This window comes from Stomoxys calcitrans, chromosome 2, assembly GCF_963082655.1.
Source record: "Stomoxys calcitrans chromosome 2, idStoCalc2.1, whole genome shotgun sequence".
In the NCBI taxonomy this organism is placed as follows: domain Eukaryota; kingdom Metazoa; phylum Arthropoda; class Insecta; order Diptera; family Muscidae; genus Stomoxys; species Stomoxys calcitrans.
Window position 1 is genome coordinate 232502576 of NC_081553.1, and position 62267 is coordinate 232564842.

At 37.3% G+C, this 62267-nt stretch overlaps 3 protein-coding genes across 3 annotated transcripts in view; all 3 read right to left on the minus strand.

The window, feature by feature from the left end:
- Positions 1–14724, minus strand: part of LOC106093978 (esterase B1) — a 37377-nt gene extending 22653 nt beyond the window's left edge. The window contains exon 1 of the mRNA XM_013261184.2: positions 13800–14724. Coding sequence (XP_013116638.2) covers positions 13800–13846 — 47 coding nt within the window. The 5' untranslated portion in view covers positions 13847–14724. The remainder of the gene's footprint in view (positions 1–13799) is intronic.
- Positions 14725–29108: 14384 nt separating this feature from the next.
- On the minus strand, positions 29109–43107 carry LOC106093605 (esterase B1). The gene is made up of 6 exons (XM_013260736.2): positions 42908–43107; positions 35078–35390; positions 34856–35006; positions 30438–30998; positions 30209–30378; positions 29109–29695 (listed from the first exon to the last, which is right to left on the minus strand). The coding sequence occupies exons 1-6, from the start codon at positions 42952–42954 to the stop codon at positions 29225–29227; spliced, it is 1713 nt and encodes a 570-aa protein (XP_013116190.2). The 5' UTR covers positions 42955–43107; the 3' UTR covers positions 29109–29224.
- A 7618-nt stretch (positions 43108–50725) lies between these two features.
- LOC106093519 (esterase B1) lies at positions 50726–54064 on the minus strand. Its single transcript, XM_013260617.2, has 4 exons — positions 53881–54064; positions 53504–53804; positions 51245–52135; positions 50726–51189 (listed from the first exon to the last, which is right to left on the minus strand). Exons 1-4 carry the CDS (start codon positions 54039–54041, stop codon positions 50734–50736), a joined length of 1809 nt encoding a protein of 602 aa, XP_013116071.2. The 5' UTR covers positions 54042–54064; the 3' UTR covers positions 50726–50733.
- Positions 54065–62267: the final 8203 nt, after the last annotated feature.

Consider the following 62267-nt stretch of genomic DNA (forward strand, 5'->3'; position numbering starts at 1 on the left):
CTGGCAATATTTGTGAGGTTCTATGCCATGTAAAACTTCTCTCCAAAGAGGTGTCGCTCTACGGCACGCCGGTCGGACTCGGCTATAAAAAGGAGGCCCCTTATCATTAAGCTTAACTTGAATTGGACTGCACTCATTGATATGTGAGTAGTTTGCCCCTATTCCTGAGTGGAATGCTCATGGTCAAAATTTTCATTTGCATGTTTTGTTATGTCCTCCAACAAATATGCCAAGTGCGGTTCAAATCAGTCTATAACCTGATATAGCTCCCATATAAATCAATCTCCTGATTAGTTTTCTACGGCCCTCAGAAACTTCAATTTGTGCCTGATTTTCAGAAACTGGGTACGTAGAATACACATATTCCTGATTAATTTGTGGCGTTTTTACAGCATCCATGGGATTGGGTTTTCACGACCTTACTATTATCAAACTGATCGATAAAGCGATCCCAACGTTCCTACAGAAATACCGGTCTCCCGTGGAGCGATTTCTGCGAAAACCATATTGTCGGTCGCTGAAGATTATATTCCAAAAAACGAGTTGCAAGCTGCACGAATGTTATCTGTAGGTACTTTGGCCCATTCAGGTACAATAGCTCTCTTCAGTCCACCTGAGTGGTAGCTCGCAAATTGGACAGCTCTGTATTGACGAAATAAAGTGCGAAACATAATTATACTTGTTTTGATTCATATGGTAGATCTGCTATATAATAGACTGATTAAGACCATGGATAACAGAACACTGAATGAAAAAAGTTGGGAATAATCGTAACGTAATGTCAAGATTGCAAGATAAACGTTTGACAAGAGGGGAGAGAGTAGTGTTTCTAAGCTGCTAACAGAATAATTGTAACCCCGGAACAGGATTACTTGAAATAGTGTTTGGAGGATTACCAAAGATTAATTTTGGAGGATAACCAAAGATTAATATGATTGATTCAATTGTTGCAACAAAAATTGCCAAAATATTAAATTTAAGCAATTTGTGTTGCAACAATCGAATCAATCAAATAAATCTTTGGTAATCCTCCAAATACTATTTCAAGTAATCCTATACTGGGATGCTGTATACATTACAATTATTCTCAACACTGTTAGCAGCTTAGATACATTACCCTCTCTCCCCTCCTGTCAAACGTTTAACGTGCAATCTTGAGACTATAGTATCGCAACGCAAAGGCAATCAGTGAATTTAATTGCCAGTGTAGGATTACATTACACCTGCGTAGTTACACCCTCAACCAACACTCATTGATACCCCAAATTTAGAATGAAAATCAATTAATTGTCATTTGCATAAATGGGACTTTCACGCTCCATAGAATTTTCGTGCTTAATTTTCCTTCATGCGCTGATGGTTGAAACTTAAAACTTGGAAAATACCACCTCCAAGTGCTTGCGACACGCTAGGGTGCGTTTGTCTTAATTAGCTGATGTTGGGTCTGGCTGATCAGCTAATGGTATTGTATTTTTGGAGGAGGCGTACAACTAAAGGTGAGCATCCATCTAATTAAATATGTAACGTGCGATGAGTGCAAACAAAACAAAGTTTCCAATTTCAAGTTTTGCTGTCTACCTCAATCAGCTGAGGCGGAAAAACCCTTGTACAACCCTGTTTTTGCTTCACCTCAAGCCAAACTTCAGCATTGAAGTTTTGAGTGGGTCCATTTATAGCAACGCACATTGTCTTCGGTATGCAGCATAAATTGTTGGCATAACATCATAGTGTTGTGTTGGGGGGGAGGGGGTGAAGAAGAGGCATCGTTTGGCAAATTATTAAGGCTTCAAAAGTTTGTTTCTCTTCCCATTGATAAGGACCAATGGAACGCATTCAATTGGAAAAGTGGCAAATGTATTATCGCAATAATTTACCACAAAAAAGGTGAAGGGCAACAATTAGTTATTGAAATTAGCCGAGCAAGAAAAAGTTTTATTGTGAAAATTCCCAAGTGTTCATTAGGAAAATGGTGTGGCAAAATGTGATGGCTCCGCCATATTGAAAGATATAAAATAAAGTCTGCTATGCCAAGAGAAGGCAAAAACTATTTGAGGTATTATTCAAAATTTTTTTTAAATATGCCAAAACCTCTTAGGGACCAAAAAGATCGCATCAGTGCAGCGCTTTGCGTTTAAATTAATCAAAAAGGGTTAAATGCATATGGGCCACTCCATAAATAACCTATTGCGGATCCTTACTGAGGAAAGACGCAAAGTCGTCTGCTTCGCTTTAGGTCCCTTAAAAGGGTTAAATGCATATGGGCCACTCCATAAATAACATATTGCGGATCCTTACTGAAGAAAGACGCAAAGCCGTCTGCTTCGCTTTAGGTCCCTAGGCGATGTTATAGTATAAAAATATTTTCATGTAGGCATTTCCATGAATTTTTTGCCATTGTTTCTTGCACTGTATTCTGCGCTATTGCGCTATTTTTTAGCCGAGTCCGAACGGCATGCCACAGAGCGACACCTCTTTGGGGAGAAGTTTCTACATGGCAAAGTACCTCACAAATTAAAAAATTCCATATTAAAAAAAAAAAAATTATTGAAATTCTACGAAATTTGCAATTAATTTTTTAATTGATCCAATTAAAAAAATAATTGAAATTCTTCAAAATTTGCAATTAATTTTTTAATTGATCGAAATAAAAAAAATGTTGACATTTTTTGAATCTTTTTTGAAATCCGGTATATAGAACCGGTTGCCATGGGATTGCCATAGATTTGTCTAAATGTGGGACATATAGGTTTTTTAAATCTCCTCCCATTTATACTTTTATGCCGTCCAGCTACCACTTCAAATGTTGCCCAAATTGGTCTATAAGTAGACGTAGCACTTACATTCACCAGCCATCCGATTTGGTGCAAGAAGGTCCCAAGTCCATGGTGGTAACTCCCAATCTCCTAAGGTAGCATATTTTTACTTATTAGTGCTGAGGTATTGACTAATTATTCATGACTGACTGATTTCATCTACAAAATGATAACCCATCCTTCAATAAAGTTGTAAACATTTGCATTAAACACTTTACGGTAGATTATATGATGATTTTTCGGTAGATTATATGTCTAACAAAACAAATTGCCAATCAAAATAGCCAAGAGATAGATTAAAAACAATCTATTTCACATTCATGAGTACTTTATTTTGATAATGGCAAGCACAAATCACGAAACCGAAAAAAACAATAACCAAATTCACTTGAGTTTCTTTTGATGACTATGAACAGATAACCAGACAAGTAAAGAACAAATCAACCAAAAACAAAAAGTACGCCAAAACAATTCTTCAACTTTGCCACGCTTACTTGAACTCGGTGCACATGAAAACTTTTGTTAAACACAAAAGTCATAATGCCCCTCAAGCAGTTGAAAGTGTGAAAACGAAAAAAAAAAATCAAATACTTACGTATACTTACTTGCTGTATGCATAAATTATTAAATATGTTAATTGGCTCAAAAATGCTAAATTTTTGAGACTAAGCAAAAACAAACACAACAACAAAGAAAAAATCAAAATAAAATAAATAACCATTAATAATACTAACGAAATACTTGAAAAAAAATTTTTTTTTTGATAATGCCTTATCTTAAACTCAAAGAGCAACGAAACGTTTGTTCTTAACAAAATGTTGTGTTTTTAATTTAATCGTTATTGGAAAAAGAACGAAGAAATTTAACTATGCCGCCAATCATATATAACATTTTGTATCAGTACTAATTTTAGCCAAATGAGAAATGCAAGATACCAAGTTAAGGTTCTGGTAGGCTTTAACTTGGCAAAATCCACTTCGATCTTAGTCCCTACCACATCTTAACTCTGGACACTGGCCTCCCCGTGGTATTACATGCGTTAACTAACCCTAATAACATCCACTAAAGGTAGTGAGTTAATAGGGGCTGCGAGTTCCCCATAACGACTATTAAAGCGTCAGGTCTCTTTTTATCGTTCTGTGTACGTGACCAAGTACTTTGAAAATTAAAACAAGTAAGAGCCTGCTATGTTAGGCCGGGCCGAATCTTATATACCCTCCACCATGGATCGCATCTGTCGAGTTCTTTGCGCAGTATCTCTTTTAAGGCAAATGAAAAGGGACGGAGAAGAAGGAGGAGGAGCTATATCAAGTTATAGTCCGATTCGGGGCTGAAGAAGCAAAATCGGGAGATTGGTTTATATAGTAGCTGTACCAAAGTATAGATCGGTTCAGACCATATTGCATACAATATGTTAATGGCCATGGGAGAAGTCGTTGTACAAAATTTCTGCCAAATCGGATGAGAATTGCGCTCTCTAGAGCCTCAAGAAGTCAAGATCCCAGATCAGTTTATGTGACAGCTATATCAGGTTATATACCTATTTGCGTCATACTGATCACAGTTTTTGGAAGACATATCAAAACACCTCATGCAAAATTTTTGACAATTCGTATGTGAATTGCGCCTTCTAGCGGCTCAGTAAGTTGAGATTCAAGATCGGTTGATTTGGCACCTATACCAGGTTATACACCGATTTGGACCATACTCCGCACAAATGTTCGAAGTGACACCAAAACACCACGTGTAAAATTACAAACAAATCGGATAAGAACTCTAAAAGGTCAAGAAGTATAGACCCAATATCGGTTTATATGGCAGCTATATCAAAACATGGACCGATTTGACCCATTTACAATCCCAACCGACCTACACTAATAAGAAGTATTTGTGCAAAATTTAAAGCGTCTAGCTTTACTTCTTCAAAAGTTAGCGTGCTTTCCAAAGACAGACGGATGGACATGGCTAGTGCGATTTAAAATGTCACGACGATCAAGAATATATATACTTTATGAGGTCTTAGACGCATATCTCGAGGTGTTTCAAACAGAATGACGAAACTAGTATACCCCCATACTATGGTGGAGGGTATAATAAAAGAAAACCGGTCTAGTAAAGTTGGTGACCCTTATGGTCCTTTAACCACGGACCATGATATTTATACTAATCTAGTCATTCCGTTTGTAGCACCTCGAAATATTGATCTGGGCCCCCATAAAATATATATATTCTGGAACGTCTCGACATTCGATCTAGACATGTCAGTCCGTCTGTCGAAATCACGACAGCATTCGAATGCTTAAAGTTAGCCACATAAAATTTTGCGCAGATACTTAATATTGATGTAGGTCGTTGGGGATTGCGAATGGGCCATATCGGTTCAGATTTAGATATAGCTTCCATATAAACCGAAATCATGATTTGATTTCTTGAGCCTCTGGAAGCCTTAATTTTCATCCGATTTGGCTGAAATTTTGAACATAGTGATCCGTTATGACTTCAAACAACTGTGCCAAGTACCGTCCAAATCGGCCTGTAACCTGATATAGCTCCCATATAAACTAATCTCCCGATTTGACTTCTTGAGCCCCTGAAAGCCGCAATTTTTTCCCGATTTGGCTGAATTTTTGCATATAGTGTTCTGTTATGACTTTCAACAACTGTGCCAAGTACGGTCCAAATCGGTCTAAACCAGATATAGCTCCCATTTTTTAGCCGAATCCATGGTGGTGGGTTCCCAAGAATAGCTCCGGCTGAATTTAGTACGCTTTTACTTGTCAAATTTGTGGCTTGAATGTAGGTTCCCTTTTATTTTTCGGGATTGAAAAACCCTTGTGTCGCAATCTGCCAACTGGCTCTATCGTAAAGCTTGACATTTGTTGAGGTTCTAAATACTCAGAACATTTTGATATACGAGCACTATTTGTGTTGTTTACAGTAACTTAAAAGATTCATTTCGCCCAAAAAATGGAATTGAATCGTGAATATTCTCGTGCAATTATTACACCCACCACCGAAGGATGAAGGTATATTCATTTTGTCATTCCGTTTGCAACACATCGAGATATCCATTTCCGACCATTTTAAGTATATATATATATGATCAGCGTAACTATCTAAGACGATCTAGTCATGTCCGTCCGTCTGTCTGTTGAAATCACGCTACAGTCTTTAACAAGTAAAAGCGTGCTAAGTTCGGCCGGGCCGAATCTTATATACCCTCCACCATGGATCGCATTTGTCGAGTCCTTTTTCCGGCATCTCTTCTTAGGCAAAAAAGGATATAAGAAAAGAGTTGCTCTGCTATTAAAACGATATCAAGATATGGTCCGGTTCGGACCACAATTAAATTATATGTTGGAGACCTGTGTAAAATTTCAGCCAATTCGTATAAGAATTGCGCCCATTGGGGCTCACGAAGTAAAATAGAGAGAACGATTTATATGGGATCTATATCGGGCTATAGACCGATTCAGACCATAATAAACACGTTTGTTGATGGTCATGAGAGGATCCGTCGTACAAAATTTCAGGCATATCGGATAATAATTGCAACCTCTAGGGGTCAAGAAGTCAAGATCCCAGATCGGTTTATATGGCAGCTATATCAGGTCATGAACTGATTTCAACCATACTTGGCACAGTTGTTGGATATCATAACGAACTCCTTCGTGCAAAAGTTCATTCAAATCGGATAAGAATTGTGCCCTCTAGAGGCTCAAGAAGTCAAGACCCAAGATCGGTTTATATGGCAGCTATATCAGGTTATGGACCGATTTAAACCATACTTGGCACAGTTGTTGGGTATCATAACAAAACACGTCGTGCGAAATTCCATTCCTATCGGATAAGAATTGCGCCCTCTAGAGGCTCAAGAAGTCAAGACTCAAGATCGGTTTATATGGCAGCTATATCAAAACATGGACCGATATGGCCCATTTACAATACCAACCGACCTACACTAATAAGAAGTATTTGTGCAAAATTTCAAGCGGCTAGCTTAACTCCTTCGGAAGTTAGCGTGCTTTCGACAGACAGACGGACGGACGGACGGACAGACGGACGGACATGGCTAGATCGACATAAAATGTCGCGACGATCAAGAATATATATACTTTATGGGGTCTCAGACGAATATTTCGAGTAGTTACAAACAGAATGACGAAATTAGTATACCCCCCATCTTATGGTGGAGGGTATAAAAATTGAGAAACTTTGCACATATTCTTTTTTTTATCCAAAAGCTGGTTAAGTATCTTGATACAACTCCCGATCCGCCGATTTAGGTTTTTAGGCCCATTAAAGCCACATTTATTATCCAATTTGCTGAAATTTGGGACAGAGAGTTATATTAGGCCCTTTGACATCCTTCTTCAATTTGACCCAGATCGGTTCAGATTAGGATATAGCTGCCATACAGACCGATCTCTCGATTGAGGGTCGTAGGCCCATAAAAGTCACATTTATTATCCGATTTGGAAGAAATTTCGACATCTTCCTTCAATTTGGTCCAGATCGGTCCAGATTAGGATATAGCTGCCATATAGACCGATCTCTCGATTTAAGGCTTTAGGCGTATCAAAGGCGCATTTATTGTCCGATGTCGCCGAAATTTGAGACAGTGAGTTGTGTTAGGCCCTTAGACATCCTTCTTCAATTTGGCTCAGATCGGTCCAGATTTGGATATATCTCCTATATAGACCGATCTCTCGATTTATGGTTTTGGGGCCATAAAAGGCGCATTAATTGTCCGATTTCAACGAAATTTGGAACATTGAGTTGTGTTAGGCTCATCGACATTTTTTTTGCAACTTGGCTCAAATCGGTCAATATTTGGATATAGCTGTCATATAGTCCGATATCACGATTTAATGTTTTGGCCCATAAAAGGCGCATTTATAATACGATTTCACTGAAATTTGACACAGTGACTTATGTTAGGCTTTTGGACATCCGTGTGGTGTATGGTTCAGATATACTAAAAAAGACGAATATTTTGTTATACACAATTGAAGTATGACTTGTATTTATTAGTATTTGCTCCAAATCGCACCATATTTCGATATAGCTGCTATGGTTGACGAAAGGTGACTTATGTATATACCCGAGATGGTGCGTATCCAAAGTTCGGTCTGGCCGAACTTAACGCCTTTTTACTCGGATGGTATGGTGACTTCAACCGAGGCCGCAGTTCACTCCTAGACGAATTTCGTGAAGGTCGTTCAAAATCAGTTGTTGTTCCAAAAACCATTGATGGTGTGCGCCAACTGATATTGCAAGATCATCATGTGACCTATCATGAGATTGAGACAACCTCAGGCATTAGAGGAACCAGCATACATTCAATATTGCAAGAACATTTGACCGTCAAAAAAATTTATTCGCGTTGTATCCCACACAATTTGTCAATCGCTCTAAAGAATGGACTTACACCTAAGCCAGTAATCGGATTGTTGTGCGCTCTAAATACAAAAAAGGGAACTTTGAAAAAGAAAATCTAAATTAGAATTCCATGCTATTAACAAAATCCTTAATTGTTTTCCATGCCACTTCCCCGAAATTCTGAAATTTGGCACGGCTACGTCTCTTTGATGCACGCTGGTTAAGTTCTTGAAAGGGTCAAATCGGACCATATTTGGATATAGCTGCTATATAGACCAATTTTCCGATAAAGGGTATAAAGCCCATAAAAACTTACTTTTTATCCGATTTTATTGAAATTTGAAACAGTGAGTAGTTTAAGGCTTCCCGACAACTGACCCAAATATCGTTCAGATCGGATTATATTTAGATATAGCTGCCATATAGACTGATCTCCCGGTAACGGGTATGAAGGTCATAAAAGCATTATTTTTTATCAAATTTCACTGAAATTTGAAACAGTGAGTAGTTTAAGGTCACCCCCATCCAACCCAAATATGGTAAAAATAGGACTGCATTTAGATATAGCTGGCATATAGACCGATATGCCGGTTAAGGGTCACAAAAGCTTTATTTATTACCCGATTTTTTTTTTGAAATTTGAAATACAAAATTCAACAGTGACTAATATTTATAAGACCACTCAATGTCCTTGCCGAATTTGGGTGCATAAGTTATCCAATTTTCATCGGATTGTGACGGAAGGGGGTTTATATATATACCCGAGGTGGTGGGTATCCAAAGTTTGGCCCGGCCGAACTTAACTTTACTTGTTTCCCTACCAAATGTCCCCCAATTTCGTATTCGTTTTGAGAAATTATAAAAGCTGTTGCATGATTACAAGAGACAGACCACCAGATATGGGTGTTCGTTTAAGATTTGTACAAAATGAAGAATATACTTTATGGGAGCGAAATTTAATATTTCAATATCTTGCAATTGAAATGACAAAATGATAAAGTTCTTTGTTCAACGTATTTCTATACGAAAATCCTTCTTAAAATGGTTGCCCAAGCATTTCACCCATATAGGTTTTTGTTTGACAATTTTTTTAATGATTTTGATAATGAATTGACATTTGTACCTTCCGTCTAATTACAATGATGATACGAAATTTGTTTGCAATACATGAAGATAACAATCATAGGTCACCTTAAATTATTTCGCTTCATTAAAGCAAAATCCGTTTCAATAATGGGAAAAAAAATCTTTATGCATCCAGCCGTCGAATGTCATAAATTTACGGTGTCTGGGCTCTTATCAGCAACATATAAAGCTGGCATTAGAATTCCAACGACAACAACGTACCAGTACAAGGACGAAAAATATTAACGGCTAGACAATGCAACAGCACAACATCCATCAAATGTCTCTTAATGAAAACGTATAATTTTTGTGACACCTGACATCCACACCAAATAGCATCCAGAAGTTCAATAAATATACTTAACCCTCAACCGCTCATAGGGATCTATTAGTTTCTAGAAACATAATGCATTCGCCAATTCAACTTTGACATGGTTTACGTGTAACTGCGCTAATTTTTCCACATTTTTTAGTAGAATACAAGGCAAATTGTTACCGAGATTCTGTCCAGATGAACTCAGGGAATTTTTCAAAAGCAGACTTCTAAAAGCTACAAATGAGGAATTACTTGTTGAAAAGTTGTGACTCATGCCAAAAAATACATCTTGTTTACCCTTAAATCCCATTTGTAAAAAAAAAAATTGTTCCACCCTCATTAATTATGAAGCAAAATCCCTTCATGAATAAGACTCAACTCCCCTTTGTGGACATTATCAAGAGTTATAATCGTAAAATTCATTATTTAAATGAATCATTTCTATCACCTTTCGATAAGGCAGACAAAATTTTCAATATTAATTCAAACAATTAAAAGCGTACAAAGTTCGGCCGGGCCGAATCTCGGGAACCCACCACCATGGATTCTGCTAAAATATGGAAGCTGTATCTGGTTTTAGACCGACTTGGACCGTACTTGGCACAGTTGTTGAGAATCATAACAGAACACAGCTTGTAAAATTTCAGCCAAAACGGACAAAAATTGCGGCTTCTACCGACTCAAGAAATCGAATCTGGGGACCGGTTTATATGGGAGCTATAACAGGTTATTGACCGATTTAAAGCGTATTTGGCACAGTTGTTGGAAGTCACAACAGAATACTACATGCAAAATTTCATTAAAATCGTACAACATTTGCGGCTTGTAAGGGCTTAAGAAGTCAAATCGGGAGATCGCTTTATATGGGAGCTATATCAGGTTAAAGACCGATTTGGACCGTACTTGGCACAGTTGTTATAAGTCATAACAGAACACTATGTGCAACATTTCAGCTTAATCGGACAAAAATTGCGGCTTCCAGAGCACAAGAAGTCAAATCGGGAGATCGGTTTATATGGAAGCTATATCCAAATCTGAATCGATATGTCCCATTTACAATCATCAACGACCTACATCAATAGCGAAATTTCAAGAAGCTAGTTTTATGCGTTCGACCGCTATCGTGATTTCGACGGGCATGGATAATTCGATTCAGAATGTCGAGGTGATTAAGAATATATATACTCTATGGGGTCCTAGGCCAATACATCGAGGTATTACAAACGAAATGACTAGATAAGTATACCCCCATCCTATGGTGGTGGGGTATAAAGAAGGTCTAACCTGATTTTTTGCTACTTTACAGGAGAAGGAATAAACTTAACTTAGGCCTTTCTTTGAAATCCGTCATTTGCAATTACATCCATTGAATGTGCATCTGACATTTGCGTCTCAGAATAAAGAACCAGTAAGGAAAGGCAAAAGTCGGGCGAAGCCGACTACATAATACCCTACACCACTGAGAATACCTAATGTTTTTAATAGATAGCACTTATATGCAAATTTAGTCAGACTTTAATTTTGCATGCCTATTGAAATATCGAATAGAACGTTATACGATTTTCTTACGATGGTACGAAAATTGTGGATTCTACACCCTTAAAGGTCGAAATACATAAAAGATATATATGAGAGTTTTATCAAAATCGATTTTGATGAAATTTTGCACACGTATTGGGATATCAATTAAACCATCTCGTGAAAAACTTTGTAGAGATCGAACCAAAATTTTGGCCTTAAAAGGCCATATCGGATAAAAAATATGTATGGGAGCTATATCTAATTCTGGGCCGATTTTTATGGAACTTTGCACACATATGAGGACGTTAAATAAAACGGTCCATGCCAAATTTTGTAATGATCGGACCTTAAAAGGCCATATCGGATGAAAAATATATATGGGAGCTATATCTAAATCTGGACCGATTTTTATGGAACTTTGCACACATATGAGGACATTGAATAAAACCCACTATGCCAAATTTTGTCAAGATCGGACCAAAATTGTACCTGCTGCAGCCTTAAAAGACCATATCGGATGAAAGTTATATATGGTAGCTATATATAAATCCCTACACCACCACTGTGGTACAGGGTATTATAGATTGCTGCATTTGTTTGCAACGCTAAGAAGGAGAAGAGCTAGACACATTGAAAGGTATACCGATCGACTCAGAATCACTTTCTGATTCGATTTAGCCATGTCCGTCTGTGAGTCCATGTATTTTTGTAATCAAGGTGCAGGTCGTATTTGTTATCCAATCATCACGAAATTTACCTTTTCCGCCCAAGGACGAACCCTATGGATTTTGATAAAAATCGGTTCAGATTTAGATATAGCTCCCATATATATATATATATACCGCCCGCCGTAGTAAAGAAAATTTTCAACCGATCAGCACAAAACTTGTCACGGACTGTTTTGCTACTGATTTCAACATATCTGCAAATTTCCATCAAAATCGGTTCAGATTTAGATACAGCTCACATATATATGTATCGCCCGATTTGCACTTAAATGGCCGCAGTAGCTACAATTTTCAACCGATCTGCACAAAATTTGGCACGGATTGTTTTGTTACTGATTTTAACATATTTGCTAATTTCCATCAAAATCGGCTCAGATTTAGATATAGCTCCCGTATATATGTATCGGCCGATTTACACTTAAATGGCCATTGAGCTACAATTTTCAACCGATCTGCATAAAATTTTGCACGAATTGTTTTGTTACCGATCTTAACATATCTGAAAATTTTCATCAAAATCGGTTCAGATTTAGATATAGCTCCCATATATATGTATCGCCCGATTTGCATTTAAATGGCCGTAGTAGCTACAATTTTCAACCGATCTGCACAAAATTTGGCATGGATTGTTTTGATACTGACATAAACATATTCGCAAAATTTCATCAAAATCAACTCAGATTTAGATATAGCTCGCATATATATGTATCGCCCGATTTGCACTTAAATGGCCGCAGTAGCTACAATTTTCAACCGATCTGCACAAAATTTGGCAAGGATTGTTTTGCTACTGATCTTAACATATCTATAAGATTTCATCAAAATCGGTTCAGATTTAGATATAGCTCCCATATATATGTATCGCCCGATTTGCTCTAAAATGGCCGCAGTAGCTACAATTTTCAACTTCTCTGCACAAAACTTGTCACGGACTGTTTTGTTACTGATCTTAACATATCTTCAAAATTTCATTAAAATCGGTTCAGATTTAGATATAGCTCCCATATATATGTATCGCCTCGTATCAATTTGCTCTTAAATAGCCGTAGTAGCTAAAATGTTCAACCGATCTGCACAAAATTTGGCACGGATTGTTTTGCTACTGATCTCATCATATGTGCGAAATTTTATCAAATCGGTTCGGATTTGGATGTAGCACCCATACATTATTATCGCCAGATTTGCACTTATGTGGCCATAGTAACAACAAGTCTCTGTTTAAAATTCGGTTCATATTTAGATATAGCTCTCATATACATATATATTTATATATTTCCCGAATTAATAATTGTAGTTTAGGTGTAGGGTATTATATAGTCGGCCCCACCCGACTTTTGCCTTTCCTTACTGGTTTTGTAAATAGGTTTTAGTATTACCTACATTCAAGGCATATCCTTCTAAGCCAGGGAACCATTGTCAGAAACGGCTTCTAACTCATCTGAATCACTATTGATCACAAAAAAATCCAAATCTCTTGACTGAGTCATATTTTTCTCGTCGTTTATTCTAATTAAAGATTGAGATACCCACAATGTTCATGGAGATCGTGTAATCATAAAGTAAAACACAAACATTTATTTATTTTTACGAAACACTGTGGATGAAAAAAATCTTCAGCTGTGGTTCTCCCCTTCTAAAGCTGTCAACATTTGTGAGGTACTATGCCATGTAAAACTTCTCCCCAAAGAGGTGTCGCACTGCGGCATTCCGTTCGGAGTGGGCAATAAAAAGGAGGCCCCCTATCATTGGGTTAAAATAAAAAAACTTGAATCGGACTGCAATCATTGATATGTGAGAATTTTGCCCCTGTTCCTTTCGCCCGTTTCAGAAAACCCGGCCCTAGCAACACATCAACTTAAGGCTAGATGGCACACATGTTATAGAAATAAAATTAAATCAATCAATTGGACTTACTTTACGGCAATCCGCATTTGATCGGCCAAAGGTATATCGAATGACATCTTGGTTGTTTGACGGCCACAATTGTTTCGAACTTGTAATAAAATAAATTAACCCGTCTTCAATTAAATCGCTTTCATTGGGAGTCTATGAAATAGTACTCATACGCTATGGGGGACCGCCAAGAGTAGCCAAGGAAACGAACGAAGGCAAACAAAAACAAAAATCAATGAAAAGCTGAGAATTGGCGTAAATATTCGATTGCCCGCGAAATCCTAGCAACCGACATCAAACGAACTCCACTAAATCAATGCAATTCTTAAAGGAAACCACACACACATACACATACACTTTTTGTGTGAATTCCTAGAAAATCTAAAGTCCGACAGTCATGCACTTGTTGCCCAAGCAATTAAGCCTTTTTAGAAGATTTTTTTAAGTTTTTGCTTCTCAACAAATATTGGAGGATAGACAAAAAGTCTACAAAATACACTCTTTGCGCACACACACACACTTGCAGAAGAAGGCTGCAAAAGGAGCACAGCAATTATCCGAAATTATTTTCTTATGCGCTTTCGTTTTTGCTTTCTTTGTTTTCGCATCTATTCTTATGCTTTATTTTGATGTTTTTGTAAATCGTTGCCTCGCAAATACGAAGAAAAAGATGTTCTTTGGCTATGATGTTGATTATGTGCTCTTCGTTTTTCCAAACTTTTCTTGTTTTACTCCAAGGAGTGCTTTTGGGGTGTTTGTTTTTATTTGTTTTATTATTGTTTTTGTTCCATGTTCATGGTCTGCATGCCATGCCAGCCTGTTTGAACGTGGTATATTTGTGCTTGGCTTCGACTAAAACGAACGTTTTTGCACAAGGGTTGTTCGCCAACTGAACTAAAGTGAGCAATGTTCGCAATGTAAAATAACACACTGACCAACGGAATGGAAAATAAAAAAACAAAGTTCTATTCTCACACTGGGCGACTGGGAGTGTTTGTGTGTGTGGCTGGCTGTGTTTGCGACTACGAGTCGTTAAAACAGACTGTTCTTGCTGGCTCTCAGTTTTCCATAAACCGACGCTGGCGTTGCTGCTGGCGCAATCATTTGCTGTTTTGTTAGTGTGTTGTTTTTTTTTCGCTCTCCTTTAAGACCGGCATGTGTTTGGGGGATGTGAAGAACTCTGTTGTTGTTGGTGTTGTTTGAGAACATGCATGAAAGTGCCACATTATGGATGAGAAATTCATACATAATTTTACACCCACACCCGCCCTCAAACAACCTTGCCCTGACGATGGCTATGGTTTGAGTAGCAAGACACTTTAATAGCAACAACGACACATAGACACAAAAAAGAGACATGATGTCCTCAACATATCGAAATGAACTCTTGTGCGGCTTTAAGCTATTTTGTTGTTTTAAAACCTCAGCAGCATACACATCTTCTCATGGGCGCACATGTACGTACATACAGTTTGATAAATCATTTATAGAGTATGATGGAGATGATAAACAATTTACACAGCTCAGTGCAAAATGATAGTCATGATAAGAAATAAATAATGATTAACAAATCAGAAGCTGTTTTGAGTAAAATTGAATTGCTATTGTTAAATACCATTTGCTGCAATCTTATGTATTAGAGGTTTTCATTTGCTGGCTTTTTGAGATCACGGAAAAGCGGGAATAAAATTTTTAATTTTTCGGGTTCCCGGAAATTTTTGTTCTTTTTTCCATAATCATTAAAACTGAATGGAATCTAAAAAATATTTGTGTTTACGTATAAGTCAAAGGTTTTCGGCCTCAGACATGATATTAATTCAAATTACCTTTGAATTGTTTAATGATTTTTTTTTTTCGACGATTATTTCCAGCTTTTGATATTTGGTACGTAGACGACTTTAAGGACAATAAACGGCCAATCGTTATAAATTTCTCTTACGTCTTTTCTGATCACTGGTAAACATCATAAAATGTGTTCAGATTTTTATATAGTTCAAGTGTATAAAAGGTAATTTTATAGCTATTATCTTTTTGGCAACACTGGTAAGCTGTTTACGCCTGTTTCGTGTTTTGTTTCCCGGCCAAACATCTTCAGTTTGGTTTAACCATAAATCGTGTAACAAACCAACAACGCTTTTAAATTAATGAATTTTATTATCAAAATGTGTGCTCTGTTAAGAAAGTTTATCGCGCGCTTCATTGTGTTCAGCGACTAAGCTCATTTTTAGCTCAATGGGCACGTAAATGAGCAGAAAATCTGAACCGTTATGCCCAGTTGCAATCCTCAACGACCTACATCAATATTAACTATCTGTGCAAAATTTCAAGCGGCTAGCTTTACGCGTTCGACCGCTATCGTGATTTCTACAGACGGACGGACGGACATGGCTATATCGACCCAGAAAGTCGAAAAGATCAAGAATATATATTCTTTCTGGGGTCTTAGACGAAAATTTCGAGGTGTTACAAACAGAATGACTAGAATAATATAACCCATCCTATGGTGATGGGTACAAAAAAAAATTCTGATTCAGTAGCAGTATGTATGCGATATTTTCGAACACAACTGTGTGCATTAATAACCATTCCATCGTGTGAGTCTGTGCGTTTGTATTTAAATAACCGCAAACACACAAGTGTTTTGGGTATTGAGTACCGTAAAGTGGGGTATTGGAAACATTTTATGATGGTAAATCAAAATGTTATTGGTTGCAATTTTCTTCTGAGAGCAGAAGAGAGAGAGAGAGAGTGAGAGAGTAATAACTTTCAATCACATATAGTCATACATATTTGTGTCGTATCCCTGCAGTTATGATACATTTTTTCATTAGGCCCCTACTCATCTGTGCCTATCATCAACAATATCGACTTTGTCCTTTTTTTATGTGGCACATACACCACAACAGGTGTTTATATTTCCGTTAAGGGTAAGCCCTGCTAAATACACACTAAGTTAGGCATAGCAGACTGTGAAAATGGTTAAAAGAAAATTGTGTATGAGGACGTTGAATAAAACGCTCCATACCAAATTTTGTAAACATCGGCCCAAAATTGTGCCTGCCATAACCTTAAAAGACCATATCGGATGAAAGATATGTATGGGAACTATATCTAAATCTTAACCCATTTAGGTGAAATTTTGCACACATATTGAGATATCATAAAAAACAGTTTGTGCCAAATTTAGTAGAGATCGCACCAAAATTGTGGCTTCTACAGCTTTAAAAGGTCATATCGGATGAAAGATATATATATGGGAGCTATATCTAAATCTTGACCGATTTTTATGGAACTTTGCACACATATTGAATAAAATGCTCCACGCCAAATTTTGTAAGGATGGGACCAAATTTATGCTAATACAGCTTTAAAAGGGCATATCGAATAAAAGATATACATCGGAGCTATATATAAATCTGATCCGATGATGATGAAACTTTGCACACATATTGGGACGTCCCAAAAAAAAGCACTTCGTGCCAAATTTTGTATAGATCTGACCAAAATTGCCTTTATAGGTCAAATCGGACGAAAGTTATGTATGGCAGTTATATCCTAATCTTAACCGATTTAGATGAAATTTTGCACACATATTGGGACGTCACACGGAACAATTCATGCCAAATTTGGTAGAGATCACACTAAAATTGCGGATCCTACAGCATTAAAAGGGCATATCAGATGCAAAATATATATGTGGGCTATATCTAAAACTGGACCGATTTCAATAAAATTTTGTATGCATTTTGGGTCGTTAAAAAAAAAAATCAAAAAAACATTAAAAAAAAACATCGTAAAAAAAAACATTTTTTCAAAATCAATAGCGTTTGTCCTTGGACCAAAAAAGACACATGTGCAAAATTTTGTGAATATTGGATTACAATAATACATGGACAGAAAGACAGACGGACATAGTTAAATCGAATCAGGAAGTGATTCTAAGCCGATCCGTATATTTACCGATGGGCCTAGCTCTTCTCCTTCTTAGCGTTGCAAACAAATGCGCAAATCTATAATACCCTGTACCACAGTGGTGGTCCAGAGGACCAGATCGGTCCCCTGTTCCTTAGTGGAATGTTCATGGGCTAAATTTGCAATTTTTGCCACAGAGAAATCATAGAATAGTAGAAAAGCCGTTTTCTAAATGTAAATTTTTGGTTTTGAAATGTGATCAAACTTCAAATTTTGCCAGCTGACATGAAAACGGAACGTAAAATTTAGTTTTTACTGAATTTTACTTTCCGTTCACTGTCGACAGACGTTCGGTAATCATTTCTATGTATATTCATAAGCCAAAACAAAACAGCTTACACGTTTTCCTTCATTTACGAGACCATAACCAAGCCTTTACCCTACTCAAACACATGATTTTTTAAAACGATTTTTGTAAAAATAAGGTTTCTGCTTAATGTCGAATGTTGTTAAAATTTTTCACCATGGTTGATACCATTATTACTAGTTAACATTTTTTGTGTAAAATCATATCCTAATTATGTAACTGCCAGATTACGTGCCTACTATTAACGAAAGTGTACTTAGACTTTTGTGTTCCGCTGTATATGCCTTATAACAGATCGCATATCAACATTTCGAGGTATGTATTACAAACGAAATCTCTTGAATGAGGGTTTACGAGAAGTAATCTCTTCAAAAGGTAGTTTACAACCAATTCGAATACTACCGCCTTTTAGATGTATTGCTATAGTTACTCTTTAATAAATTGACTCAACAAAATGTTTACATTTTCCTTATTTATTAAGGGAAACTTTTAAAAGGCTGATGTTGGTGTTTGTGTGCCTTTCTGCTCATGTTTTGTGGAATATTTGCTTGTCACCTCCATCCTAAACCGCACCATGTTCATAGCTCCAGCGGCAGCAGCAGAAAAACGAGCTGCTTTATCAGCTGTCAGGCCTTTAATTATTTTGCCTTATTTCTCTATCGATTTTAAATTTGCTGACAGCCGTAATATTGATATGGGAGTAATTTCCCATGCTCACTATGCTTTTCGTCATTAAATTTGTCGTCAAAGCACGTTATCGTTGGGCCTTTGTTAGGATGGGAGTAGCAAACCGTATGTGTATGCATATGTGTGTGTAGATGTCAGCTGAATTGCATACACTTGTAACTATAGATCCATATATGGTGGTGGGAATTTTCAAATTGGATTGATTGATAATATTTAGTTGATAATGGCCATATACGGCATGTGAAATGCTATCACAGTTTAGATTGTGGGATTAAAAATCCAACTTTAATTGATCATCATAAAATTGTTGAAACTCATTCATTACAAAAATAGAATTTCATCAATTTTAAGGCTTTCTCTACATAATGATAAATGTGTTTAATTGTCTTTCAATTTGCAATAATAAATGATTTGTTTGCAATATAATCTCTGAAAATGAAAATTTCCACATGAACATTCCACACAGGAATTGGGGCAAACCTCTCACATATTACCGAGTATTGTCCGATTAAAATTTTAAGCACATTGATAAGGGGCCTCCTTTTTATGGCCGTGTCCGAACGGCGTGCCCAACACCTCTTTGGGAAGAAGTTATAACATGACATAGTACCTCACAAATGTCGCCAGCATAAGGAGGGGATAACCACCGCTGCAAATTTTTTCTGTTGTTCTCGCCAGGATTCGAACCCAGGCGTTCAGCGTCATAGGTGGACATGCTATCCTTTGCGCTACGTCGATCGATATTCCATGCTGCGAGTTTTATAACCTATATCACCGCTGTTGGACAGGTTTTTATAACTCAGTGCACATGTTTGTAACACTCAGAAGCAAGAGAGATAGACCCATTGCTTAGTATACGGATCAACTCATAATCACTATCTGATTCGATTTAGCGTTTGTCTATCTGTCAATGTTAATTTGTGTACAAAGTACAGGTTGCTATATTCATACGACCAACTTCAAGTTCGGTACAGGCATTTTTGGCCTAGAGGCGAAGACTTTTGAAACTGAAAGAAATCTGTTTTATACAACTCCCTTATAGTTTAGATATGAAAACATAATTTTTTTGATTGATTTGATGTGTCTGTGGGTGTTTAAAAGAAGAATTTTATATTTGAGGGCAAACGTAGATAGCAATGGGATTTCAATGCCAACGCAAGGCATAGTAGGCTTATAATAGTAGGCGCTGATAATCATGCCTTGTGTAGATCATGGGTTACAAAGACTATAGAATTACCGATCATGCTAAGGGGTCATATTGATAACCATTTGTGTAGGATTTTGGTGCATTTCTTTATTCTTGGTGTGTGTGTGGAGTGGTGTGTGTGTATGTGGAGCGGTGGAGGTAATGATTCTGGGAGGTTTTAAGGTTTGCCTAATCAAATTATTAGATTTAATGTTAGTCTTAACCCAATAACGATGAATAAGTAGAAAACTACCCAAGAAAATAGCTGTCTTAGAAACATTCTAGCTTTAGTTAGAAAAAAGATATTATAATGCAATTCGGATTGGCGTAAAGTAGACGAATGAAACTTGTTGTTGCAGAAAAATGTCGAAGAGCCTAACAAAAAGCACTGACCCAAATTTCAGCGAAATTGGACAATAAATGCGCCTTTTATGGGCCCAAACCCTTAAATAGAGAAATCGGTCTATATGGCAGCTATATCCCAAACTGGACCAATCTGTGCCATATTCCAGATGAATGTCAAGGAGTTCAACTTAACTCACTGTCCCAAGTTTCGGCGACATCGCACAATAACTTCGCGTTTTATGGACCCAAAACCTTAAATCAAGAAATCGGTCTATATGGCAGCTATACCCAAATCTGAATCTGACATGTTGAAGAAACATGTCAAAGAGCCTAAGACAACTCACAGTCCCAAATTTCGGCAAAATCGGATAATAAATGCGCCTTTTATGGGCCTTAGACCCTAAATCTGAGGATCGGTCTATGTGGCAGCTATATCCAAATCTGGACCGATCTTAGCCAAATTGACGAAGGATGTCTAAGGGCCTAACGCAACTCACTGTCCGAAATTTCATCAAAATCGGATAATAAATGTGGCTTTTATGGGCCTAAAACCCTAAATCGGAGGATCGGTCTATATGGGGGCTATATCAAGATATAGTCTGATATAGCCAATCTTCGAACTTAACCTGCTTATGGACAAAAAAAAAAAAAGAATCTGTGCAAAGTTTCAGCTCAATATCTCTATTTTTAAAGACTGTAGCCTGATTTCAACACACAGACGGACAGACGGACATGGCTAAATCGTCTTAGATTTTTACGACGATCAAAAACATATATACTTTACAAGATCGGAAATGGATATTTCGATGTGATGCAAACGGAATGACAAACTGAATATACCCCCATCCTTTGGTGGTGGGTATAACAAGTAAAAGTGTGCTAAGTTCGGCAGGGCCGAATCTTATATACCTTCCACCATGGATCGCATTTGTCGAGTACTCTGCGCGGTATCTCTTTTTAGGCAAACAAAGAATAATGAATAAGAACTGTTATGTTATTGGAGCTAAATCAAGTTGTATTTCGATTTGGACCATATATGAATTGAATGCTGAACATTGTAGATGTCATTGTGTAATATTTCTGTCCATTCGGATAAGAATTGCGCATTGTAGGGGATCAAGAAGCAAATAAGATCGATTCAGACCATATTGGACAAGTATATTGAAGGTCATGGGAGAAGACGTGGTACAAAATATCTGCCAAGATGGATGAGAATTGCGCCCTCTAGAGGCTCAAGAAGTCAAGACCCAAGATGGGTTTACATGGCAGCTATATCAAGTTATGTACCGACATGCGTCATACTAAGCACAGTTGTTGGAAGTCATTACAAAACATCTAGCGCAAAATTTCAACAAAATCGCATAAGACTTCCGTCTCAAGAAAATCATGATTCAAGATCGGTTTAGATGGCAGCTATAATAAGTTCTAGACCAATTTCGACCATACTTTGCATAGTTGTTGAAGGTGATACCAAAACACCACGTGCAAAAGTACAACCAAATTGGATAAGAAGTGCTCCCTCTAAAAGCTCAAGAAGTCAAGACCCAAGATCGGTTGATATGCCAGCTATATCAGGTTATAGACCGATTTGAACTATACTAACCACAGTTGTTGGGAGTGATAGCAAAACCCCACGTTCAAAATTTCAGTCAAATCGGACGATAATTGCGCCCTCTAGAGGCCTAAGAATTTAAGACCCAAGATCTGTTTATAAGGCAGCCATATCTAAGCATGGACCTATATGACCCATTTACAATCCCAACCAACCTACACTAATAAAAGGTATTTGTGCAAAATTTCAAGTGCCTAGCTTTACTCCTTCGAAAGTTAGCGTGCTTTCGACAGACAGACGGATGGAAGGACGGACACGGCTAGTTCGACTTAAAATGTCATGAAGATCAAGAATATATATACTTTATGGGGTCCTAGACAAATATTTCGAGGAGTTACAAACAGAATGACGAAATTAGTATACCCCCATCATATGGTGGAGGGTATAAAAAAACATGTAGAAAGGCATTATGTTCGGCCGGACCGAACTTTGGACACCCACCACCTCGGGTGTATATGTAAACCCTCTTTCGCCACAATCTGGTTAAAATTGGATAACTTATGGACCCAAATTCGGCACGAACATTGAGTGGTCTAACAAATATAAGTAACTGTAGAATTTTGTATTTCAAATTTCAGCGAAATCGAGTAAAAAATAAAGCTTTTACGGGCTTCAGACCCTTTATCGGCAGATCGCTCTATATGGAAGCTGTATCTTAACAAAGCCATATATACGTCAGATGTCGGGAGTCTTAAAATAACCCACAGTTACAAATTTCAGCGAAATCGGGTAATAAATAAAGCGTTTATGGCCTTCAGACCCCCTTATCGGCAGATCGGTCTATATGGCAGCTATATCTCAATATAGTCCGATCTCAACCATGTTTAGGTCAGATGTCGGGAGGCTTAAAATAACCCACTATTGTAAATTTCAGCGAAATTGGGTTATATACAAACTTTAGTGAGCTTCAGACCCTTTATCAGGAGATCGGTCAATATCGCAGCTATATCTGAATATAGTCCGATCTTAACCATATTTGGGTCCTATGTTGGGAGTCTTAAAATAACCCACAGTTACAAATTTCAGCGAAATTGGGTAATAAATAAAGCTTTTATGGCCTTCAGACCCCCTTATCGGCAGATCGGTCTATATGGCAGCTATATCTCAATATAGTCCGATCTGAACCATGTTTAGGTCAGATGTCGGGAGGCTTAAAATAACCCACTATTGAAAATTTCAGCGAAATTAGGTTATATACAAACTTTAGTGAGCTTCAGACCCATTATCAGGAGATCGGTCAATATCGCAGCTATATCTGAATATAACTCGATCTGAACAATATTTGGGTCCTATGTTGGGAGGCAAAAAACTACCCATTGTTTCAAATTTCAACGAAATCGGTTAAAAAATAAAGCTTTTATGGGCTTAGACCTTTTATCTGCAGATCGGTCTATATGGCAGCTATATCTAACTATAGTCCGATCTGAACCAAATTTAGGTCAGTTTTTGGGAAGCCTTTAACTACTTACTGTTTAAAATTTCAGCAAAATCGGATGAAAATAAACATTTTTATGGGCATTGGGCCCTTTATCGGAAAATCGGTCTATATAGCAGCTATATCCAAATATGGTCCGATTTGGACCATTCAAGAACTTAACCACCGTGCATCAAAAAGGCGTATCTGTGGCAAATTTGAGCTCAATTTTTGAAGGCTGTAGAGTGATTACAACAGACGGACGGACAGACACACGGACATCGTTAAATCGTCTTAGAATTTTACGACGATCCGAAATATATACACCTTGTAGGGTAAGAAATTTATATTGCGATGTGTTGCAAACGGAATGACTAAATGATCCTACGGTGGTGGATATAAAAATGTAATATGTGATAAGTGTACATATTATGAAAAATAATTTAATGAACATTTTCATATATTTGGTTGCCCAAAAAGTAATTGCGTTTTTTTTTAAAGAAAGTAAATGCATTTTTAATAAAACTTAGAATGAACTTTAATCAAATATACTTTTTTTACACTTTTTTTCTAAAGCAAGTTAAAAGTAGCAGCTGATAACTGACAGAAGAAAGAATGCAATTACAGAGTCACAAGCTGTGAAAAAATTTGTCAACGCCGACTATATGAAAAATCCGCAATTACTTTTGGGCAACCCAATATATAAGAAAACAGAAAGATAATTTGGGTAGTAGAGTGGGGGAAACTCGAAAATTTCTAAAGGAAAATGAGGAGATTTTAATATCAAGCGCAGGTAAATGAGGAAAATCTATGGCGATGAAGAAGGGAGATTATGACGCGAAAATGAGATACACCCTAGGGTACATCTGCACGTATAGACGACTAAAAAGAGACCCAACATCAGGAATTCAAATCAAAAACAACAAAATTGTGAACACCCTTTTTAATCAAAACATCATAAACACGACGTTAAGAAACAAGTTATCGAGTAAAACTGCTAACGCTCCAAGGATATATGGACCACCAAAAAAACCATAAAACAGGCACCCCACTTAGGCTGATAAGTTCCTGCATAAACTCCCCTACATACGGATTATCCAAACACATCACAGAGATATTAAACAATGCTGCGAAGGACTCAATATACAACATAAAAGACGGAATAGAATTCAAAACGAGAATCAACGACCAAGAGATTAAAGACATGGATTAACTAGTCTCGTTCGATGTTGTATCCTTGTTCCCCAGTGTTCCTGTCAATCTGGCAATATCGACAATAAAGGAGAAATGGACAATTATTCAAGAATATACAAAAATTCCAATGGATTTACTTATAAAGATGGTAAACTTATGTACAAAGGATTCCAGATACTTTATGTATGACGACAGGTTTTATGAACAGAAAAAGGGCATGCCAATGGGATCTTGATTATCGCCGATTGTAGCAGAAATAATCATGGAGGAACTACTAGACAATTGTATTGATAAACTGATGAGCCAACCGCGATTTTTTACCAAATATGTAGATGACATATTTTGCATAATCGACAAGAATGAAGTAGACAACACACTCCGAATATTGAATTCATTCAACAAACAGATCCAATTTACAATGGAATGCCAAACAAATGGCATGCTATCCACCTTGACACAATTGTCCATAGGAAAGGCAACAAATTGAAGCTCGATTGGTACCAAAGAGAAATAGCATCGGGAAGACTCATTAACTTCTATTCAAAGCATCCAAGGAGGATAAAAATCAACACTGCAACAAATTTCATCGACAGGGTTTTCAAAATAAGCGACAAATCCTTCCACATCGAAAATGAGAAGAGAATTCGAAACATACTAGAGCACAATGATTTACCAAGAAAAACGGTAACGGATCTAATAAAACACGTGAAGAATAAAAAGGACAAGCATACGAAGGAACTTGCACCAAGATCTTATTAAAGCACAACATATATTTCAGATAAGAAAACGTTTAATATACCATCATATTCTTATATTTCTTCAGAAAATGTTCATCATATATATGTAAGATTTTTCATTAATATAATAAAACCTTTCGTATTATTAATGAACAAAAGGTTATGAAACACGATCATCACATTTAAAGGAAATATTCTCTCTGTGTAGCTAAAACTAGATACAGATTTTTTTATTTAAAATCTTCTGATGGTGATATTATATCTCTCAATCGTTCGACTCAATTTGTTGAGACACATGAATCACAATCTATTATCTGAAAAATTCATACAGCTTATTTGAGAAAATGGCCCTTACTAAAGCACAGCTTGTTATCAATCTCCTGTTGAATTAGAAAATTATATACTCGTATTAGATTTACATTTCTATTGACAACCACAACCTATTCCACCAATTATAAATTCAGCTTGAAGCAGCTGCATCTATATAAGTGAATGCTGTGAATTGTCAATGGAGATTATAAATAACCTACCTAGGAAATGAGCACTATGCATTGTTGGTAAGGCTTATCATTAACATTTTTGTTTTATTTTTTTTTTTTTTTTTATTACGAACAATTTTCTTGTAATATAAGTTTTTATTATATTGTACGACTATAGCAAATACACAATAATAATAAATTGTGTTATCTTAGCCATTGAAGGTATGGCTGAACATGACCTTTACATTCAGCTACCGTTTATTGAAAAAATTACCCACATGGAACAAACGCCATTGCATGTCTGTTGCAAACTAAACTTTTGTGCTTATTTAATTGTGTTGTTTTATTGGTATGCACTCGTAAAAAAATATGTAATAATAGGCTGGTATTGTAACACTACCGACACGTTGGTAATTACCTGATGAGCCATAGATAATGTTTCCATTACGTCTAAGCTGAGATAGTTTCTATGAAAATGTAAAAAAATGTAAGTTATACACATACCAGAGTAAATGGGTAATTAAGGTAAGTATATACATTAAGTAACTGACGTCAGTGAAAATAGATGACTGTGATAGTATTAGAACAATCGAAAATATTTAAAAATGCTCGCCACCTATAACTCCTCGATATTGTGGCAATAGCAATCCTGTGCTTATATGTAGATGTCGGGTATACAGGGTAGTCCTAAAAATTAGCCATGCCTACTCAATGAAAATTAAAAAAAATTGGCGACAACTTTTTTATTCATCCACGTAAACTTCTTCAATATCCCATTTCGTGCTATGAAATGTATAATCTGGCAAGAAAGCGCGTTCTAAAATAATTGGAAATCAAACTCCTTAATTTTATTCTTCTTAGTTAAACGATTAATATCCGTGCTAACATTGGTCTAAATTGAAACCTATAGGGTAGCTGACATGAAGTGTCATTATTTTGTTTACAAGCCACCAAAAACATATGAATCTGAAAATCTCAACCGGCTATTGTTGGCCAACTCAAACACCTCAAACACCTCAAAATAGACAAAATGTTTTGTATCGCAGAAATTTAAGCCGCATCGTAATTCTACATATCTTGCCATATCTTCCCTTTCTCAGCGACCATCTTTCCCTTCCGTGATGGCTGTGGCATCCTTTAGATAACTTCCACACACTTTTGTGCGTTTCCATTAAATTTTTATTGTGAGATTTGGAATTCATGTTTACAGGCGGTTTTCCCGTCCTAATGCTGGCAACATTTGTGCATTACTATTTAAAAACTTCCCTCTAAAGTGGTTTCGCACTGCGGCATGCCGTTCGGACTCGACTATAGAAAGGAGGCCCTTATCATCGAACTAAAAACTTGAATCGAACTGCACTCATTGACATGTGAGATGTTTGCAGCTGTTAATGTTCATTGGTTCAAAATAGCATTTGCATTGGAAATCATTACAGAACACTACGTTCATTTCAGCCAACTCTGATAGCAATTGCAGCTTCTAGGGGCTTAAGTTGTCGAATCGAAAGACTACGTTATATGAGAGCTATATCTATATATACAAAAATCTGAACACAAGTTCTTCTTATGTCAGCCCAAATTGGAGAGCATAATTCATAGTCTACTTCTCCAAACCTTTTATTGCAGTCCTCTTTTTATACCCACCACCAAAGGATGGGGGTATATTCATTTTGTCATTCCGTTTGCAACACATCGAAATATCCATTACCGGCCCCATAAAGTATATATATCCTTGATCAGCTTAAAAATCTAAGACGATTTAGACATGTCCGCCCGTCTGTCTGTTGAAATCACGCTACAGTCTTTAAAAATAGAGATATTGAGCTGAAATTTTGCACAGATTCTTTTTTTGTTCATAAGCAGGTTAAGTTCGAAGATGGGCTATATCGGACTATATCTTGATATAGCCCCCATATAGACCGATCCGCCGATTTAGGGTCTTAGGCCCATAAATACCACATTTATTATCCGTTTTTGTTGAAATTTGGGGCAGTGAGTTGTGTTAGGCCCTTCGACATCATTCGTTAATTTGGCTCAGATCGGTCCAGATTTGGATATAGCTGCCATATAGACCGATCCTCCGATTTGGGGTCTTAGGCCCATAAAAGCCAGATTTATCATCCGATTTTGATGAAAATGGGACAGTGAGTTGTGTTAGGCCCTCCGACATCCATCGTAAATTTGACCTAGATCGGTCCAAATTTGGATATAGCTGTCATATAGACTGATCCTCCGATTTAGTGTCTTAGGCCCATAAAAGCCACATTTACTATCCGATTTTGCTGATTTTTGGGACAGTGAGTTGTCTTAGGCCCTTCGAGATCCTCTTTCAATTTCAACCGATTTCTCGATTTAAGGTTTTGTGCCCATAAAAGGCGCATTTATTGTCCGATGTCGCCGAAATTTGGGACAGAGGGTTAAGTTAAGCCCCTTGACATACTTCTGGAATATCGCACAGATCAGTCCAGATTTGGATATAGCTGCCATATAGACCGATAGCTCGGTTTTAGGTTTTGGGGCCATAGAAGACGCATTTATTGTCTCATGACGCCGAAATTTGGGACAGTGAGATGTGTTTGACCCTCCGAGATTCTTATCCAATTTGGCCTAGATCGGTTCAGATTTGAATATAGCTGCCATATAGACCGATCTCTCGATTTAAAGTCTTTGGCCCATAAAAGGCGCATTTATTGTCCGATTTAGCCAAAATTTGAAACAGTGAGATTTGTTAGGCCATCGACATCCTTCTTCAATTTGGTTCAGATCGATCTCGATTTGGATATAGCTGCCATATAGACCGATCTCCCGATTTAAGGCTTTGGACCCATAAAAGGCGCATTTATTGTCTCATGTCGCCGAAATTTGGGACAGTGAGTTGTGTTAGGCCGCAGGACATCCTTCTTCAATTTGGTTCAGATCGGTCAAGATTTGAATATAGCTGCCATAGAGACCGATAAAACGACATTTATTGTCCGATATAGCCAAAATTTGGGACAGTGAGTTGTGACATCCTTCTTCAACTTGTTCCAGATCGGTCCAGATTTGGATATAGCTGCTATAAAGACCGATCCGCCGATTTAGGGTCTTGGGCCTATAAAAAGCGCATTTATTGTCCGATTTTGCAACGTACAGTGTACAAACCCTACTCTCAAATACCTTTCATTTGATACCAATATTGGTAATCATGTCCGTTTGGGTAAGTTCTGGGGTGGGTGTCCCTCCATATTATTTGATCACAAAGTTTTATACCATTAAATGGCATACACAATTTCCCTTAAATTTTGGCAAAAATTTCAAAGAGCTGGCTTCTTTTTTAAATTGGGGAAAATTCGTGCAACACTTTCATTTTTATACAATAATATAATATATTTTTTTTTATTTTTATAAAAACTAGAACAACAATTGTATAAATTACAGCAACTGGAAATGACACATTTACAATAAAATAATAAGAAATGCCGGAAAAAATATGAAAATTTCAAACAAATATTGCAATAATTCCTATAGTTTTAGTTAAAACAAATCTTTTTTTTTGCTAAAGATACTCTCCCATTGTTTGATTTTCGACATTTCCGGCAAATCTATGACCTTCAGGTCATCGCTAATATTTAGGCACTTGTATACCTCATCAGATTTCTTAAGTGGATCCCAGGTTACATTTGCCATGCCATCTATATTGGGGTTATTGGGATTGCCTGTAATGGCAAATTGTGTCCATATGCTGACCATACGATCGATGGTCTTGTAATCGCGGCTTTCCTTTGGCATTCGCTTCGAGAGCAAGTTCCAGAAAAGGTATGTCAATTCATCGCCATGACTAACACCTTTCACACCTCGACCATGGCGCATAATTCTGAAGTAGTTGTACAGCTCTTCAGAGTCAAAATCAAAACGATACAAATAGATGGGGGTGCCGGCAGTGTGATGAAAACGAAGTTGAAGGAAGCGATGCATGGGAACCAGGAAGTAGAAGTATGAACATAACTATGGAAGAGACAAATACACAAACATTAGACAAATACTCACTTTCAAAAATTTTAATTACATTTATGTCTATAGATGCTGATTAATGTTGGCATGTATGTTGGAGGTCATAGGAAAAGTTATTGTGCAAAATTTCAGGCAAATCAGATAAGAATTAGGACCTCTAGGGGTTCAAGAAATCAAATAGGGCTATCAGTTTATATGGGAGCTCTATCTTAATTTCGAATGTTAAAATCCGTAATGGCCTACATCGATAAGAAAGTACAAGTGGAAAATTTCTAGCGAGCTAGCGAAATGTTACAAACGAAATAACTTCAATATGTTCATGTCTGCGCTGATGCCCCTTACCATCGAACTTAATTTGAAGCGAAAAACAGGGAGAGAAGTATTTCCGCCATTTATTTATAGGCAAATTTTCAAAAAATTCCATCCGCTTTTTTCCGTTATCTTGGGTTTTGTCAACACCTTGTTTCACCATAAATTTTTTGTCTAATTAAAGATCCTCTTACTTACCTCCATAAAGTTTTCAGCTGTTGGTGTTTCCCCATTCACATACATCTTTTTAAGTACTGTTGCCAATTTTAGAGTTTCAGCCGAGTTCCTTTGACCCTCAACCAGTTCCGTGGGTACATAGCTTTCAAAAGTTTCAAGCTCTTTAAGCAAATGGGGGTAATACTTGGGAACTATAAGGGTTTAAATAACACATCAATAAATTTTCTATTTAATAAATAACCCAACTTACAAGGCAGAAATAGCAGTCCCTCGTATGAGGTGTTACCAATCATAGTGGGTATTGAATTTCCCCAGGCGGTCTTTACCATTTCTCTGGGCGCTTTTGGCAGTACACAATCAGCCGTTTGGTATGGCTCTGTTGTGGGACCAAAGGCAAACATCTTTTTATCCGCAAGCTCTTCAGGCGTTAAGACCAAATGCTCCTCCTTTGCCATTTGATATGGATGGGCCTTCATTAGAAACTCCAAGACATCTTTGTCATTGTCTTCTCCCTTGTAACCCAGACGTTTGGCTATGGCAAAAGCTCTATGTTGACATTCTGTGTGTGCCCAAATGCACATTGCTGTGCCAGACATTAGAATTGCACGATGGAACAAACCACGAGTCTGTTCGGTGATCATCATATAGTGCGTTGAGGCCGATCCAGCACTTTCACCAAACAGGGTAATATTATCGGGATCACCACCAAAGTTGGTGCAGTTGTTTTTAACCCATCTAAGAGCCATAACAATGTCCTTCAGAGCAGCATTTCCAGGTATATTGAGATCTTCGGATTTCAAACTTAGGAAGCCTATTCAAGGGAAAGAAAAAACAAAAATTTATAAATGGGAATAACAAACATTGTCACAAATAACTAAAAATTAAAAAAGAAAAAGAAGTAAAAGGCGTCAAGTTCGGCCGAGCCGAACTTTGGATACCCACCACCTTGGGTATAAATGTAAACCACTTTAAGTCATAGTCCGGTGAAAAATGCATAATTTATGCCCCCGTAATATCGAAATATGGTCCGATTTGGACCAAATTCGGCATGGATATTGTGTGGACTAATAACTATGGCGAAATCGGACGATAAATGCGCCATTTATGGGCCCATGACCATAAATCGAAAGATCGTTCTATATGCCAGCTATCGGTGACATCGGCCAATAAATGCGCCTTCTTTGGCCCCACAACCTTAAATCGAGACTTCAATCTATATGGCAGCTATATCCAAATTTGGACCGATCTGGGCCAAATTGAAGAAGAATATCGACAGGCCTAACACAACTCACTGTCTCAAATTTCGGCGACATCGGACAATAAATACGAATTTTATGGGTCCGAAACCTTAAATCGAGAGACCGGTCTATGTGGCAGCTATATCCAAATCTGGACCGATCTAGGCATAACACAACTCAGTGCCCGAAATTTCGGCGAAATCGGTCAATAAATGCGCCTTTTATGGACCCAAAACCTTAAATCGAGAGATCGGTCTATATGGCAGCTACATCTAAATCTGGACCGATCTAGGACAAATTGACGAAGAATGTCGAAGGGCTTAACACAACTCACTGTCCTAAATTTCATCAAAATGGGATAATAAATGTGGCTTTTATGGGCCTAAGACCCTAAATCTGCCGATCGGTCTATATGGCATCTATATCCAATTCTAGACCAATCTGAGCCAAATTGACGAAGGATGTCGAAGATCCTAACACAACTCACTGTCTCAAATTTCAGCAAAATTGGATAATGGAGTTGGCTTTTATGAGCCTAAGACCGTAAATCGAGAGATCGGTCTATATGGCAGCTACATCTAAATCTGGACCGATCGTGGCCAAATTGACGAAGGATGTCGAAGGCCCTAACACAACTCACTGTCCAAAAGTTCATCAAAATCGGATAATAAATGTGGTATTTATGGGCCTAAGACCCTATATCGGCCGATCGGTCTATATGGGGGCTATATCAAGACATAGTCCGATATAGCCCATCTTCGAACTTAACCTGCTTATGGAAAAAAAGAATCTGTGCAAATTTTAAGCTCAATATCTCTATTTTGAAAGACTGTATCGTGTTTTCAACAAACAGACGGACGGACATGGCTAGATCGACTCATTACATCGAGACGATCAAGAATACTTTATGGGATCTTAGACGAATACTTCGAAGTGTTACAATCAAACGGATTAGTATGGTGGTGGGTATAAAAATGGTGGGTATGGTGGTGGGTATAAAAATCAAAAGATCGTTTTATATATTTAGAATCAATCTCAATGCATAGACCGATTTAAACAAAATTTAATAAAATTTTCAAGTTCTTTTTTTGCCTGTTAGGACGAAGATCATTTTATTTCACAATTTTTATACCCACCACTATAGGATTGGGGTATTTTAATCTAGTCACTCGAAATATTGATCTGCGACCCCATAAAGTATATACATTCTGGATCCTCTCGACATTCTGATTCGAACTAGCCATGTCCGTCCGCCCGTCCCTGTGTTGAAATCACGATATAGACCGAACGCGTAAAGCTAGCCGCTTGAAATTTGGCACAGATACTTAAAATCGATGTAGGTCGTCGGGGATTGCAAATGGGCTATATCGGTTGAGATTTAGATAAAGCTCCCATATAAACCGATCTCCCGATTTGACTTCCTGAGCCACTGGAAGCCTCAATTTTTGTCCGATTTTGCTGAAATTTTCTACGTGGTGTTCTTTTACGATTTCCAACAACTGTGCCAATTACGGTCCAAATCGGTCTATAACCTGATATTGCTCCCATATAAACCGATCTCCCGATATGATTTCGTGAGCCTTTGGAAGCCGCAATGTTTGTCCGATTCGACGGATATTTTGTATATGGTGTTCTGTTACGACTCCCAACAAATGTGGCAAGTACGGTTCAAATCGGTCTAGAACACGATATAGCTACCATATAAACCGATCCGCCGATTTGACTTCTTGATTCCTTACAAACCTCGATTTTTATTCGATTTGTATAAAATTTAGCATATAGTGTTCTGTTACGACTCCTAACAACTGCGCCTAGTACGGTCCAATTCGGTCTTTAACTAGATATAGCTCCCATATTTTAGCAGAATCCATGGTGGTGGGTTCCCAAGAACTTAGCATGCTTTAACTTGCTTTTTTATACCCTACACCACCACTGTGGTACAGGGTATTATAAGTTTGTGCATTTGTTTGCAACGCTAAGAAGGAGGAGAGCTAGACGCATTGTTAAGCATACCGATCGGATTAGAATCACTTTCTGATTCGATTTAACTATGTCCGTCTGTCTGTCTGTCTTTCTGTCCATGTATTCTTGTGATCAAGGTACAGGTCGCATTTATACTCCAACTATCATGAAATTTTGCATGTGTCACTTCTTTGGCCCAAGGACGAAAATCGGTTCAGATTTAGCTCCCATATATATCTTTCATCCCATATCGCCTTTTAAGACTGTAGAAGCCACAATTTTGGTCTGATCTTAACAAAATTTGGCACGAGGTGTTTTATTTGACGTCTTCATATGTGAAGAAAATTTCGTCAAAATCGGTTCAGATTGAGATATAGCTCCCATGCTTATCTTTCATCCGATATGGCCTTTTACCAAATTTAATACGAAGTGTTTCATTTGGCGTCTACATATGTGTGCAAAATTTCATGAAAATCGATTCAGATTTAGATATAGCTCCCATATATATCTTTCATCCGATATGGCCTTTTAAGGCAGTAGAGACCACAATTTTGCTCCGATCTTTACAAAATTTAGCGTGGGGTGTTTTATTTGGCGTCCTAATATGTGCACAAAATTTCGTCAAAATCGGTTCAGATTTAGATATAGCTCCCATATATATCTTTCATCCGATATCGCCTTTTCAGGCTGTAGAAGCCACAATTTTGGTCCGATCTTAACAAGATTTGGTACGAGGAGTTTTATTTGACATCTTCATATGAGAACAAAATTGTCTCAAAATTGGTTCAGATTTAAATATAGCCCCAATATATACCTTTCATCCGATATGGTATTTTAAGACTATAATAGCCACAATATGTTGTACACAGATGTCTTTATATCGAAAATACCATGGACACCTTTTACACTAGCTGTTATCTTCCACCGCATGTGTAAATAAAGTCAAATGGAAATCATGAGAAAAATCATTGAACATAATTGAATGAAAATTGCGCCCTCTGTAGGCTCAAGTAGAGAAATCGGGGATTTTAATAAGGAAGCTATTTCAGGTTATGTGACGATTCGAACGATACTTGAAATATTCAACAAGAAGGACAATTAAAAATGTGGAATGGGAATCATTCACGATCAGACCGCTAATTTTTTGTTAGAGTGCAACTATTAAGTTGCACTCTGTCCGTAGTATCGATAGCCAACATATTAATCAATGTTCAGCCAAAAACTTAAATATCGACAGTGCCACCGATATTTTGCCAGATCTTATTACTATAGATCCTTAATAATTGATCTTATTACTAAAGGAAAAACTTTTATAGCAGTGATCAAAACATCATTGGAGTCTAAGAATTTGTCCTCTAAAGAAAACAACATGGAAACTAGTTAAGTTTAGCATATAATGCCAATCTTTATGGTCATGAAGATAAAAATTTTCCTTATAAATGATCTGAAGATCGTTAAACGCACTCACCCAATATTCCCAAGCGATATTGCACTGTAACCAAAATAACATCCTTTTTAATGAAATAGTCACCGCCATAATAGTTTTCATTGGCTTCACCGCAAATGAAGCCTCCACCATGCAAGAAGACCATCACTGGACGTTTCTTTTCGGGATTTAGCTAAAATTTACCAATAAAACAGAACAATCATAAAGTTGGTATTTTTCGACAATCGTTTAACTGCAACTCACATTATTGGTGTAGACATTCAAATACAAACAGTCCTCCGAGCCAGTCGATTTGCCAGATATGATGTCGGTTTGTACTGATTTTGGGGCAGCTGTTACACAATCCCTTACACCTTCCCATGGCACTGGGCGCTGGGGAGCCTTGAATCTTAACTCACCCAATGGTGGTTGGGCATATGGTATACCCTCAAAGCTGTAGAACGACTCATCGTAGACATTCAGACGTTTAACACCTTTGATTTTTCCATATTCTGTATCGACTATCTGTGTTTCGTTGGTGACCAGGCGATAGGTTGTTAATTTATTTTCTATACATCTGTTGAGAGTAGAAAGAGAAAAGTTGAATTAAAAAGTGTAGTCTACTTTTAGGCATTATCTGAATGGTGACAATAATTGAAGCTGGTTCTTTCTCATCAAACGAACATGTAAAGCCCATTTTAATTTGGATAGGTAATGGATTTATTAAAAATTAGGAATACAAAATTGAAATGAAGTCTTCTATGGACTCAAGACATTAAATCAAAAAAAGGATTCCTTCACAGAAAAAGTAAAAATCAAATTTAATCACGAAATTAATAGATCCAATTAATTTTTTAATTGAATCTGCATCAATCACGAAAATTATAATATCAATCATAGTTTTTGAAAAAGTAAATAAAAATATTATAACAAAAAAAAATTGCATATTCAATTAAAAAAAATGATTGCAAATTTTAAAATTTTCTATTCATTTTTTTAATTGTTCCAATTAAAAATATATGATTTAAATGTTCAATTAATTATTTAATTGATCCAATTAAGCAATGATTGAAGTTTTTTTAAATTTTAAATTCATTTTTTTTATTGATCCAATTAAAAAAGTGATGAAATTTATTGAAAATTTCAATTAATTTCTGTAGTATGTTGTATACAGATGTCTTTCTCCTGGAACATAAACATGAGGTGCTTTGTTTTGACAAAGGTCAGTGGGCCCCATTATGAACAAAAACTAGCCCGCGGGGGTTTCCAAAAAATGTCGGGTGTCAGGTAGGAGTGCCCTATAGATTTGTTGTTGTTGAGGAGGCAGCCCTTGCCTTATGAAGGACTGCATCAGGTTAATCCGGTATGTAGAACCGACTGGCATAGATTTGTCGAAAGCCTTTTGAAGGCAAACATGGTGGTACACGCAAACCGAAAAGGTCAAGTGGTAGGAAACACCTTGAAACTCGGTGTCAGAGATTTTAGAATGAGCGCAGAAAATTGAGCTGCTTGGAACGCCATTCTACATTCGGCTATTGGGACAAATGGTATGTCATAGCCAATACTGAACTGAATAAAAAGTGATTTGTGTGACACCAGCCTATAGTCATTTTGCACTATTCTGTAGTAGGTTAGGTTGAAAAGAGGGTGCAGATATTAATCCGCCCCTTGCCACTATGGACATTAACCTAAGTCGGTAATCGGCTTGTTGTGCGCTCGAAATACAGAAAAAGTAACCTCAAAAATGAAAATCTTTGTTAAGAATTCCGTGCTTCTTACAAAATCCTTAATTGTTTTCCATGCCACGCCCCTAAATTGGTTTATGTCGGGTAGTGTGTCCCCATCTATGTGCCTGTATCTGATAAACGCGAAAGCCAGGCAATGACAAATGAAAGGCTCCAACGTCTCATCATCTTACCTGCATGCGCTACACATTCTATCACTTGCCTCACCGATTTTACATAAGTGGGCTATACTGCTTCACTGACCTCCTTCTTATTTCCTACACTGACCTTCTTCTTATTTCCTTTCTGTAATAGCCTCACCTTCTCATGATCTGAATCCCCCCATAGGATTTTCGCCAACCTATCGAACGTTTAGCTGTTCCACATGGTTGCATGCGCATTCGTCGCCCAGACCTTCGGGTTTACCAAGTTTATTGACGGCAGTCCTCTGGCCTTCAACGCCAAATCGTCTGCTCTTTCATTTCCCCTTACTCCGTTATGACCCGGCTCCCAAACTGTAGTAATTTCAAGATAAAAACAGGCTTAGAATATTAAAACAATTAAAAATATGTGTGTGTACTTTGTAGGGTGGTGCCTGTATAGATTCACATGCTGCAAACTGAATGGCTCTCCGTCCATTTGTCTGTAGCAATCAACATATGTCTACACGAATAAATCAATTACCATAACATGTTCCACATTTTTATCTTATCGATGTAGGTTATTGGGGTATGTAAATGGGCTAAATAGGTTCATATCTATATATAGCTCTTAAATAAACCGATCTTCCAAATAAAAGCTTTGTCACGGCATAATCTTTATCAACAAGAATTTTCTGTTCTTAAGTTAAATATTCCGCGATAAGAAAAAAATTTTAAAATTTTAAGCTTAAAACAATTAAAATTATTTCAGAATACAATGCGGTTTGCTTTGGATAAGTCTTAATTATTAAATTCAAGCATATAATTAGCTGAACGAATTACTCATTATGCGATAACATATAAATTTGCCACAAAATGTTTTCAATTTAAGCAATCTGTCATTTAATTGGAAGCGTGTCATTATTAGTTGTTGAATAAAATAAAATGTTTGTGATAAAAATCAATAAAAACTAAGTTCGGCTGGGCCGAATTATATATACCCTCCACTATGGATCGCATTTGTCAAGTTCTTTGGAGAGTTTGGATGCTTGGATAAAAATTTAAGTAAGTTCGGGAGATATGCTACATTAGGTTTTTAAACGGTTAGAACCACGCTTGGTACATCTGTTGAAGGTCAAAAGAAAAGTCCTCGAGCAAAATTTCAGCCACATGGGAAAAAAGTTGCGGTCTTTAGCGGAGATTGGTTTATATGGGAGCTAAATCAGGTTTTGGACCTATTGGAACCATACCTTATGTATCTGTTGGAGGTAAAAACAAGTAAAAAGGCGTTAAGTTCGGCCGAGACGAACTTTAGATACCCACCGCCTCGGGTAAATACGTAAATCACCTTTCGCTAAAATCTGGTGAAAAATGCATACCTTATGCCCCATAGCATCTATATCAAAATATGTTCCGATTTGAACCAAATACTAATAAGTACAAGTCATTTCTCAACTATGTATAATAAAACATTAATCTTTTTAATAGCTATATCTAAAACTAAACCGATCTGAACCATAAACGACACGGATGTCGAAAAGCCTGAAATAAGTCACTGTGTCAAATTTCTGTAAAATCCGATTATAAATGCGCCTTTTATGGGGCCAAGACTTTAAATCGAGACATCGGTCTATATGGCAGCTATATCCAAATTTGGATCGATCTGGACCAAATTGAAGAAAAATGTCGAAGGACCCAACACAACTCACTGTCCCAAATTTCAGCGAAATAGGACAACAAATACGCCTTTTAAGGCCTCAAAACCTTAAATCGAGATATAGGTCTATATGGCAGCTATATCCAAATCTGGAGCTATACTCAAATCTAAACCGATCTGGACCAAATTGAGGAAGAATGTCGAAAGGCCTAACACAACTCACTGTCCAAAATTTCAGCAAAATCGGACAATAAATGCGCCTTTTATGGGCGCAAGACCTTAAATCGAGAGATCGGTCTATATGGCAGCTATATCCAAATCTCGACCGATCTGAGCCAAATTGAAGAAGAATGTTGAAAGGGCTAACACAACTCATTGTCCCAAAAATCAGCAAAATCGGATAATAAATGTGGCTTTTATGGGCCTAAGACTCTAAATCGGCGGATCGGTCTATATGTCAGTTATATCCAAATCTGGACTGATCTGAGCCAAATTGAAGAAGTATGTGGAATGGCCTAACACAACTCATTGTCCCAAATTTCGGCGACATCGGAGAATAAATAAACCTTTTATGGGCCCAAAGCCTTAAATCGACAGATCGGTCTATATGACAGCTATATCCAAATCTGGACCGATCTGTGCCATATTGCAGAAGTATGTGGAATGGCCTAACACAACTCACTGTCCCAAACTTCGGCGACATCGGACAATAACTGCGTCTTTTATGGCTCCAAAGCCTTAAATCGAGAGATCGGTCTATATGACAGCTATACCCAAATCTGAACCGATCTAGGCTAAATTTCAGCAAAATCGGATAATAAATGGGCTATTTATTGGCATAAGACCCTAAATCGGCAGAACGGTCAATATGTCAGCTATATCCAAATCTGGAACGATCTGTGCCATATTGCAGAAGTATGTCGAGGGGCTTAATTTAACTCACTGTTCCAAATTTCGGCGACATCGGACAATAAATGCGCATTTTATGGGCGCAAGACTTTAAATCGAGACATTGGTCTATATGGCAGCTATATCTAAATATGGACCAATCTGAGCCAAATTGAAGAAAAAGACGAAAGGCCTAACACAACTCACTGTCCCAAATTTCACCAAAATCGGCACGCCGTTCGGACTCTGCTATAGAGAGGAGGTCCCTTATCATTGAGCTTAAAATTGAATCGGACAGCACTCATTGATATGTGAGAAGTTTGCCTCAGTTCCTTAAGGGAATGTTTATGGGCAAATTTGCATTTGCATTTACGCCAAATATCAGGTGCCCAACTTTACTCCTTCGAAAGTTAGCATACTTTCGACAGACGGACGGCCAGACATGGCTAGATCAACTTAAAATGTCAAGACGATTAAGAATATGTATTCTTTATAAGGTCTTGGACGAATATTTCGAGTTCTCACTAACGGATTGACAAAATTAGTATACCCTCCTTCCAGGGGGGAGGGTGTAATGAAACTGCATATTAACAAACACACACACTCTTTATTATAATTTTTTTTTTAAGTTAATCATTTTGCTTATGTTTGACTTTGATGAAGCTAGCGCATATGAAATATTCCACATTTGTTTTGTCAATGGGTGTGGTTTTGCCAGTGGCATGCAAATAACAATTCTTACTCGTCCCCTGCATCTATTCATATCTCAATTGGGCTCTAGAACCCATTCATTAGCATATTGAAATATCCTCCAACCTCCCCACACCTATGCACTTGCTCGGTCAGCTAGTAGCCAGAACACATAATCAGCATAGTGACAATAAAAAATTTATAGACCGATAAAATAAGTGAATTGCGGTTTGTTGGGTCTGTTGACAACAATGACTGACTGACTGGCTGATGATAGCTCTAGCCCTCGATGCAAGGCCTAATGAACATTTCGCTAATAACAAACTTCTAGCCATGTTAATTGTTATGTACTACAGATTGTTGTAGGCATTCTGATTGCCATTTTCGGATATTCAAGTCGCTTACTGAGTTTATTTTTGGTATCATTTATCATTTACGTTGTGAGTTCTCTTTGCCGTATATTGAAGTCATTTTTGGTCTTATATCTTATCAAGGCTATGTATGTATGTTTACTACATTTAACCACATATCAAGCAATTGCCACATAAAGTAAGACACATTTAATGCATTAAATACGACTTAACCCATGGGTTGAATGGAAAGTATAGTCCCTTAAAACAGAAATGTCTTAGAATAATTCCAGCTCGAGTTAAGTAAGAGATCTGGCAATTCGATTTTCATTAATAAGAACTTCGCCTCCAACGTAAGATGATAAATCGGGAGGTCGGTTTATATGGAAAGCAAATCGAGGGTTCTATTTAAGTGGGGGCTACACTTACACATGAACTGATGTGGCTCATTTACATTCCGAACTGACTTACACCAATAAGAAGCATTTGTTGAAAGTTTCAAGCGGCTAGTTTAATTAGCTCCTAGGAAAAAGTGCACTTTATGGAGCTTTCCTCGGATTTTTTTATACCCACCACCGAAGAATGGGGGTATATTCATTTTGTCATTCCGTTTGCAACACATCGGAATATCCATTTCCGACCCTATAAAGTATATATATTCTTGATCAGCGTAAAAATCTAAGACAATCTAGACATGTCCGTCCGTCTGTCTGTTGAAATCACGCTACAGTCTTTAAAAATAGAGATATTGAACTGAAACTTTGCACAGATTCTTTTTTTGTCCATAAGCTGGTTAAGTTTGAAGATGGGCCATATCGGACTGTATCTTGATATAGCCCCCATATTGACCGATTCGCCGATATAGGGTCTTAGGCCCATAAAAACAACATTTATTATCATATTTTGCTAAAACTTGGGACAGTGAGTTGTGTTAAGTCACTCAACATTCTTCTTCAATTTGGCCTAGATCGGTCCATATAGCTGCCATATAGGCCCATAAAAGCTACATTTATTATCCGATTTGGCTGAAATTTGGGACAATGAGTTGTAATAGGCCCTTAAACATCTTTCTTTAATTTGGCCCTGATCGGATCAAATTTGGAAATAGCTGCCATATAGACCGATCCTCCGATTTAAGGTTTTGGGCCCATAAAAGGCGCATTTATTGTCCGCTGTCGCCGAAAATTGGTACAGTGAGTTGTGTTAAGCCCCTCGACATACTTCTGCAATATGACTCAGATCGGTTCAGATTTGGATATAGCTGCCATATAGACCGATCTCTCGATTTAGGGTTTTGGGCCCATAAAAAGTGCATTTATTGTCCGATGTCGCCGAAATTTGGGACAGTGAGTTGTTGTTGGCCCTTCGATATCCTTCCTCAATTTGGCACAGATCGGTTCAGATTTGGATATAGCTGCCATATAGACCGATCTCATGATTTATGATTTTGGGTCTATAAAAGGCGAAATTTGGGACAGTGAGTTGTGTCAGGCCCTTCGACATCCTTCCTCAATTTGTTCTAGATCGGTCCAGATTTGAATATAGCTACCATATAGACCGATCTCTCGATTTAAGGTTTTGGGCCCATAAAAGGTGCTTTATTGTCCGATGTCGCCGAAATTTGCGACAGTGAATTAAGTTAAGCCCCTCGACATACTTCTACAATATGGCACAGATCGGTCCAGATTTGAATATAGCTGCCATATACACCGATCTCGTGATTTGGGGGTTTATGCCCATAAAAGTCGCATTTATTGTCCGATGTTGCCAAAATTTGGGACAGTGAGTTGTGTTAGGCCCTTCGACATCCTTCCTCAATTTGGTCTAGATCGGTCCAGGTTTGAATATAGCTACCATATAGACCGATCTCTCGATTTAAGGTTTTGGGCCCATAATTGGCGCATTTATTGTCCGATCCCGAAAAAAAAATTTGGGACAGTGAGCTGTACTAGAACCTTCGACATTCTTCTTAAGTTTGGCTCAGATCGGTCCAAATTTAGACATAGCTGCCATATAGACCGATCCCCGAACTTTTACTTGTTTGGAAAACCTCCACCCAATTTCATCAAATTCGGTTCAAAATTAAATATAGCTGCCAGTTTCCACTTATAGGGTAGGTGTAGGTTTAGTCCGCGCCACCTGACCTTTGGTTTTCCTAAAATACCATACTGTCAGCTCCAAAGGGCCTTTGTTTCTTCCCTCAAAGCTTCTTGGTACTAATAGAAAGAAATACATATCCAAATATTTTATAATTAAAATGTTTCAAATATCAAGTACTTATGGCTTAAGTATACCAGAATACAAGTCCCATTATGTTAATAAAATCTTTAGACAACATTATTATTTGATACACGTGCCCCCTGTAGAATTTATAATGTCTAGAGATGATAAATGTTATCAAATTTGGGTCTCTGTATAATTTAAATTTAATCACTTGAGTTTATTTCCAAAATTGGTTATTTCTATTTTTATTTTGGACCATCTATTGCGTAGTTTTCCATTCCAAAGATAACAGAACCGGAATATGCACAGACGGACGCATATAAGAACTTAATCATGATTCACTTTCAATGGTCAGCAGTCGATTAGATCATAACACTGGAGATAATCAAAGCTCTTCCTATGGCTTCTTATTCTGTACTCACTTGATTTTCCATCTCAATCTTTCCAAAAAAGAATTATTAAAATTCATTTTCTTCTATCAAATAGGATTAAAATAGATCCAAGGCAGCAGTAGTAGACGTAGTAGTAGAGAATTAAGCAGCTGGACAACGCCTTCAAATGATAAGTGTTGTGTTTACTCTTGCTAATGTAAAGTGATCTGCACAGCAGTAAAAAAAACAAAGACTTGTAGCAAGCCTTGTATTTTCTTATCTGGTGGGTTCTTTTTTTTTTGGTTTCGGGATCACTGAAGTTATCGTCTCAAGATTTTTCGAATTACGAGAGGAAGCCAAAGAAATGGTAACTGCACTGAACTGAAGCGCACGAATTGAAGATCGAAACTGAAAATATAAAATTCGTAAAGCAGCAAAGCAACGTCTCGTTGCGGTTAAATTTGAATGAAAACAGGAGGAGAGAGAAACAAATTATAAGCGAAGACAACAAAAGCAACAGCTTCAACAGTGACAGCGATACGCAACCCCAGCGACTGTAACAACATCAACAAACCAACGCCAAACAGCCTCTGTTGGCTGCCTAAACCTGAGAGTGATCTATAAGTGGTTGTGTGATGTTGGACCATGGAGACGACATCAACATCAGCATCACCGGCAGCGGTAACAGCACAACATCAACAAACATTCCATCTTATAATGAAGCAGAAGAACCACAATTAATTTCCCATTTAATGATCTGCAAGTGCCCTACCACCAGCAGTGAGCATTTTAGGGAGTTGGCCGGCCACTTGAAGCACATTTAAGTGGGCAATTCTTGTCAACCACCCATCCGCATTCCCATACGATCTTGAGACAGAAATCTTATTTATTTTCTTCACTTAAGCAAAGAATGACATGCAACGCCTACGATGCATTTAAGCAAAGCAGAATAGAACGCAGTATTTCTCCAAAAAAAAAAACAAGAGATCCCATCGTAGAACCAAAAATGTTAATAAGCTGAGTAATTGCTATTTGTCTGCCTCACAAGTAATGTGTGAATGTGGGGATGGAAAAGACAGTACTATAGTACTTTTTTCAGTACTTTTTCGACCCGAGTACACTCAGAGAAAAAACAGCAAAATGTTTGGGACAGCATACTTTTTTTTTTTTGGGAAATTAGCAAATATTTTCTGCTGTTTCCAAATGGTAAAAAGTTAAAACTAAGCTCAAAAATGCCATAAATATTTCAACAAATTTGTTTTTCTATGTTATCTATCAATTTTATAAGCATACTAGCTGACCCGGGCCCGCTCCGCTGCCCCTTCTTTTACTTTATATGGAACAAAATGTTCCTTGAAATATTTATTTTCGACAATTAGAGAGCTCTTAGTGTAACACCATGCTACGACAAACAGTTTAACAATATAAGTGTCATCTTTATTGGTCTACGAATTTAAGTTTGGTTATAAGGGGGGTATTTTCGGGGGTGAGGTGGTCCCACAGAAAAGTAGCAGCATCGTGCTCTTCTCTCAAATACAACTTTTTTAAACCCCATATTGCAATTGGCATTTGAGGGGAGTTGACAGGATGAGGCGTCCCCCAAGGTTGGTTTTCAAATTTGTTTTCTAATCTCAAATACCTTTCATTTGAGCCACATTTTTGCACGGTCGAAAAATTTTTACCCTTTGAGAAGTGTACATGGTCCTACATCAAATTCGTATTCTACTCCCAAATACCTTTATTTGAGCCCCATATTGCGATGGTCAGTAAAAAATTGCTGTTTGTGGGGTATTTTGGGAAAGGGTTAGACCCCCAGAAAATTGGTCTCGAAAGTGGGTATCAATTCTTGCTCTAACCCCCAATTCCTTTCATTTAAGCCCCACATTGACATGGTCGGTAAATATGCCCGATGTAGAGGTGTTTTGGAGAGTGGGGTTGTCCCCCAAACCCTAAGCCCTAAAAATATATCAGCAACGTGCTCTATACTCATATATTTGAACCCCATACTGCCATTGGCCACAAAATTTGATATCAAACTCGTTTTCTAATCTCAAATACCATTCACTTAAAGCCCTTATTGAAAAAGCCAGCAAATATGTCCGGTTTGGGGTATGGGCCCTAAAAACTTGGTCTTGGTCAGCAAATACGTCTTACTTGGGCGTTGTTATGGTGGTGGGTCCCCTAGACAGTTGGTCCCGAATGTTGATGTCTGATTCATGGTCTACTCCCAAATACCATTCATTTTACAAAAGCTCCATTTTTCCTTAGTCGGCAAAAATGTCCGGTTTGGGGGGTGTTTTGGGGGATGGGGCAGCCACTCATTGACATGGCTTTGAAAATATATACCAGATTCGTGTTCTACTATAAAATACATCTTATTTGAGCCTGTTGTCCCATTTTCAGCAGACTTTCTGCTCTTACAGCAAACATTTTTTCTGTTTTTACTAACAAATTTCTTTGAGCGTGGTTGTAGTACCCTTGCGTCCACTTAAATTTTTTTTAAAGCACAACAAATTGTTCGAAAAACTCGGTTTCTTTAAAATTAGGACAAAAATTTATTAGTGTATTAATTTTCGGCAAAATCCAATCCAATAAGGAAGTCAAATTGGCGTATGTTTTTATTTTACTCATTTGTGGTATTGATATTAGGAATTGCTATTTTTCTTTGCACACCCAAAATTCAATACAAATTTAAGTTTCCAGGGACTCAAGATAACCAAACTGGTGAATCGTTTTGTACAGGCGATATAAATCAAACAAGATTCGAGCATCACTTTGGCTAAATCTAAGACTAATTGGGTATATATTGAGCGTTCTTGGGTTTAACATAATCAAATCGGTTTAAATAGGAGCAATATGCAAGTATTAAACGATATGGGCCATATAAATACCATATCTGATCCTACACATAAATACCCATAGGTGCTTCCTGGCTCAGCCTTAACTTAAATAAAGCAAGTAATTTACTCTGAAAAACAATCCCCTTGGATTTATGGATTATATTATCGCAATGGACAAACATGTTTCAAACGAATTTAGAGTTCAAATGTGGAGGGCTTGAATCTCCAAATACTTTACCCTTACTTTGGATATGCGGCTCATACTCCACTGCCAAAAACTTTTCATAATAATTCCATATTGTACCTTTTTTTTACCAGATTAATGGTTCTGGATTAATGTAAGAGTTTAAATAAAATTTCATTTAAATTGGAGCACCCTCTTTCTAGATAAGTTTTTGTTTTGTACTATGAGTCTAAAATCCAAAATGGTGCACCCTCTTTCTAGATAAGTTTTTGTTTTGTACTATGAGTCTAAAATCCAAACCGATCTTTCTATATTTAAGGACAAAGTTTGAAATTTTATTAATATGGGACCAAAAAACAGAATTTTGTCGTTTATATCGCTTCAGGTGCATTTTTGGACTCTACAATTGACCCACTCTACGGATCACCTTATTTAATGTCTTGAGCTCATACAAATGACAAATTATATCGGATATAGCTAAAATTTGTAATATAAAGTTTTATTACATCATTTAACATTCGTACCGAATATCTGCTAGTTCGACCCATTTTTGAAAAAAGCTGCCTTTTAGACCGATCTACCGATTTAAAGAGTTAGGCCCATCAATAGAGTAGTAATTACCCCATAACAAAGAAGTTTTAAACAGTTGATTGCTTTACACCCCTCTTGAATCTTTGATATGGTATAGATCGCACAATATTTGCATATTGTCTTATAAAGGCAAACCTCAACAACAGATCGACTCTAAATTGTTAAGTTTTTTCTCGCTTTTAATTATATCAAGAGTTTCCGCCTTAAAAACAACTATAGTTTGACCAACAATTGGCACTAACTTGCAATGCCAGTCAATGCAATGTAGGTTACAAAAAAGGTAGGCTATGGAAACCAGCAACAGTAAATCACAATCGTCCCACGAATATAAAATGAGCAAGTAGACATTAGACATCAACAAAGTCAAACATTTTGGCCGTTGGGCCAAAGAGAAATGATGAAAGTGTATATTATTAATGGCGCTGCTGTCATAGCCGGTCGTCGATTTGTTTTGGTCAATATAATTAAATTGATAGTATATATTCGTATGTATGTGTATACTGCATACCTACATACATATTTGTTGGTTTCTTGGATAGAAACACGTTGGGACGGACAACATCGTTGCCGCAGTGATTTTTATTGTTGTATTATTTAATTTCTGTTTCTTCTTCGCCTTCTCTCTTCGTTTCAAAAAACACATGCCGGTATTGTTTATTTGTTTATATTTCTTCAACGACATAAACATACAGCGATCGTGTAAATCATCAGCTGTTTTTGTTTTGGAAACATTAAATGGCAAGAATGACTTTTTCCACTTTGAAACAATTGAGATTTTCGAAGTTTCGTGAGAACAAGAAAGTGAATGAGCGAGAGAGCATGGTGCTTTACTAAAACACTTCACATAAGCGTGTTTATTTTTAATACATCTGTAAGGGGCCGGTGTGGTGAATACGTTTAGCTTACACACTCAATCAAGAATTTAAAAAAAGCGGGGTGAGAAAAAACCAAAGTACGCATGTTGAATTTAAATGTTGCTTGACCTTTTGTTAGAAGCAGTGTATAAAGGCTTAACCAAAAACAAAATAAGTACACTGGGAACTTAATAGAAGGAATTAGAACTAAAAAATTTGTTTCAGTCTTGATTATTTTTAAAATAAGAGATATTGAGTTGACCATAGGTAGGTTATGATGTTAGATGAGCTATATTGAACTATATCTTGATATAGCTCCCATATACACAGATCTGGCACTTAAAGGTCTTAGGCAGCCACATTTATTATCCGATTTCGCTGATATTTGTGAACAGTGAGTTGCATTAGACCTCTCAATATTCGTATCGAGTATGATATAGATTGGACTATGTGTGGATACAGCTGTTCTATATACCGATCTCCCGATTATAGGTCTTGGTCTCATAAAAAGCGAATTTATTATCCAGTTTCGTTGAAATCTAACACAATGAGTTGTGTTAGGCTCCTAGGCATTCGTATCGAATATGGTCAAGATATCGCTATATTTGGATATATGTAGCGGCCTTGTATACCGATCTTTCAATTTAAACTCCTAGACCCATAAAAGGCCCATTTATTATACGATTTCGCAGAAATTTGTGACAGTAATCTGTGGTGGACCCCTTTGGCATTCGTGTTCAATACGGCTTGCTTTCATCTTTATTTGGATATCAGTCTTGGACCAATAAAAAAGGATTTATTGTACGATTTTGATGAGATATGTTAGGCTTTTTGAAATTCATGCTCTATAGGATTCAGATCGGTCTGTATTTAGATATAAACTATATAATTTTTTCATATTTTCATTTCGAGTTTGGGGCGGACCCTCCCCTTTACCGCCGAAACGCCACACAAAATCATAAGTGGATCGATTGGGACAAAATGGGACTCAATTTAAATGTATTTGGGATTAGGGTACGAATATGATAATCAAAATTAAGTCCAAGTACCTAGGGGGGCGGTCAGATCCCAAAACTCTCCAAATATACATATTGGATGCATATCAATATGGGACCAATATAACATTTAAAATGAGATCCTTTTGAGGGGGCCGTCCCACCCACGGAGGTGGGGAGGGGCGGACCCTCCCCCATACCCCAATTTTCAAAAACCCCAAATCTCAGAGATGAGTGCACCGATTTAAGCAAAATTTTTTATGCTTCCTTATGGTACCCAAAAACACGAAATTCATATAAAATTATTGGGGCAAATAAGGCGGGGGGACGCCTCATCCCAAAAACCACCCGGACGGGCATGTTTAATGATTGGGAAAATATGGGTATCAAATGAAAGGTATTTAAGAGTAAAGTACGAAGTTGGTATACAAATTTCGGCCAAAGTTTTCAGGGGGTCCCTCAACCCCCAAAAACCCCCGCTACAACACTCTTTCATCGCTTTGGTCAATATGGGTATCAAATGAAAGATATTTAAAAGTAGAGTAAGAATCTGATATAAAAATGTATTCTTTGGTATCTAAGGGGCCTCCCCGGCCCCCAAAACCCACCCGGACGGACAGGTTTAACGATTGGGACAATATGGGTATCAACTGAAAGGTACTTAAGAGTACAGTATGAAGTTGGTAAACAAATTTCGCCCAAAGTGATCAGGGGGTCCCTAAACCCCTAAAAGGACTTTTTCATCGCTTTGATCAATATGGGTATCAAATGAAAGGTATTTAAAAGTAGAGTAAGAATCTGTTATAAAAATTTATTCCTTGGTGTCTGAGGGGCCTCCCCACCCCCCAAAACACCCACCACGCACGGACATGTTTAACGATTGGGACAATATGGATATCAACTGAAAGGTACTTAAGAGTACAGTACGAAGTTGGTAAACAAATTTCGCCCAAAGTGTTCAGGGGGGTCCCTAAACCCTCAACAGGACTTTTTTATCGCTTTGATCAATATGGGTATCAAATGAAAGGTATTTAAAAGTAGAGTAAGATTCTGATATAAAAGTTTATTCCTTGATATATGAGGCGCCTGCCCACCCCCAAAAACCCCCCGCAGGGCTTATTTACCAATTGGGACAGTATAGACATCAAATGAAAGGTGTTTGGGAGTTGAGTACTCATATATTCTATCAATTTGGTCCAAGGTGTCTGCGTGGCCTCCCCAACCCCAATAACCCCTTAATCGGGCATGAATGTTCAACGTCACAAAATGTGTATCAAATGAAAGTTCTTTGGGAGTTGATTACGAATCTGATGTAAACATTTGGGACAGAGTCTGGGACCGGCCCACCCACTAAATACCCTTCGATAGGACTTGCAGTTCGAGCGGGTTATCATGTGCATTAAAAGAAAGGTATATGCGGGTAGATTTCGAATCTAATGTTGATATAAATATTCAAGAATCTGGGTCACGTCTAGCCGTCCTGTTGTTCAACAGGACATGTGTATCTCGACAATAAACGACTCAAATAAATTGTCTTTTTGGACTTTGCGTCGTGGGGAGCGACCCTCTCATCCCAATAAAAACAACACCAAACTTTCATGTAGGACGACCGAGAATATGTTGTACACAAATGAAAGGATGTGTCAGAGGGCAATCCCCCTCCCCCTATCCTACCCAAAAATAAAAAAGGAATTAAAAATAATATATGAAGGCAGATCAGGATAGAATAGGACAGCAGTGAAATGTCTTTGGTAGTAGAGTACACTTTTTACCCTCAAATTGGAATAGACAAGGGAAGACCTACGGATTTTTATAACTGTGGTATCCGAAGTGGTAGCTTTGAAATATAATTTTGAATGTAGATACTCATAACCAAAAAAATTGCAATAAATAATTGGTATTTGATAGTAGAAAACGAATTTTATATCCAATTTTGAGGCTAAGCGTTTGGGGGTCGTTTCGCCCACTAAACTTACCCCAATCTCCCCCAAAACCAATGGCAATTGTGGCTCAAATAAAAGAAATTTTAGAGTAGAGCACAATGCTGATAAGTGGTGGATGGCCGCCCCACCCTAGATACCCCTTAAAGTGGACATATTTGTGGATTATGACAATAAGGGGCTTAAATCTGATATCTGTTTTATGGCCAAGTGTTGCAGGGACGCCTCGCCTAAACTCTCCCTAAACCACAGTAGTTTTTGATTTTTTTTTTCTTTTATATATACATTTGCATCCAAGTTTTTATTAATTAATTTTTTCTGACAACAATTGTTTTGTAAAGTTAGAAGATAATTCTATTTCTCTTTCACATAAAATCTACATAATTTCAATTTGAAATAATTTCTAATAAGAACTCTTATCTAATAAATTCCATAATTTAGCTTCATGTGTGCTTTGATCAATCCTTTTCATTTTACAACAAATCTTCACCATATAAATCATTCCAAACCTGCAATTTTTGTTTAAACTCCGCTGGCATTTCCTCAAATGCCAAGTCATTTGAAATTTTAAACCAATGATGCAGATTTGTTTCTGACAACGGCTTCCATTCTGCATCCTTTGTATGCTTACAATTCGGATTGGAAGTTTTAGCAAAACCAGTCCAAATATCCACCATGCGTTGTATGGTTAAAAACTCATCGGAGGTGCGATCCAATTTCCAGGAATGGTAGGAATAAAAGATGTAACCCAAGTCATCGGCATGGGCCACACCCTTTTCAATGTCGTTGCCACAAAACATTTTGCGATGATGGTTGAAGGTGGGCGAATCAAAGTCAAACAGATATTGAAAAGTGGGGGCTTTAGCATGCCTTAGTCGAGAGAGTACAACCCTATGAAGACCATGCCAAAATGAATGAAAAGAGCAATACTGCAAAGAAAAAGGCATAAGTTTTACTGAATATTTGCAACTTTCAAAAACTTACATCCAGATAATCCATTAACAATTTTTTTCTATCCTTGTCAGTGTCCTGAAAATGTATTTGCATCAAAGATTTTCCAAGTTTTTCGATTTCTTCTTCAGATTTCTCGGCCAAGACTTCATGGGGGATAAGCATTTTGGGTGATTTTTTATACAAATCCAAAATCTCTGGTTTCAGTTTGATAATGGGGTACCGCACCAAACCCTCAAATGAGTTGCCTCCAATAATTAAGGGTATTTCATTGCCCCAGGACGATTTCATTGACTCCAACAAAGGTTTTCTGGCAATTGTGTCACTGCTCTCATAAGGCTCCAATGAAGGTATAAAAGCATAAAACCCACCTTTGGAAATAGCCTCTGCATTTAGCTTGTCCTGTTGCAATAACTCCTGGGCAGGACAATTCTGTAGAAACTCCAAAACGTAACGATCTTCCTTTTTGCCTTTGTAACCTTTGCTACAGGCCAGTTTATAGGGCAAGTCTGTGGTGCTGGCACTAAAAGCCCAGTTATTGAGCACACAACCCGACATACAGATGGCCTTGTGAAACAGACCCTTGGCGTTATCGGCACACAGCAGGTAATGAACAGCTGCAGCGCCTGCACTTTCTCCAAACAGAGTAACGTTTTCGCTGTCACCTCCAAAATGACCGATGTTATCCTTTACCCATTTTAAAGCCAAAATCTGATCCTTAAGACCGGCATTTCCAGGAACTTCTAATGCAGGATCTTTTAGGCTTAGGAAGCCCAAAACCGAAAGACGATAATTAAAAGTAACCAATATGACATCCTTTTGCATGAAATAGTCTGGACCATATTTGGATTTTATGCAGCCACCTGTGTTGAAGGCTCCACCATAAATCCACACCATAACAGGAAGTTTCTTTTTGGCCTTGAGCTGTAAAAACAAAAATAGAGAGGTGGTTTAAATGAAAATCGTGCGATGCAAAGATATGGGAGCTATATTCAAATCTGAATTGGACTTAAGGAAGTGAAGCGCAGATTGAGGAGCAATGAAACAATTAGCATTAAATTTTTTTGAAAATCGGTTTAATATTGTTCGGCTTATATTGCAAATCGGGCGATTTGTATATACGAGCCATATCTAAATTTCGACCAGAGACGAAATTTGGGTAGATCGGCTAATAAATGTGTCTGCAAAGGCTCTAGAAGTGAAAATCGGATGATTACGGGCAATATATCTGCAAAATCTGAACATATTTACATGAGATTCAGTGGTAATGCCCAGAGTGATTCCAATTTGCATAGGGGTTGGTTGACAAATAATCACTCAGTTGCAATATTGGAACTATTATCATTTATGTGTCATTACACTGATTTACATATCTGGGAGCCTTATTTAAAATACAGTCCATTCCAGATTGAGAAACTGGCCCGGATTTGTACAGTCATATACATCGATCTGGTGGTTTAGGATCTTAAGCCCATGAAACCGGCAGTTTATTATTCGATTTTTCAGAAATTTGAAATACTGAGTTGATTGCGGCTTTCCGACATTCGACTCAAATATGTTTTAGATCGGTCTATATTCAGATATAGGCGCCATATAAAGCGATCTCCCGATTATACATGCATGATAATAAATGTGGCTTTTATGGGCCTAAGACCCTAAATCGGCTGATCGGTCTATATGAGAGCTATATAAAGATGTAGTCGATATAGCCCATCTTCGAACTTATCCTGCTTATGGGCAAAAAAAGAATCTGTGCAAAGTTTCAGCTCAATATCTCTATTTTTAAGGACTTTAGCGTGATTTCAACAGACAGACGGACGGCCATGTCTAGATCATCTTAGGTTTTTACGCTGATCAAGAATATATATAATTTATAGGGTCGGAAATGGATATTTCGATGTGTTGCAAACGGAATGACACAATGAATATATCCCCCTCCACCTGTGGTGGATATAACAAAGATATCTGCACAAAAATATTTAATTGACAAGCAATACAAAATTTTAGCAAGCAATGCAAAGTTTAGCTCTTGCTTTATGACCAAATGTCAACGTCAATAAATCCCTTCCTGGAAACTTTGCGATAAAAATTGTTGATAAAAAATATTGGAATACCATTTCAAAGTTACAGAAGGATTTTGAGAATTTTTCGATTTCGAACCACAGTGAGGTGGTTAGAATTGATTGGAGTAAGATTCGGAAGGAAGATTGACAAAATGTAAATATCGTCCCTTTGTCTCATACATCGTTTTGGCGGTTAGATCTCCAAATAAACAGGTATTTACAAACTCACCTCTTTAACATAAACATTCAGGTAGAGACAGTCTTCAGAGCCCTCTATTTCACCCTGGTAATTTTTTTGCATTGGCTTTACTTCAAACTCCAAACAATCTCTCACATCACTCCAACTCTCCGCTGGCAGCGGAGACTTAAAACGCAACTCTCCAACAGGTGGTTGAGCATAGGGAATGCCTTCAAAGGCTTGATAGCTATCGTTATAGATGGTGTGGCGACTGCAACCTCTTATCAAGCCCTGGTTTGTTTGCACAACTGGCATTTGCTGTTTAGCAATGCCATCTACAGGTGTTGGGTCTCTGATAATAGCACACGATTAAATATTTAAATTTCTTGAGTAAATAATTATTAGAATCATTTTATTAGCACACTTACCCGCCTTCCATCGTGTTGCCAGCGTACAACCTTTCTCCGTGCCGGTTTGCACTAAAATATCTGAGTGCAATGTTTGCATGAAGTCTGCTACCACCAAAGTATCTGTTTAAGGCTATTTCTCTTAGTTTGAGAGAGCTAAACAAGAGGGTTCTCAAAGCCATTCAGATATTTTCCTGCTGGCAATAAAAAAGAGAGTCGACTTTCTAGAATATTGACAACAACAACTGAGACACATTTCAATAATTATAAATAATAGCAATGTTTTGATAGATAAATTCTGAGAATTATAGAATAAAACTTCTCTCACCTGATTTAGGACTTTTCCAATAAATAAATGTTAACGATTCATCTATTTGTACAAGCGTATTCCTAATAAGTTGTGTAAGTTGTATGTAGGTATCTCCAAGCAGACTGCTAAACATTAATCAGCATGCACGAACCGCTGCCTCAGCTGTTAGGTAGCAACAACACAGAGAGTAGTAATTGAAAGAGATGCCAGCACTGCATGACAATGAATACAACAACCAGGTAGTAACGAATAAATGGTCGTATGTATAGTTGAGCCAAGTTTTACATACCACGCATATAAATTTTTCCAATGACTTTACTTTTATCTGTGTTGATTTGTCTGGCAATAATAGCAGATGTCCACATGGTAATATTTTATCAATTTCGTATAAAGGTTTGCTAGCGAAATCATATTAAAACTACAACGAAATCATGAATGAAAATGAAAATTTTTGAACAAAGTAAAAATCAAAACAGTAACAGCCTTCTTTAGATGTTCTGTCTTTTAATATGGAGACTCGAATGAAGACCCATTTCCCTCAACGACGCATAGTTTAGGAGACACCGCCATTTTAAGATTTCCAAGTAAAATTTCGATTTTTAAAGGATTTTTGATGGAGTCACGAATTAAGGCTCATTTCCCTCTATGACGCATAGTTTAAGAGATACAGCCATTTAAAGTTTTCTAAGTGAAATTTCGATTTTTAAAGGATTTTTGGATTTAAAGGATTAAGGCCCATTTCCCCTCTACGACGCATATTTTCGGAGATACAGCCATTTTAAGTTTTCCAAGTGCGATTCTTTAAAATTTTTGTTTATCGAACCGACATCGTTAATTAACGAAAAAAATCGGTTGATCGGTTCCAGGTTTTAAATGTTGGTTAAAGTTAACGACTAATATCAACTAAAAGAAAAAATGTCAAAAAAATTTATTTTCATTTTTAATGTGATGTCCGGGTAAGCATTCAAAATATTTTAAAGTTTTTTTCTTTTAAATATTTTTTTTTTATTTTGTAGGAAGAAAATTCGATGCCCTACGGCAACTCTAGCGCAGCACTCTGCCCTTATAAGGTGCTTAAAAGGGAAAAAGGCTTGGTAGAGCGTAAAAATGCCGCCTTATATTGGAAAAATATGGCACGGGAAAAATCGATAGAAGTAGCGGACAAGATGAATAAAATTTCAGGAGCGGTCAAGAACCCCAAATAGTGACAGATGGAAGCTGTTTTAAGCCATGGACACGTTAGTATTTCAGTTGTAGATAATGGAAGTAGCGACCAACTAGTAGATGTCCAGGTCTAAAAATATCCCGGTATGGATGGGCTGTAGAATGCTATTGTACGATATTCGTGTAGGTTGCAAATCGTTTTTTGGCCGTACAATATTCAAGAAAAACGGTTGTCATATGGAACAAAGGTGATTGGATTCATAATTTCAGACTACATTTAAAAATGTTTTTCATTTGAATCAATAAAAATATTTTCCACCCACCACCTCGGGTATATATGTAAACCCCTTTCGTCACAATCCGGTGAAACTTGGATAACTTAAGCACCCAAATTCGGCACGGACATTGAGTGGTCCAATAAATATTTAAAGTTACTATTCAATTTTGTAGAACAAAATATTGGTATATTGGCAGTTATATCCAAATATAAACCGATCTGAACCATAAGGGACACACACGGATGTTGAAAAGCCTAACATAAGTCACTGCGTCAAATTTCACAAAATGGGATAATAAATGCGGATTTTTTAGGGTCAATATTTTAAATGGAGAGATCGATCTATATGGCAACTATAACCAAATCTGGACCCATATAAACCAAAGGCCACCGCAGCGTAGAGGTTATCATGTCCGCCTATGACGCTGAACGCTTGGGTTCGAATTCTGGCGAGACCATAAAAAAATGAAGATGTGGTTTTCTCCTCCTAATCCTGACAACATTTGTGAGGTACTATGTCATGTAAAACTTCTCTCCAAAAAGGTGTTACACTGCGGCACGCCGTTCGGACTCGGCTACATAAAAAAGGAGCTTGAAATTGAATCGGACTGCACTCATTGATAGGTGAGAAGTTTGCCCTTGTTCCTTAGTGGAATGTTCATGGGCAAAATTTGCATTTGCATTGGCTGATCTCGATCATATTTTATTCAGGACCCGACTCATATACATGTAACATTTTCAGACAATAAATCTACTTTTTATGTGGTTAAGACTCTAAATTGGAAGATCGGTCCATATGACAGCTATATCTATATAGTCTGATCTGACTTATACGTGGGCCGGATATCGGGAGGCTTAAATCAACACACTATATCAAGTATCAAGGAAATCGGGTAATAACTAAAGCTTTTGTGAGCTTCAGACAGCTATATCCAAATACATTCCGAAATTTACTATATTTGGGTTGGATAGCGGGTGGCTTAAAACAATTCACTGATTCAAATTTCAGCGAAATTGGTTAATAAATGCAGCCTTTATGGGTTCCAGAACCTTAAACGGAAGATCGGTCTACATGGCAGCTATATCTAAATATGGTCTGATCTGAACCGTATTAAGGTCGGATATTGGGAGGCTCAAAACAACTCACAGTTTAAAATTTCAGCGAAATCGCTTAATAAATAAAGCTTTTATAAGCTTCGGACCACTTATCGGCAGATCGGTCTATATCACAGCTATATCTAAATATAGTCCGGTTAGAACCATGTTTAGATCCTATGTTGGGAGGCCTAAAATTACTAACCGTTTCAAATTTAGGCGAAATCGGATAAAAAAATAAGCTTTTATGGGCTTCAGTCCTCTTATCGGCTGATCGGTCTATATGGCAGCTATATCTAAATGAAGTCCGATTTGAGCCATATTTAGGTTGTATATTGGGAGGCCCAAAACTACTCAATGTTTCAAATTTCACCGAAATCGAATAAAAAGTAAAGCTTTTATGGGCTTCAGATCCTTTATCGGCAGATCGGTCAATATGGCAGCTATATCTAAATATAGTCCGATCTGAACCATATTTAGGTCGGATATTTGGAGGTAACCAGCTACTCACTGCCTAAAATTTCAGCTAAATCGGTTAAAAAAAGAATGCTTTATGGGCTTTAGACCCTTTATCGGGAGATCGGTATATATAGCAGCTATGTCCAAATATAGTCCGATCTGAACCATATTTGGGTCGGATGTCGAAAGGCTTAAACTAACTCACTGTTTCAAATTTCAACGAAATCGGGTAATAAATAAAGATTTTATGGGTTTCAGACCTTTTATCGGCAGATCGGTCTATATGGCAGCTATATCTAAATATAGTCCGATCCGAACCATATTTGGGTCAGACGTTGGAAAGTCTTAAACTAATCACTGTTTTAAACTTCAGCGAAATCAGATAAAAAATAAAGCATTTATCGGCATTAGACACCTTACCGGCTGATCGGTCTATATAGCAGCTATATCCAAATATGGTCCGATTTGGCCCGTTCAAGAGCCTAACCAACGTGCATCGGCTCAATATCTCAATTTTAGAAGGCTGTAGAGCGATTACAACAAATGGACGAAAAGACGGACAGACACGGATATCGTTAAATCTCTAAGAATTTTACGACGATCCGAAATATATATACTTTGTAGGATCGGAAATTGATATTTCGATATGTTGCAAACGGAATGATTAAGGAATATACCCCCTATCTTACGGTGGTGGGTATAAAAATGTATTTTCTTTAAAATTTGAATTTTCAAAACTGTTAAATTATGTTGATAAGGCTTAACCACTACTATTTTCTTGTTGTTAACGTACCTATGGTTTTACGTAGTCACCGGCAATTCATTTCTACAAATTTCGATTAAATTTCCATACAGAATAGCACTTGCCGACAAATCTCGTTAATTCTTTCGGCAAGGAGTTAGAGAATCGCACTACAGATAAAATGGAAGCTCGTAAAAAGATTACTCAGTGGGGATGCTGAAAGTTATAACGGCATATCAAACGCAAAAGGTCAGCCTATTTGGTCACTAACAGTGCCCCCAAGAACTCAGGAAGCAATCAGTAGCTATATGTATCTTATTCATTGCCATGGTAATAGCAAATTTACATATGTTTTCAAATACATTTGTTCACTCCTAAAAACTGGATGATACATCTTTACTTTGCGAGACGCTTATTAAGTGCTTATGCTTGTTCATTAGAACTACTGAGCGTGAGAGAGAATTCATGGAAATAAAAACAATAACAATGCTCACTACCTATACAAACGAAATCTCTTAAAATTAAAGAGCTTAATGTACACTCAATATCTTCACAGAGGTTTATTGATAGAGAAACGAGAATACACAAGTGTTGTCAAGCCTTCCAATGCTAAACCTTATCGCAGATATTATACTCATATTTCGCAAGATATACAATTTTTATAGCAGTATGTTTTCTTCAGTACAGCCACCGGAGAACAATATTCTTTTACCTTTCTTTTATATAAATGTACATGTGTTGGGCTTTGTTATACCTACCTTCCACCATAGAATTCAGTACGTCTGTTGTAATCACGCTACAGCCATTAAATATGGATATCTTGAGCTGAAATGTTGGACCGATTAGCATTTTGTTCATACGCTGGTTAAGTTCTTGAACCATCCAGAATGAACTATAATTGGATATAGCTGTCATATAAACTGATCTCTCGATTTAGGCTCTTAAGCCCATAAATGGTGCATTTCATAGTGGACTCAAATTTGACACCTGAACCAAAAGTGATTCCGATCGGACGCTAAAGATGGGGTGTATTAATTTTCTTATTCAACATCTCGAACCTTACCTTACCGACACTATGAATTATTAATGTTCTTGATCTTCATAAGATCGTCTTATACAGTCATGTCAGTCCGATCATTTGTGTTTCTGTTGAAATCAATTTTGAAATTAAGAGATCGAATTGAAAAATCGAAAAAATGTTTTTTTTTTCTCTAAGGCAGGAAACTTGTAAGGTCGGGTCTTTCGGGCTAACTTAATATAGCCCCAATATAGAGGAGTTATGTTTGTTCCGATTTTCTGAAATATGAAAAAATGAGTTTCAACACCTAGTCCCAATAACAGTTCAAGTCGAACTATTTATATTTAGAGCCCATTTTTCTCCCAAGTTTTCTTAGATTTAAAACGGTGAGTTATATCAGAACCTAATGACACCCTTGCAAAATATGGTCTTGATCGGGTCATATTTGAATATCGCGCCCATATGGGTCATATTTGAAAATAGACCAATTTCACTATTTAATGTTTTGTACCGTATAAGGCGTGTGCTCATTACACGACTTGACGAAATTTATATCAGTGAGCTTCTTACAAAGACTCAACTTCCTTAAACTATCATTAACATAAAATTTTTTACTTGAACAATCTGTCGCCAAAGGACTGTTTTCTTTAAAAATTAAGCAAGTCGTCTTAAAGAGCCCTGTTCAAATTCAGATGTGTGCTTTACAACCTACTCTAGTTGGGACGGAATGTGAAGCACCATGATCCATTTGACATCGTTCGCTGATGATTTTTCTTGGTTGAAAATGAAATCACGATACGTATAGCCAGTCAAATGCTTCAAGCAACAACACACTTTTGCTGACTTTTAAATGTTTTTTGAGGCTTTTATACCCAACACAGAAGGATGGGGGTATGTTCATTTTGTCATTCCGTTTGCAACACATCGAAATATCCATTTCCGACCATATCAAGTATTTATATTCTTGATCAGCGTAAAAATCTAAGACGATCTAGCCATGTCCGTCCGTCTGTCTGTTGAAATCACGCTACAGTCTTCAACAATAGAGATATTGAGCAGAAATTTTGCACAGGTTCTTTTTTTGACCATAAGCAGGTTCAGCTCGATGGCCCATATCGGACTATATCTTCATGTAGCCCCCATATAGACCGATCCTCCGATTTAGGGTCTTAGGTCCATAAAAGCCACATTTATTATCCGATTTTGCTGAAATTTGAGAAAATGAGTTGTGTTATGCCAGGCGATATTGTTCTTTAATTTGGACCAGATCGGTCCAGATTTGAATATAGCTGCCATATATACCGATCCGCCGATTTAGGGTTTTAGGCCCATAACAGCCACATTTATTATCCGATTTTGTTGAAATTTGGGACAGTGAGTTGTGTTGGGCCCTTCGATATCCTTCTTCAATTTGGCCTAGACTGGTCCAGATTTGGATATAGCCGCCATATAGACCGATCTCTCGATTTAAGTCTTATGGGCCATAAAAGGCGACTATATTGGCCGATGTCGTCGAAATTTGGGACAGTGAATTGTGTTAGGACATTTGACATTGTTCTTCAATTGAGCTTAGATCTATCCAGATTTGAATATAGCTGCCATATAGACCGATAGATTTAAGGTTTTGGGGCCATAAAAGGCGCATTTATTCTCCGATTTCGCCGAAATTTGGGACAGTAAGATGTGTTCGGCTCTTCGACATTTTTCTGCCCAAAACGATCCAGATTTGGATATAGCTGCCATAATGACCGATATCTCGATTTTAAGTTTTGGCCACATAAAAGGCGCATTTAAAATTCGATTTTACTGAAATTTGACACAGTGACTTATGTTAGGCTTTTCGACATTCGTGTCGCATATGGTTCAGATCGGTTTATTGTTAGATAAAGCTACTAAATATATCAATATTTAGTTAAACACAATTGAACAATGACTTGTATTTATTAGTATTTGGTCCAAATCGGAACATATTGGGTTGCCAAAAAGTAATTGCGGATTTTTGAAAAGAAAGCAAATGCATTTTTAATAAAACTTAGAATGAACTTTAATCAAATATACTTTTTTTACCCTTTTTTTCTAAAGCAAGCTAAAAGTAACAGCTGATAACTGACAGCAAAAAGAATGCAATTACAGAGTCACAAGCTGTGAAAAAATTTGTCAATGCCGACTATATGAAAAATCCGCAATTACTTTTTGGGCAACCTAATATTTCGATATGGCGGCTATGGGACATAAGTTGTGCATTTTTCACCGGATTTTGACGAAAGATGGTTTATATATATACCCGGCCGAACTTAACGCCTTTTTTCTTGTTTGTGTTTCATTCACATTTGTACAACAAGGCCGTGATTCTTATATACCAAAACATCCGCTTCTGTGTCAACTAAAAACGAGCATTTTCTATTCGTAGCATTACACTCCAGTACCACGACCGCACTGGATTTAATATTAATGTTATAAATCCTCATTCTTGGTCTTCCTGGACGACTTCCTCCGTCATCCGGCCACCGCAGTTTCCCTTTTTCTCATATGCAAACGTTCTAAATCCATTATGTCCTCTACTATCGTTCACTCGATTCCTCGAATTCGGATAGGTCGACTTATTTCCATGTCAGTTATTTCTCCTATGAAAACCATTCCTATAGTTACCGCGCTTGCTACAATTCTGGCGTATACCATATCTGCATATCTACCATATCTGCATTCCTATTATTGTACCTATTGATTTCGTTATACATTACTTCTTCTATTTTATCCATTGTTATCATTACTATCATATCTGCCACTGTGCCGATTATTATAACCGTTATAAGTTTACCCATTTCGACGGTTGCTGTACCAATTGTCGTACATATATCTGCCGCCGCGACCAAATCTACCGGCATTAAATCGCCCGTTACAAAATCGCGCTTTATATGGCAGGATCGCCATGTGGTGAAAGTCACCTCTATATCCATGCTAGATTCATTACCTGCCTATCAAAGTGTGCCGGCGCTTTAAAACGTCACAGGCAGCAAAAGTTGTTGATTTATTTGCTGGCGCTCAATGGTGCCTAGCAAGAGTTTCTGCATTAATTAAAGCAAGTAAAAATGCTGGTTAGTTTCTTCTAGTCAGTCAATGCTTCGGCTATTCACACTTAATTGAGTTTATTGGTATATTCTCATACTTATATACAGGGTACATAACGGTAAACTTAATCCTATTCCCTTTTCTATTAATATCCTTAAAAATAAACATTTCATTTTGTAAACAATCTATTGTACTAAACAGCTGTTGAGTATCTAACAGCTGATCTGACTCAAGGTATACTTATTACAATAGTTTGGAAATAATATCGATAACA

Coding starts and splice junctions, on each gene's coding strand:
- LOC106093605 (XM_013260736.2), bottom strand. CDS start 42,954: ATGAATTTTAATAATTCTTTTTTGGAAAGATTGAGATGGAAAATCAA. Junction 35,391..42,907: donor AGATTGAGATGGAAAATCAA/GTGAGTACAGAA, acceptor TACTCTCAACAG/ATGTATAGAAAATAAATTAA. Junction 29,696..30,208: donor CAGCTGAAAACTTTATGGAG/GTAAGTAAGAGG, acceptor TCTCTTCCATAG/TTATGTTCATACTTCTACTT.
- LOC106093519 (XM_013260617.2), bottom strand. CDS start 54,041: ATGGCTTTGAGAACCCTCTTGTTTAGCTCTCTCAAACTAAGAGAAATA. Junction 53,805..53,880: donor GGCAACACGATGGAAGGCGG/GTAAGTGTGCTA, acceptor TGCTATTATCAG/AGACCCAACACCTGTAGATG. Junction 51,190..51,244: donor TGTTAATGGATTATCTGGAT/GTAAGTTTTTGA, acceptor TTTTCTTTGCAG/TATTGCTCTTTTCATTCATT.